The sequence below is a fragment of the Hibiscus syriacus genome, unplaced genomic scaffold, assembly GCF_006381635.1.
Source record: "Hibiscus syriacus cultivar Baekdansim isolate YM2019G1 unplaced genomic scaffold, ASM638163v2 tig00002237_pilon, whole genome shotgun sequence".
In the NCBI taxonomy this organism is placed as follows: domain Eukaryota; kingdom Viridiplantae; phylum Streptophyta; class Magnoliopsida; order Malvales; family Malvaceae; genus Hibiscus; species Hibiscus syriacus.
Genome location: NW_024061918.1, coordinates 19,175,603 through 19,247,691, shown reverse-complemented (window position 1 = coordinate 19,247,691; position 72,089 = coordinate 19,175,603). Strand labels below are relative to the sequence as shown.

At 35.0% G+C, this 72,089-nt stretch overlaps 2 protein-coding genes and 2 pseudogenes across 2 annotated transcripts; all 4 read left to right on the top strand.

Moving 5' to 3' along the window:
• The first annotated feature begins 48 nt into the window (after nucleotides 1-48).
• Nucleotides 49-1,521, top strand: LOC120143240 (annotated as a pseudogene).
• Nucleotides 1,522-15,063: 13,542 nt separating this feature from the next.
• On the top strand, nucleotides 15,064-17,761 carry LOC120141253. Its single transcript, XM_039156185.1, has 4 exons — nucleotides 15,064-15,376; nucleotides 16,248-16,459; nucleotides 16,636-17,290; nucleotides 17,706-17,761. Exons 1-4 carry the CDS (start codon nucleotides 15,064-15,066, stop codon nucleotides 17,759-17,761), a joined length of 1,236 nt encoding a protein of 411 aa, XP_039012116.1.
• A 22,847-nt stretch (nucleotides 17,762-40,608) lies between these two features.
• On the top strand, nucleotides 40,609-46,024 carry LOC120143232 (annotated as a pseudogene).
• Nucleotides 46,025-46,939: 915 nt separating this feature from the next.
• LOC120141244 lies at nucleotides 46,940-52,655 on the top strand. Its single transcript, XM_039156175.1, has 11 exons — nucleotides 46,940-46,960; nucleotides 47,034-47,084; nucleotides 47,283-47,399; nucleotides 47,835-48,221; nucleotides 48,295-48,734; nucleotides 48,870-48,969; nucleotides 49,126-49,185; nucleotides 49,258-49,539; nucleotides 51,010-51,139; nucleotides 51,821-51,882; nucleotides 52,623-52,655. The coding sequence occupies exons 1-11, from the start codon at nucleotides 46,940-46,942 to the stop codon at nucleotides 52,653-52,655; spliced, it is 1,683 nt and encodes a 560-aa protein (XP_039012106.1).
• Nucleotides 52,656-72,089: the final 19,434 nt, after the last annotated feature.

Below are 72,089 nucleotides of genomic sequence, written 5' to 3'. Positions count from 1 at the left end.
TTCATTCCTAAAAAGAGAGAGCAATTTTCCTCCGGGGAAGAGCGTTTGAGGAAGCGGCGACCTCTCCTCTCTTACGGAAAATCGTTTAACGTTCACCCGAACTCAATCATTTCTTTTGATTTTCCTTTTGCGATCGGGTCCTCCTCCTCTTCCTCTTCTATGTACAAAACCAAAAAGGCAGCCGACGCTTCGGAGCCTCAACCTATTCCTTCCAGAACTCGCCCGACTCAGTCTCCTCGATCTCAACCAACTCGCTCAACTCACTCCCCTCTGACTCATTCAAGCGGCCAGAGTCATTCCCCGATTCCCTCCACTTCTAACCCCACCAGCGGCGCTTACGCCTCCTCTTCATCTTACACCAAAGCGACGTCGTCAGGGACCGGGACATCAATTTCAAGCAGCCTCCGCAATTCCCTCTCTGAAAACCCTCACATCTACCACATAAGCGAAATCCGAGCCGCCACCACCAACTTCTTAGCCAAACGCTACTCCTCATCTTCGGCCCCCCACCGCAACCTTTGGCGCTGCAACCTCCGCGGTCGTGACACTGTCGTTTTCCAGCGCAAGTTTCGCCGCAAAATTCAAACATCTAAACTCAAAGAACGATTGTCCACCATTTGTAGAAGCCATCACGTAAGCATAATTAAGCTACTCGGCGCTTCCATCTCCGGCGATCATATTTATCTTGTTTACGAGTTCGTCGAAGGATCGAATCTCGCTGTGTGCTTGAGAAACCCTAGAAATCCGAGCTTTACTGTTCTCTCGACTTGGATTTCGAGAATGCAGATCGCCACTAATCTTGCTCACGGCCTCGACTATATTCACAACAAAACCGGATTAAATCTGAGGATCGTCCATAGTCACATAAAAAGCAGCATCATTATCATGACGGAGCCTTCCTTTAATGCTAAGATTTGCCATTTTGGAACAGCACAGCTTTGAGGAGAAACAGACGAGGACGAAACGCCGAAAATTGACATCTCGAAACGTGAAACAGAAATCGAACATGTGACTGAAGAAGGTAGCGACGCGAGTTTTAGGAAATTGAAGAGATCTGACAGTGGAGAAGGAAAGTTCGAAGGCGTGATGGGTTACATGTCGCCGGAGTTCAGATCCAGCGGCGTCGCGACACAGAAATCCGATGTTTTTGCTTTCGGAGTGGTGGTTTTGGAACTATTCTCAGCGGTGGAGCCGTTAAAATACCGGTACGATGAAAAGACAGGTAATATTCAACGGATTTCTGTGATGGATACGGCGGCATAAGCTGTGGCGAATGGAAGAGAAGGGTTGAGGAGGTAGGTTGACAGGAGGTTGAACGATTCATTCCCAGTGGAGGTGGGGGAGAAGTTGATACGTCTGGGGTTGGATTGCGTACACGTGGATGCTGATAAACGGCCAGATATGGGACGCGTGGCAGGGAAAATTTCGAAGCTTTATTTGGAATCTAAAATATGGTCGGGATAATGTGAAAGTTCCTACAGGCATTTCGGTCTCATTGGCGACCAGATGAGGTGGGAAAACATGGCGGCTTTATTATTTTACACATTTTTGATGATTTTGTAGTTGAGCCGTGGCAGGGAAAATTTCGAAGCTTTATTTGGAATCTAAAATATGGTCGATATTGAAAGTTCCTACAGGCATTTCGGTCTCATTGGCGACCAGATGAGGTGGGAAAACATGGCGGCTTTATTATTTTACACATTTTTGATGATTTTGTAGTTGAGCTCAGTCATACTCGGCTTATTGATTTTGATACTACTGAAAGTTACCATTTTTTTTGAAAAATACTTTAGTTTTTTAAATGAATGAATTTATATTAATTTTAAGGGCGAAATCAACGAAATAATGCAGTCGAAGTTTTTATTTCACGAGATAATGCAGTGTTCAGATTAATTGCTCGAATGGGGTAAATTCTACAGTGACAGCATAGGTCGCCATGCACGCCCGGCGTCCTTATAGGTCGCCATGCACGCCCGGCGTCCAACATTCTTTGCTACTCTGCTTTGGTTCTTTGCCCGCTGTTGCCCGCTAATGCTGCTTTGGTGCTATGCATGGGCCATGCACGAGGCATGGGATAGATCGCCAAGAGCTTTGTTCACGTGGTCTGATCTCGGCAAACCTCTGCTCGCATGCAGCGTGAATTCAGCTGCATTATTGCTTCATTAGTGCTGCATTATTGCAGTCCTTCAGCTCACGTGAATGGCCCATGCAAGGTGAATTATTGAAGCAAACGGGTGGTTGTATTATATTTGGATGGGGTTAATGATGAAACATAAAAGAAAGAAAGGGAGAAGAGAGCAAGGGAAAAGAGAGAAGAAGAAAGGGAGAGCATAACATCGAAATACGTTTTTTAATTATTTAAATTAGTTTTTAATTTTAAATTATTAGATTGTTAGTTTATGGTTTAAGGGTTTACAACATTTAGTTAATTAGTTAGTTAGTTTAAGGTAAAACAAAATTGTAATTAATTAGTTTGCTTGATGGTTATATTTGGTGTTGAATTTATATTATATAAAAAATTAGTTAATTAGTTTAAGTTATATAAAAGAATAATTATTTTAAATTAGTTTATTGTTATAAATTAGTTAATTAGTTTATTATTATAAATTAGGGTAAAACAAAAAATTAGTTAATTAGTTTGGTAGTTTAAGTTATATTATTGTTAGTTTAAGTTATATCATATAGAAATAAAAAATTAATTATGTTTGATAGTTACATATTATAAAATAATCATTTTTTGTTAGTCGTTAGTTATATATAAAAAATATGTAATTAGTTTGTGTTAGTTAAATAGTTAAGTTATATTATTTGTTGAATTATATTATAAAATTAGTTAATTAGTTTTTTAGTAATAAATTATAATTAAAATCATTTATTAGTTTAAGTTATATTAAAAAATTTTATTAGTTACGTTATATTAAAGAATAGTTAATTTATATTAAAGAATAGTTTATTAGTTGTTTAAGGGAAAATTTTTAACTTATATTTAAAAAGTTTAGTTTGTTAGTTATTAGTTTTAATATATATAAGTTATTATATTAATTTTTTTTTGTGTTGTGAAAGTTAGTTAGTTAGATTATATTAGTTATATTAATGATTTTTTAAATACTCTTGTTTACTTTTTTACAGATTCATTCCAATGGCTGACCAAATTCCACTGCTGAGACTTGACAATGAACATATTTCAAGTCATTTGGGAATAATGGTGAATAAATATTTGTTTAATGAATTATAATTAATATTTGATATTATTTATGATAATTGTGATAATATTTTTGTATTATTTAATTGTAGAGGACGAGCAGCGAGTCCTTCGTCTTCGGCTACATAAAGTGCCCAAGCCGGCAATAATGTGGCACAACTTTGTAGCTTGTTTCTTGGGAAAACGCCCGTACCACCAGAGTGTAAAGGGTAGCGTGTGAGGTTGTCATGGTTGAAGAATGAATTTCAACTTCAACCAAATAGTACGGAGCACGAAATTATATATGCAACACGAGCAATATATATTACAGTTGATTGGGGTATTTTAATGCCGGATAAATCCGGTAGTTATGTTCACACTCAGTATCTTTTTTAAGAAATTTTGAGAATAGTAGGCAATATAGCTGGGGATCGGCGCTATTGGCGTTCTTGTATCGTGAGATGTGCAAGGCGTCATTAGTCGTGAATGATAATAATACAGCAGAAATCGGTGGATGTTTGTTGCTGCTACAGTCATGGGCTTGGCATAGAATTCCGTTTCTGACACCGATTAGTCGGACTGCGGTTGACTTTCCTCTTGCCGGAAGGTAATATGAATTTTCTATTTTAATATAAAATATTAATTATAAAATAAAAATGACCATATTTTTGTTTTAATTGATATAAAGATGGAGGAATAAAATTGAAGGCACGGGGTTGGTGCACAACAACATTAAAGAGTTCAGGCTGAAGATCGACATTAAGGCAAAAAAGGAGGTATGTATAATCTGTTATTTTTAATTATTATTTAAATTACTATATTATTTGATTTAAATAAATTTTATTGTTTTTTGTAATTTTACAGTTTAATTGGAGACCATACATGAATGAAGAATACTTGCGTTGATACCGCACGATATTTTAGATGGGTTTCAATATTGGTGTGCTGTTACACCATTGATCAATTTTGCTTTTGTTGAGATTCAATTTGGGGATAGATTGTTGAGGCAATTCCACTTCCACCAACCTATTCCGCGGAGTCCATGGGATCATGACCTCCTCCAAATATTAGATGGTCGTCGTCAGGTGAATTGGGTTGAGACGCATGACCAGCTGCATAGATTTGATGGTCGTCGTAAAGAAAATGTTAATTGGGTTGAGAAGCATGCAACCTACATTAATGCTTGGAACAATAAGGCTTCATTCATGCCAACTCTTGACGACATTCAAGACGACGACTTTAATTTTGAGACTTCGGCTTACCTTGCTTATTTTTTGGATAATGGAAGCCATTCTTGACAACAATTGTAGAGAGCGACAATTTTTGAGGTTTAAGAAAAGATTTGGTAAAGCTGAATACTCTCTACCAAGTGGGAGTGGGAGTTCATCTCAACAACCTGAACCTGAAGCGGAAATGACCGATGTGGATAATAGCGCACCACAACCGTTCGACGATGCATACATACCAGAGTTTGTGCAGCCTGATGCATCCATCTACTCTCCCATGTTTTCATCGACGTATGACTTTGAACACATGTCAGTTCAAATGCCCCCAATGAATGAGGAGGATGGGTACCATACTCCTGAGCAACCGCAACGGCCACAACGCATCAGACGTTCGCCCCAACATTATCATTCAACAACACCCCGACATCGGCAACAATTGTAAACTAGTTTGATATTTGTCACAAATTTAATATTGAAATTAGACTAGTTTTTTCAAACCTTAACAAATCATTAATATCAAATCATTAAATATTAATAATAATTTCATTATTACTAATCATTACTAAATCATTAATATCAAATCATTAAATATTAATAATAATTTCATTATTATTACTAATCATTACTAAATCATTATTATAATTTCATTACTAGTTATGTAGCGAAAATATGGTGAATTGAACCAAACATTGTTCATTGTTCATTGTTCAAGTCGTAAATCATTACTATCAAATCATTAAATATTAATTATAATTTCATTATTACTAATCATTACTAAATCATTAATATCAAATCATTAAATATTAGTAATAAATTATTATTACTAATCATTACTATCAAATCATTAAATATTAATAATAAATTATTATTACTAATCATTACTATCAAATCATTAAAAATTAATAATAATTCCATTATTACTAATCATTACTATCAAATCATTAAAAATTAATAATAATTTCATTATTACTAATCATTACTAAATCATTAATATCAAATCATTAAATATGAATAATAATTTCATTATTATTAATCATTACTAAATCATTAATATCAAATCATTAAATATTAATAATAATTTCATTATTATTAATCATTACTAAATCATAATTATAATTTCATTACTAGTTATGTAACGAAAATATGGTGAATTGAACCAAACATTATTCATTGTTCAAGACGTAAATCATTACTATCAAATCATTAAATATTAATAATAAATTATTATTACTAATCATTACTATCAAATCATTAAATATTAATAATAAATTATTATTACTAATCATTACTATCAAATCATTAAAAAGTAATAATAATTTCATTATTACTAATCATTACTATCAAATCATTAAAAATTAATAATAATTTCATTATTACTAATCATTACTAAATCATTAATATCAAATCATTAAATATTAATAATAATTTCATTATTACTAATCATTACTATCAAATCATTAAATATTAATAATAATTTCATTATTACTAATCATTACTAAATCATTACTATCAAATCATTATTATTAAATTATTATTATAATGATTATTATAATGATTATTATTAAATCATTATTATAATGATTACTATCAAATAATTACTATCAAATAATTACTAAATCATCAAATCATTAAATATTTAAATCATTATTATAATGATTATTACTAAATAATTATTATAATGATTATTATCAAATCATTATTATAATGATTATTATCAAATCATTATTATAATGATTATTATCATATCATTACTAAATCATCAAATCATTAAATATTAAATTCATTATTAAATTCATTATTAAATCATTATAATGATTATTATCAAATCATTTTTATGGTTAATTGAACCACACGTCCATTCAAATCTATTCAAGTCCTCGAATTATAAATGTCATATCAATTAGGTCCCTCTATTTAAAAACTCCGGTCAAATATTTTATCGACAAAAATTACATAATTTCAACTTAAATGTGAAGATATAATAATTTATCACCCTATTAGTAAATCATTATTATTATAATTTCATTATTATTAATAATTACTAATCATTAATATCAATTAATTAAATATTAATAATAATTTCATTATTACTAATCATTACTATCAAATCATTAAATATTAATAATAGATGGGTGCCTCAGACTGCACAAACTCTGGTATGTATGCCGGGACAATATTAGTTATGTAACGAAAATGGCGTTAATTGAACCACACATAATCCAGATAAATACATAGAAATACATATATGATTACTAATGATGAGGCCTATATCTTGGTAAATTAGGACAATTGTTTTTTGAATGGCCTTCACCCCTACATAATCCGCATCTCTTTGCTTGACCTCTCTCTCTAGCATGGAAATCCATACTGGTATGAATTCGAGTGGACTCAGGTCGACCCTTCGGACTTCTGCGAAGCATTGGATTTGGTAGCCATTCATCATGATCTTTTTTGGGCCAATATGATTCATTTGGGATCTGTCTGAACGCATAACTGTAGACATTTAATATCCTACGTAGGTGGAAGCATTCATCAACATAAGTGTATGCGCTTACACCAACATACATACATGCATCGACTGCATGAGCACATGGATATTCCATGCCTGAAAACGACCACAATCACACCATTTGTGTCGTAAATCAACTCTAAATGTTTGGTCTTCTCCTCCGACGTTACGGCGTATGCAGGACACGACAAAAGTATGACCAACTCGGTCGAAATTATGAACAACCATTGATGTTGCCAATCGCTCATTTGCTTCCATTGATTCCACCACTGTAGGAGCCCAAGTTTGACCTCTATTTATGAGACTCTCAATTTCCTTACCTTTGTCCGACCAAACTTTAGCCAATCTAAAGTACGTCCCTTTCACCACACTCGCTATTGGGAGATGGCGTATTAATGACCTCAGCAAGGTTTGTGGTCATATGTCCATATCTCCGATCTTCATCGTATGCTTGCGACCATTTTTCCCGCGATATTTTTGAAGCCCACTTCCAAACTCGCTGATCATCGTAAAATACCTTCAAATTCTCCAATCTCTTGTCAAAATTTGGTCGACGTAGTTCGTATCCTGTTCCATAATATATTTTGTTAAATTGCAATTAAAAAAACCACGTAAAAAATGCACAAATATTGTAAATAAAACTTACCCATGCTGACTATCTCGCTACGAATATGTGCGTTATGAAACTGGTCGATACTATTCTTGCCAATATGACGGATACAAAATGTCGGATATGCATACGGAGGTATCCAACGACTTCCTGGTCGTTCAATTGCCGCCAAAATACCCGTTCCTCTATCAGATATCAAGCAAACTCCATCTTCACGAACGACATATTGACGTAGATTGGTCAGAAAGAAATCCCAAGCCTCTGTTGTCTCTCCCTCAACAATGGCGAATGCAATTGGGAAGATATTTCGCTCACCATCTTGAGCAACTGCCATCAAAAGTACATGCCTATATTGACCATACAGCCACGTACCATCTACTTGGATCATACGTTTGCAAAATGAAAATCCTTCAATACATGCCTTGAATGCCCAAAATAGTCTATGAAATATTTTCTTCCCTCGCAGAAGTTGACCTTCTTCGTCATATGCGGGCATGGTTTGAGACTTCACTATAGTTCCTGGGATAAATCGCTTCATTTCTTGTAGCAAATGTGGTAGCTCATTGTACGATGTATCCCAATCTCCATACGTCAGCTTCATTGCCTTCATCTTCGCATTCCACACCTTGCCATATTTTACTTGATATCCAAATTGGATTCGAATAGATGCAGCTAACACTGAACAAGATATCCTTGGATCCTTTTCAACTATCGCCTTCACGTATTCATATATTACATCTGAGTCCAATAGTCGGTGGTCTTGTTCGATGGAGTTTCACAAACATGTGTGCGGACCATTGTACCTCGTGATGACCCAAACATCATGCCTTTGATTTTTCGACACTCTGATCTTCCACTTGCACTCTGGGCCATATTTTACACACTTCGCGTATAGGGTTTTCTGGTTAGACTCTGCAACATGGACATCAACATGGCATTTGATGCAGTACTCTTTAATCGCCAGCGTAGCTTCATTTTTTCCTCTGAATTGCACCCCAATTAAAAATTCACCAGAATTATCGAATGATTCAGTCATTTGGTACGGAGGTAAATGTGGCATGTCTGGGAATTCAGGTGCCCTCATCGCATCATAGTCTATCTCGTACATGTGAGGAGTAGCTTCATACGGTGCTGGAACTTCATCAATTGCACCTCCACCAAAAATATTTTCGTCGTCGCCCAAAACGGGTTCTTCGGTTTCTTTATCTTCGCTTGAATCATCGTGAATTTCTCCCCATCGATTTTCAGCATCAATATCAACAACCAATTTCGGTATGTTTCTCGTCTCATACTCTGCTGTTGCAGATGTCCCCCCGACTTCATTTACACTTTACAATAGTGCCATAAAACTGCTCGGGAACCTGTATTTCGGCTCCTCAAACTGACTATATAAAGCCATTTCAGATGGATTTTGAGCCACAACTCTTGATGACCCAGGAACATCACATATGTTACGCACATCAACAAATAACTCAATAACTGCTATATTGGTTGACTCATGTAATCCAACCATGGTTCCAATATCATCATCTTCTTCAAGTGGAACTGCAGCATATCTGACTGGGTTGGGGTATATCATAAACCTATACCTCAAACCATCAACTGCAGCTCGAATTTTTCTTTCTATCTTATACTTCATTTTTTATAAATGTGATGTCTTTTTTGAACATCATATTTATTGGTGTTTCAGACTGAAAAACTACTCCGACCTCATTTTCCATAATCTGTCCATTATAATGGACAATCGTGAAAAAGTTGTTGCTCATTTTCTCTACAAATAAAAAAATAAATAAATTTAGATTAAAATATTAGATAAGATAATTTCATAAAACATTAAATCATTAAATATAATATAATATAATATACTATTATATTAATGATCAAATAAAATTTGTTATTTAACTTTATTAATTGATTGATTACTAATATTATTAATAATGATTTAATAATTATTATTAATCTAATGATTTGATATTTAATGATTTAATAATAATATGATTTAATCATGATTACTAATAATTATTTATTATAAATATTTAATGATTTAGATTTGATACTAATCATTTAGTAATTATTACTAATAATCATGATTAGTTTGATAATATTTTTTAAAAATATCAAACAAATTTGTTAGGCAAAATATCGTGATAATACGTTGGCCGGATTATTTCATTCAATTAATTTTTACTCCTTACTAATTTACACATACAATATAAATAAAACAAAATATTTTTTTAAAACAACACTAAATATTTTTAAACACAATATTTTTTTTAAACAAAAATTATCTCGCACAAATTAGTTTATATAATCTAATATAAACTTACTAACTAACTAATTTACACATGCACAACAACAAAATATGGACAACAAAAAATAATAAATTACTCACGTATTTATGCCTTCCTCCTTTCCTTTCTTTTCCTTCTTTGTTTCTTTCTTCGAATCAATTTGAACATGGGCAAATGTTGTGGAATAATGCCCTGTATGTGTAAACCGTTTAATTTATTTAAACAACAATAGCTCCCACAAATTAATTTTATATAATCTAATATATTATAATATAATTTAAACTAATAAACTATTTCTTTATTATAATATAACTTAGTTAAAATAACACACTAATTAAGCACTAATTAATTTTTTTATAATATAACTTCAACTTCAATGAACAACCTAATATACGTTTAAAGACACTAACAAATTAATTAATATTTTTTTATATCTAATAACTTAAACTAATTAACTAATTAACTAATTTTTTTATATAATATAATATATAACTTAAACTAACAAACTAATAATTTATACTAACAAACTAATTAACTAGATTTTAGTTTTACCCTAAACCCTAAACTAACAAACTAATAATTTCATATAATAAACTAAATTAAACAATAAAAAGTTACCTCACAAACTATGTTTGATCCTTTATCTTATTTTCTTCTTCTTCCTTTTCTTTCTCTCGGAAAAGTTTATATATGCTTCTGCTTCTGCTTCTACCCTAAACCCCATATCATTTATATAAAGCAAAAAATCGTTGTACAGAGTCATTAAAATTTGACTATTGAATAAAATAATATTAGGATTGAATCGTATAACTATTGAGCATTGAAAGTCTTCAATTGAACATCAATATTTGCTGCATTTAACAGCTAAATTAACGCTGCAATCATGTAGCTATGGATGCAACGCATGCAGCTACGGATGTAGGAATCTCCCAGTTAGCTATGGATGCAACGCATGCATGAGTGATAGGGTTAAAGCATGGTCGCGATGCAGGAATCTCCCAGATATGGATGTATGATGATGCATGATGAGGGATAGGGTTAGATGAGGGATAGGGTTAAAGCTTGGGCGTGGAGGACCACAGCTTGGTCGCCGGGACTCCATGGTGACCTACCATGTCGCTGGGACTCCATGGCGACCTACCATGTCGCCGGGACTCCATGGCGACCTACGATCTCCCCAATCTCCCATGCAAGAACCGATCCTTGGTCGCCCCGAGTGCCCCATGCATGAACCGATCCTTGGTCGCCCCGAGTGCCCCATGCATGAACCGATCCTTGGTCGCCCCGAGTGCATGGCACGATCTCCCCAATCTCCCCCGATCCTTGGTCGCCCCGAGTGCATGGCGACCTCCTTGGTCGTTGGGCGTGCATGGTGACCTCTTTGGTCGTTGGGTGTGCATGGCGACCTCTTTGGTCACAGTACAATTAACCCTATCTCAGCAAATAATATGTCCAAAGCATTATCTCGTGAAAAAAAAATTCGAGAACATTATCTCGTGGAATCAACCAATTTTAAGGGATCTGGTAAAAGCTGTCATCTTAGGGACTCGGCCTAGCTATTGAAATAGTCCATGGAATTCCCACATGGATTTCCTTGGTATAGATAATCAAATGGGAGAGTGGATGGAACAATCTTTTTACACAGGACAGGAGGATTTGTTCATTAGCTGTTATGAAAGGAAAATGAGAGACCAAAGATAAATAAAATAGCCTCTTATTTTCTTTCAACTTGCAGGAGGTCTTCCACGGAAGCTGCTCTCAACCTGGCGTTGGGGCAGCCTGCTACCTTACCTCCCCTCACCCCATTTTATATGGGAATAGAGTCAGCTAACTTTTTCTTATTTTCTTTCAAAGAAATAAAAGCGGTTCACATTGCTAGCAGATATTGGAATTCGAAGTCATAGGGTATTTTCTCAACACTGATGGGCGATGATGTCTTATGGTTCCTGAAACAGTCTACCATTGATTTTCTTAGTGAACCAGATGTGGGTAACTGCTAGCAAACCCATTGAACCAATGACTTCATATCCACTGTAAAGTCCAACATGTTCTTCACCACAAGTTTTGGGAATGCAATCTTCTTTGATTTGGTCACCATGATTGAAGCTTGCAGGTACTCTACTTTTGATTTCTCTAGCTCAGCTGAAACTCCACCTGTGTATATTCTCACCTGGAAACAAACACAAAGTCCACTTTATTGATTTATTCACATACACTTGCAATATTAATTACCTTTAACTTACTGCTGAAGAAATGCTCAATGATGGATAGAGAGAGAGTGAGAGTGCAGAGGGTAGCGAACTTCTCTTCAGATAGAGATATAGTGCTGTCTGGAGGAGTATCATGGGTAGCGTTCGTAGATAATCTTAGTAGGGGTGTGCATAGAAGTGCTTTATGGAATCGATTTAACGTTCATGGCAAGGTGATTAAGTTGTTTATTCCGTTTGTTAATAGGAGACCTAATTATAAGGTCAGTACGTTTGCTTTTGTTCATTTTGCAAGCAAGGAGGATCTGCTGAAGGCTGTGGAACGGATGAATAATGTTGTGGTCGATGGGAGGAGAATACTGGTATCGATTGCGAAATATCAGAGAAATAGTGTTGCGAGAAGCTTGAAGCAAAATAGTGCGGTCGGGTGTAGAGATGCAGGTGCAGAGGAGTTGAAAGGAAAAAGACCAATATCCCGGGTGGATGTTGTAGAGAGAAAGGAGCTGTTGAACAAGTTTCATGATGGTAGATCTTACAAGGATACGGTGGTGGGGGTGAAAAAAAGGTGATGGTCATCATTTGTGCAACGTAGGAGATAAGAGGGAGGTGAAAAAGCCTATGCAAGTGTTTATTCCAACGGAGGAGAGGAGATGGCTGAGGTCGTCTTTAACAGGCATTTGTAAGGCGATCTTTGAAGTGGAATTTGTCCAAAGGGCATTAAGGAATGAAGGATTTAATGTAAAGGTGGTCAGGTGGGGATATACAAAAAATGCTTGTTTGATTGTCTTCAACACAGTGGAGGAGAAAGAAGCAGCAATAGAAGAGAAGTGGGAGGCTCTGTCCTTAAGGTTTGAAAGGCTGGAATCAATTATGGAGGAGAATTCCATCCCTTTAGCCTACTGTGCTGTTTCCTTGTTAGGTGTTCCATTAAATTATTGGACGGTGCAATTCTTCACCAATTTGGCATCGAGATAGGGCAAGCTAGTGAAGATTCAGGAACAAACAGTTCAAAAAGTGGATTGCAAGGTGGCTCATATGCCGCTGAGGGTGGAGAGTGTTTTTGACATTCCTTCTCATGTCTCCATTAACACGTATGGAAGATCGTTTATCATTAAAATTAAAGTGGAAGGGAGTGAAGATTTTTTTCCAGAGTTGGATGATGTGGTTGAAGATGGCAGAACAATGGCTTCTTGGGAGGAGAATTCGCCGGACTGGAGCTAGCGGGATGTCTAGGAGGGACATGAAGAGCAGTTGGGTGATCATTCCTTGTCAGAAACTCAGGACAGGACTGAAGCATGGGTGCGGGGTGATAAACAAGGGGTTGATACGGTTATCGATGGAAATTTGAAAATTATAGAAGGGACAAAACATATGTTGAATGTTGACTTTTGTTCTGTGGAGGTAGCAGCAGTAGGTGATGTTTCCAGTCAACAGAGAGTGTCAGATGAAGTTAATGAAGAAAGAGAAAATGAGAGAACCGTGGAATGTGTCAACTTGGGCCAGGATAAGGGTGTACAAGATAATGGGCTTAATACCAGCTTGGTCAGTAGTCAAACAAGTGGGCCTGATCAAGGGATTTTAAGGTCGAATACTGTTCGTATCCAATCGGAAGAGATGGCAATTGGTGATCAATCTGCTTTAAACTTGCAGAATCGGTATATATCACCGGCGAGGCGTCGTCATACTGGGAAATGTGCGTCAGTAAGTAACATTGAAAGAGGTTTTTATAAGAATGTTTATTCTAGGAGGTGGGAAGTTAAGAGTTGCAATGACAAGGAGGTAGTTTCCTTTGCAGAGAATGAGAATGAGGGGGTGGCAGAGGCATTGGAGTGTTGGAATGTGTCCAAATTGTTGGGGGTGAAATTCAAAGGAGGAGAGGAAGCTTTTATGTCTAAAATGGTTCCGATCCGATGGTGAATGAAAGTAATTCGAAGGAGGGTCAGTAGCTGTAGCTGGGTTGTAAGGTTATGATATATTAATGATGGTTGAGTGGTCGATGATGTCTTAGAATGTTAGAGGTTTGGGTAGGAGAGTGAAAGCTTGAGCTATTAGGAGGTTTGTTGAAAAAAACCTACAATTTTATTTCTACAAGAGTCCAAATTAGAGGTTGTCAGTCATTTGCTAGTGAGGAAAATGGGGGAAAATTACTTACGGGATCGACAGTAGCTCCTTCCATAGGTTATGCTGGTGGATTAGTTACCTTGTGGAATCAAAAGGAATTTGTGATGGAAGATGTAGTCATTTATAGCAGATTTATAGTAATAAAAGGGACTATGGAGGGACTCTCAAGAAGTTGCTGTTTCATTAATGTGTATGGCCCTAGTGTGGATGCAGAGAAAGAGACATTTTTCAGGGAGCTGTTATCTTTTTTGGATAACGTGGATTGTCCTTTATGCTTAGGATGAGATTTCAATGTGGTTTTGTCACAGGAGGAGAAAGAAGGAGGAGCTGTGAATACGGTGTCTATGAATATTTTTAGGGATTTTTTGAGCAAGGCAAATTTGCTCGATTTGCCACTGTCTGGAGGTCGTTTTACATGGTGTAATAATAGGGAAGTTCCTACGTTTGAGAGATTGGATAGGTTTTTGGTTGATCAGATATTAGTAAGTTTATTCCCGAAGCTAAGTCAATCATTGCAGCCAAGGTCCGTTTCCGATCATAATATTATTATGTTGGAGAACAAGGATTGTAATTGGGGTCTGAAGTCGTTTAGGTTGTTTAAATATGTTATGGAGGAGGAGGGTTTTTTTTTGAGATGATGGGAAAGGAGCTGGATAATATTTGTAAAGAGTAAAAGGGGAAGCCCATGTCTAAGGTGCTTAAGCGGGTGAAGGGAGTGGTAATGAGATGGTCTAGGAGGGGTTATTTAGAGTTGTCTGGAAAAATTAAACTATTGGAGAAAAGAATTCAGGAAATGGAGTTGGATCCGCAACAAGGCCTTCCCTTGGTGACAATGAGGTCAATAATTGAAGTAAAGAGAGATTTATGGGAGCTCCAAAAGAAAGAAGAATCGATTTGGTTACAAAAATCGAGACTGAAATGGAGAATGGAGGGGATAAGAAAACCAGATTTTTCCATCATTCTGCAACAGTTAGAGGGAGAAACAATGGCATAAGGTCCCTTATAGTGGGGAATAAAGTCATAGAAGATCCCATCTTAATTAGGAATTCCGTGGTGGAGTTTTTCAATGGTCTATTTTCTCAGGAAAATTCTTTGGAGGCTGAGGAGATAAATCTGGAATTTTTAAAATTATCGGAAGGGCAGAGGTTAGCACTTGAAAAGCCATTTTCGGAAGAAGAAGTTTGGAGAGCAATTGTTGATTCGGATAGCAATAAAGCTCCTGGCCCAGATGGTTTGAATTTAGGGTTTTCAAGAAATTCTGGTCTAATTTGAAAGATGATATTATGCTATTTTTTTATTGATTTTTTCGAGGGGAAGGAGTGGGACTTGGAGGTGAATCATTCCTTTATTTCTCTTATTCCTAAGAAGATTAACCCAGTGGGGATGGGGGATTTTAGGCCAATTAGCCTTGTGGGAGGATTATATAAAATTTTGTCAAAGGTCTTGGCTAGGAGGTTCAGTTTGTGCATTAATGACATTATTAGTCCGTCTCAATTTGCATTTATTCAAGGGAGAAACATTCTGGATTGCTCCTTCATAGCAAATGAAGGAATCGATTTCTGGAGGAAGAAAGGGTTGAAGGGGTGGTCTTTAAGGTGGATTTCAAGAAAGCATATGATTCAGTTGATTGGTTAATTTTGTTGAAAATATTGGGTACAATGGGGTTTGGCGAAAAATGGAGTTCTTGGATGTATAAGTGTATGTCAACAGCTTCTATTTCTATTTTACTGAATGGGACTCTTACTGAGAAAATTCATACAAAAAGAGGGCTTAGACAGGGATGTTCGTTATCACCCTTGCTGTTTAATTTGGGGGTGAATTGCTTCATTTGCTGTTATCTAAAGTAGTGGATTTGGGTCTATTTTCGGGTTTTGAGTTAGGAGTTCAAGATCGTTCTTTCAAGCTCTCGCATTTACAATTTGCGGATGACCTTATTATTTTTTTCAAAGGCGTCAATTCGGGATTTGAAGAATGTTAGAAGGGTGCTTTTGATTTACGAGTTATTGGTGGGGTTGAAGATTAATCTATCAAGAGAAGAATTTTTGGAATTAATATTGAGGATGATGTTCTTGTTGATTGGTCTAAGGAAATTGGATGTTCAGTGGGTAAGTTTCCAGCAGATTATTTAGTCTTGCCTCTAGGGTCCAAGAGAAATTATGTTGCAATGTGGGAGCCAATCGTGCGGAATTTTTATAACAAGTTGTCTGGTTGGAAGGCAAATTCTCTAGCGTTAGCTGGGAGGGTGGTGTTGATCAAATCTGTTTTGAGCTCTCTTCCCACTTACTTCCTTTCTTTATTTCGAATTCCAGTTTCGGTACTGCAGAAATTAAACTCTATAATGGCTACTTTTTTATGGGGGGATCGACTGATAAAAGAAACATACATTGGGTGAACTAGGGTTTGGTCAGTAAGCCGAGAAGGTTAGGGGGACTAGGGATCCCAAACTTAGTTGTTCTGAACAGAGCTTTATTGGGTAAATGGGTTTGGAAGTTTTCCTCTGAAAAGGATTCTTGGTGGAAGAGAGTAGTTTGTTGTGTGAATAACTTGGACCTGAATTCAAAAATGTTAGAGAGTTCTTTGACTGCTCGTGCCTCTTGGATTTGGAGAGGAGTGATTAATAACTTCTTTTCCAATGATGGGTTTGGTGACTACATTAGGAGTAATTTGAGGTGGAAAACAGGAAATGGACATTCTGTGGTATTTTGGAAGGATGCTTGGTTGGGAGAAGACCCCCTCAAAGATTTGTTTCCTAGATTGTATGCTCTTTCGACGAATAAAGAGGGGAAAGTGGTGGAGTTTAGGGATGACCATGATGCAGGCTGGGTGTGGGATATTCAATTCAGAAGAAATCTGGTGGATTGGGAGATTGAACAATGGTTACAACTGATTTCTGTGCTGAATAACACCTCTTTGTCTCATGATGAGGAGGATCGCTGGATTTGGTTAGGGAATGGAGAGGGTTGCTTCTCTACTAATTCATGTATCAAGATTTTCTTTGACTCAGATGGTATTGAGGGGAATCAGGATTTTTTGGATAGGAATATTTGGGTAGGAATAGCTCCTCCTCGTGTTGAAACCTTCTTATGGCAAGTAGTTCAACAGAGAGTAGCGGTTAAGGAGGAATTGTTAAAGCGTGGAGTGGATGGTATTGAAATCCCTTATGCCCGTTGTTGTCCTTGCTATTTTTTTAAGGAACCCGTTGTACGTATTCGCATCCCTTCTTCCCGATTTCGATTTTACGTACTTAGATCGCTGGTGAGACCGTCGACTTTTGTTTCCTCTGCGCCGTGGGGTGCGTCGACGGTTCCAACAGTGGTATCGGAGCCACTTGTACGATCCGAATTTGGGTTAAATTTTTGGTTGATGTGATATGTATGAGATGTATGTTCTAGTTTTATCATTTTCGACAAATATGTATGATATCATTGTTCGAATCGATAACCATAACGATTAATATGTTAATTTGTTAATATGTTTTTGAATCGATTTGTTGCTGCAAGGATTTTACGAAATCCATATGTCAATCGTTGATATGATGATCCGTGGGAGTTCGATAACAGATCGTATTTGGCAGTGGAACAATGGTTGTTCCGATGCAGAAAATCTTCAGGATTGAAAATCCGAAAAGCACGATTCTGTTGATAAGTGTTATCAAATCATGAAATTTTTCCATAGAAACAGAAGTACTATTTTTCAAAAAAAATCCCACTAGCCGTACTGCGACGGTCGATGAGCGCAAGGGGCTTCGCCCCTTGACCCCTCATCAGCAGTACAAATTGAAGGCCCATATTAATATTTTTTAACAAAGGCATAAAAACGTGCATATATATATGATATGTTTGTTTTGAACGGTGTTTGACATGCATGGTTATAGCCCTTGTTCAATTTACAATGGTTTAATTTGAAATACGGTCTGTGAGCCGTGCCTTTCTATATCTCTGTTGTATTTTTCTTCTCATATTACTCCCTCATATGTAAAACGAGTTTCTTTAAAATTGTAAACCTATGAAGATTCACAAGGAGAAGAAGAATGGCAAGAAGATACCTAGAGTGCATTCTTAGGCTTTAGGGTTTTTGGTTCTCCCATTAGCTTGGGATGGGTCACCTTAGTCAATGTTTTGGGCTATAACCATTGAATCTTATTTATTATTATATTTGTTATGTATGCAATACATCAAATAATAAAATAAGAATGAATATTGATGAGATCAATAAGGGCCTAATATTAAAACGAACAATGATGAGATAATTACACAAATCCCTCTTATAATCTAAGTTAATTTAACCGTCCAATATTTACCCTCGTTAAGGCTTCGATCGATATTGTGTGGGCTTTGCCAAAGCATTAGTACATAAATCTATCTTGGTTTAATGCAAAGAATAAGCAAGTGATATTCACCGGTTGAGATATTGGTAATAACTTAGCTAGGTTATTATAATAGGATTAGAAACCTAGAGGTTAAATATTTGGATAAGTCATGAGATGACTTGAACAAAAGCTGTTCAACAAAATGAGGAGTTACATGAGATGTAACTAATAAAGTGTTACTTACCTAAATAATCACTATCCTAAAAGAAAAGCCAAAGCTGATTTAGGAAATTGATATATTATGGATCCTCACCCACTAGAAAAATTTTCGTTGAATTTTTCCGAAATTAAAACAGAGAGGGTTTTTAATTTTGAATAAAATAGTGGAAGTAATTTGTAAATAAAGTCCTATTTATAAATTTTAATTCGGTAAATTTACTTACTTTAATATTTCCATTGTTGTAGATTTAATGGCAAACAACACTTTATCACTGCGATCACTCCTTGAGAAGGATAAACTTAATGGCATAAACTTTCTTGACTGGTTTCGTAATTTGAGAATTGTTCTCAAACAGAAAATGAAGGAATATGTCATTGAGGAACATATTCCTGATGAACCGGCAGCTAATGCTTCAAGAGCTGACAAAGACAAATTCAAGAAACATATGGATGCTATGTTAGATGTTGGATGTCTAATGCTTGCTACCATGACTCCTTAGCTTCAGAAGCAACATGAGGACATGGTTGCATATGAGATGATTCAAAATCTCAAAGAAATATATGAAGGGCAAGCACTTCAAGAGAGATATGAGACCTCTAAAGCTCTACTTCAATGCAAAATGGTAGAGGAAACTCCTGTAGGAGCTCATGTCATCAAGATAATGGGCTACATCCAAACGTTGGAAAAGTTGGTATTTCCTCTCAAAGATGAATTGGCTACCGATATTATCCTACAATCGTTGCCAGATAGCTTTAGCCAATTTTTCCTTAATTTCAACATGAATGAAATTAACAAGACTTTGCCACAGTTACTTGGCATGTTGCGAACTGCTGAAAGTAACATGAAAAAGGTTGGACCTAAGCCCATTCTGATGGTTCACAACGACAAAGAAAAGGGAAAGAAAAAGGTAGTGGAAAGGTCTAAGGGCATGGTAAGGCCAAACCAAAAGGGAAAAATTCATTGAAACCCAAAAGAGGAGTTAGCAAGGAAGGAAAATGTTTTCATTGCGATAAGACCGGACACTGGAAGAGAAACTGTCCTGTTTACCTTGAAGAGGTCAAGAAGGCAAAAGAAAATGGAACGTATTTATGTTATTGATGTTAATTTGTCAACATCTACTTCTTGGGTATTAGGTACCAGTTTTGGTTCTCATATTTGTACTTCTGTACAGGGATTGCAAAAGAGAATGAATCTGGCTAAAGGAGACGTAGACCTACGAGTGGGAAATAGAGCAAGAGTTGTTGTATTAACTATAGGGACATATGTTTTATCTTTGCCTAGTGGACTTCATTTAAATTTAGAGGATTGTTATTTTGTGCCTAGTTTGACTAAGAACATTATTTCTATTTCTTGTTTGGACAAGATTGATTTTGAGATTATTATTAAGAATAATTGTTGTTCTTTTTATCTCGATAGTGTTTTTTTATGGTTCGACAAAATTGGTTAATGGTCTCTATATTTTGGATCAAGAAAACACCATTTATAACATTAATACTAAGAGATCAAAAACAAATGACTTGAATCAAACTTATCTTTGGCATTATCGTTTAGGCCATATAAGTGAGAAACGCACATCAAAACTCCATAAATATGGATTCTTAGATTCATTTATTTTCAAACAATATGATGTATGCGAATCTTGCTTGTTGGAAAAATGACTAAAGCTCTTTTTAATAGTAAAGGTGAGCGAGCAAGTGATTTATTGGGGTTAATACATAGTAATGTATGTGGACCGATGAATACACAAGCCAAAGGTGGATTCCATTACTTCATTACTTTCACCGATGACTTCAGTCGGTATGGGTATATTTATCTTATGCGCCATAAATTTGAAACCCTTGAAAAGTTTAAGGAATTTAAAAATGAAGTACAAAATCAACTAGGAAAGAGTATTAAGGCACTTCAATCATATCGAGGTGGAGAATACTTAAGCCTAGAGTTTGATGAACTCCTGAAAGAATACGAGATTGTCTCACAACGTACACCACCTGGTACACCACAGTGGAATGGAGTTTCTGAAAGAAGGAATCGAACACTATTAGACATGGTTCGATCGATGATGAGTTATAGGGATCTTCTGACTTCTTTTTGGGAATATGCACTTCAAACAACCGCTTTCACACTAAATCGTGTTCCATCTAAATCGATTCAAAAGACACCATACGAGATATGGACTGGGAAGTTTCCTAGTATGTCTTTATGAAGATTTAGGGTTGTAAAGCTTATGTAAACATCAGAAGTCTACAAAGCTCAAACCTAAATCTCATAAGTGTACATTTGTTGGATATCCTTAAGAAACTAAGGGATAATATTTCTTCAACCCTAATGAGAACAAAGTGTTTGTTGCTTGAACATGAGTTTTTCTTGAAAGAGAGTTTCTCTCAAAGAAAGGGAATGGTGGAAATATTGAACTTGTAGAAGTTCAAGAACAACAGATCAATAAACCTGAAGTTGAGCATGTTTCACAAGTTGTTGAGGAACAATTAACAGATTTAGAAACACAACCACTGCACATATCCACAATAGAACGACATGCACCTAAGAGATTTGGATTTCTCGTTACTGCACATGGAGATGTTCTTTTTATGGATCAAGATGAGCCTAGGACTTATCAAGAGGCAGTGTCTAGAGTAGACTCTAAGAAATGGCTTGAAGCCATGAGATCTGAGATGGATTCTATGTTAGTAAACCAAGTGTGGACTCTGGTTGAACCACCTGAAGGGGTTAAACCTATAGGGAGTAAATGGGGTTTCAAGAAGAAAACCGACATGGATGGTAATGTACAAACATACGAGGGGAAATTAGTCGCTAAAGGTTTTCGACAAGTTCATGGTGTAGACTATAATGAAACATTCTCCCCTATAGCTATGTTTAAGTCCATCCGGATCTAACTTGCAATAGTTGCATTCCATGATTATGAAATCTGGAAAATGGACGTCAAAACCGCTTTCCTTAATGGAAAACTTGAAAATGATGTGTATATGACACAAGCAGATGGTTTTATCATTCCAGGAAATGTTGGAAAGGTTTGTAAGCTACAGATGTCTATTTATGGACTAAAGCAAGCTTCTCGGAGCTGGAATCTTCATTTCAATGATGCAATCAAAGAGTTTGGTTTTATGAGAAATGAAGATGAACCTTGTGTTTATAAGAAGTCTAGCGGGAGCATTGTTTCTTTCCTAATCTTTTATGTAGACGACATACTCATCATAGGAAATGATATACCTACTTTACAGTCTATTAAGACTTAGTTAGGTAGTTGTTTTTCTATGAAATATTTGGGTGAGGCAGCATATATCTTAGGACTTAAGATCTATTGAGATAGATCAATACGACTTCTAGGTCTGATTCAAAGTACATATATAGACAAAGTGCTGAAAAGGTTCAGTATGGAAGAATCCAAGAAAGGATTTTTACCTATGAGACATGGCATTTCTCTTTTGAAGGAAATATGTCCTTCAACTCCACAAGAAAGAGAACGGATGAATAAGATTCCATATACTTCAACTATTGGTTCTATCATGTATGCCATGATATGTACTCGACCAGATGTATCGTATGCTTTAAGCATGACGAGTCGGTATCAAGCAAACCCTGGTAAAAATCACTGGGTTGCGGTTAAAAATATCCTTAAGTACTTAAGAAGAACTAAGGATAACTTTCTTGTCTATGGAGGGGAGAAAGAGCTTAGTGTAAAAGGTGATACTGATTCCAGCTTCCAAACTGACAAGGATGACTCACAATCGCAATCGGGTTTTGTGTTTTGTCTTAATGGAGGTTCTGTGATCTGGAAAAGTTAAAAGCAAGACACGGTAGCTGATTCTACAACAGATGCTGAATACATTGCAGCCATTAAAGTAGCAAAAGAAGTTGTTTGGATCAAGAAGTTTATATTGGAATTAGGGGTTGTTCCCAGCATATCAGATGTTGTAGAACTCCGTTGTGAAAATAATGGAGCCATTGCACAAGAAAAGGAAACCATATCTCATCAACGATCCAAACATATTCTTAGGCGCTTTCATCTCATTCGAAAGATCATAGATCGAGGAGATGTGGAAATATGCATAGTACACACAGATAACAACATTGTTAATCCCTTGACGAAGCCTCTTACACAGCAGAGGCATGATCGTCACACTGAGTCACTCGGTATTAGATATGTGAGTGATTAGTCTTAGTGCTAGTGGGAGATTGTTAGAGTATGACCAAAGACCAGTCATATGATGATTGTAATAATACATTTATTTACCGATTTTATTGAATAAAGGCATTGCCAATATTATTTTTAGTTATATGTCTATGTTTAACATAAACTGAAAGATAATAAAGTCCATATAATAACATTATTAAAAGATCTATTCTCAAGTATTATTATGGGCATGGACAATAATAATACGATTAATACTAACATGTTATTGATTGATGACAAGGAGTTGTCATTGACATAGAGATGTCAGAATTGATACATGATTAAATTGTTAGAGACCAATGTATTGGATTGACCCATCATGAGCATATGTCTTCGATTATTATGTAACGGTCATAACATTGCTCATGGTGATGACTATATGTATGATCCTCAGACTTGAGATCAATATCATCCCAACATATATTGTTGTATGTGTTGATACAGTTAAACATGCTCCGTAACTGGTTCTACTATAAAGACTGTTATTGAATATATCTCGATATATGTAGTGGGGTGTATATAGTTAAGATAGGATTTGTCTTTCCTACATAATAGGAAATATATCGCAGGCCACTTGATTGAGTGAGACTAGAAATGCATGGACTTGCTCGAATAAGTTGATATGTGATATCACAAATTATTCCTTAATTATAGTCTACTCTAGATATCAAGAAACAATAGATGGGCTATACAAGTGTGAATATTCTAAGACTTGTGCCTATTCTAGATATAAAGGACAAAATTATGTAATACATAAAAGAGTTAATCACGAAGATGATATGTCGAATCATAATTTCTTGTAACTTAGGTAACAATGATATATTGCTAGATGTCACTCATTGTATGTAATATTAGAATTGTTCTAATAATTATTACTAACGTTACAAGAACCTACAAGGTGACACCCTAGGATTGAAATGAGAAAAGATGTACAATTTGTTGTATGTTACTAAAATATATCTATAGTTAAGATGTGTATATTTGAATACATATGATTTTAATTATCTCGAATATAGTAAGTAATCATTAAAAGAATGTAATTTAGATTACAACTCTTTTAATTGATATATATAATTCGGAATAATTAAATAAGTTTTTAAATAAACATTATAGAATGTAATTTAGATTATAAGTCTTTAATGTATATTTAATTTCAATTAATTAAATAATATTTTATTTATTAATTCGAAATAACTTTAAAAACCCTAAGATGTTAGGGTAATTGATATTTAAAAGGAGGCAAGGTCTAGCAGCTGTTTGTCACTTCAGCCATTTTCTCAAAATAGATTTTGGGAAAAAGAAAACTTTTCTCTCAATCGGGTGAACTAAGTAGAGGCTGAGACGTGTTTTTGTGGAGGCTTTTGATTCGAACAGTTCGTGATCACCACTTCTCGTTGCTTTCCTTGCTATTTTTTCGAGGAACCCAATGTAAATATTCGCATCCCTTCCTCTCGATTTCAGTTTTACGTACTTGGATCGCTAGTGAGACCTTCGAGTTTTGTTTCCACTAAACAATGGGGTGCACCGACGGTTCCAAAAAACACTTTCATGGAGATTCTACCACACACGAATTTCAATATCCCAATATTCCCTGCCATGCTTTTGCAACCATATGAAAATGCTGAAGCATCTAAAGATGCTCACCAGCCAGCGAATGAAGAGGTTCACCAACCATCCAATGAAGAGGTTCACCAGCCTACCAATAAAGAAGAACCAACTGATTCTGATCCATTCCACACTATGTCGCCAATTGAATGTCGAGAAGAATAGCTCCAGCTTGCAACTGTACCAGAACCCGCACAGTCTGTAAAGCCACTAGAGGAGGAACAATTCGATATGTCGCAATAAATTCCTTTGCAAAAGAGTAGACGCCGAGTGAAGAAAGTGTCTAGGCGTAAGGAGCCTCAGCTTTCCACAGTCCCAGAAGATCCAAGTACTCCCCCTGCTGCGCCAGCATCAGACTCTGAACACTCCAGCCATAAACAACTGCGAAAGTGCACACGTTGCACGACCGTCACACCATCATCAGCATAAAGTCGATGTACCTTGCATTGCATTTCATTTCATAGTATGTAGTCTAGTTTTACCTTAATTTTTATTTAGCATTGAGGACAATGCTTCTCTCAAGTTTGGTGGAGGTAGGGTTCCCAAGTCATTGCATGATAGTATTAGTATAATGACTATGTCATTACATTAGTAAGTGTTAAAATTAGTTTTTTGGAATAAATTAAGGATACCCGATGATGATGAATTCTTTATGGCTAGAATTGAATGTACATGACTGTTGAGGATGAAAGAACCAACTCTAGGACTTGCTTCTTTGAAACCTTTGAATTCATGATTGTATGTTTTCTATGCTTAAGGAACTTAAAAAAATTTTATAAGACAATTCTTGAATGTCGTGGAATAAAACTTTGTTAAAGGATGATGAAAACCCCACATTGTAAAAAAAGAATGAAATTATGAATAAATGCTTCGGCATATATGTAGAGGGACACTCCGCTATGCCATGGCATTGCCTGGAAACTGCATATAAATAAATGGTAGCTATGGCATACGAGTGAATGAAAGTAGTCACGGGATGACTCTACCTGACTTGTTGGGGGTGGAAGGTATGCTCCCTTTCACCTAGAGTGTGGGATGGTAGGTGTGATGGGTTAACTCCCCTCGTAGCAGAGTTAATGAAAGAAAAGAAAACAATGTGGGAGTAAAACTTGTAAATGTCGTGGCAAAAACAAGAAAGCTTGCTTAGAAAATTTTTAGGTTTGTTAAGCATGGACTTGATACACACACACACAAATAATTTTTCCCTATGGGACAGTACTTGATTTCTCAAATTAGTCTAGCATGTTGAAGCTAAATGTTATGAGGGTTGAAATTTTATCCCATATAATTATTCTGCTTCTGAACTTGCCATGGTATTTTTATTTTTCTTAATACTATCCATTACTTGAGGACAAGCAATAGCTTAACTTTGGGGGTGTCATAACTCTGTAAAAGGTCATATTTGGGACCTTCTCACTTAAGTTGTTGATTGTCTAAGAGCCCATTTAGGATCATATAGATGCATTTAGGAGCATATAGTAGCATGTGGTGGAATTCTGGTTGTCGTGACATTTTATTTTGTAATCAGTACTGCTTTATGGGGATGCTGTTTGTTTGGTGATGTGCAAGATTTGGGAGCAAGGAAAAGAAAAAGAGAAATGTTGTGATATGATGAGACTGTTGAACAGAATGCAAATGCCGATTCGGTTGGTATTTCGAGAACGAACAAAATGAAAGAAGAAATTTTTAGAGTCTGTTGTCCCTATCTTCACGTGATTTGTACCTGTGAAGAGATACCTGCCTAGAGGGGACCATGCGCTACTGTAGTTGATTCTGTCGGACCACGCCCTGCTGCAGCTTGATCTTGTCGGGTACTCAGCTAGTCTCCTAGGCTGGGCCACTGCCAGGTGCCCAAGGGGACCACTTCCAGCTCTGCCGACCCTCACGTGAATGAAGCATGATTTGGGGTATCCTAGGAATTTTAACATAAATTCCTAGGTTTATTCTCCCCTATAAATAGGAGATGAAGCCACCTTGCAAAGAGACTTTACACAAGCCGCCAAGAGCCTAAAAATTTAAAGAAAAAGGTATTTCCTTTCTCCACCTATCCTATTTGTCGTGGTATTTCTCCGTTGACAAGCTAGATGGAGTGGCGATCTAGGCGTCCGAGAAGAGCTAGCTCGCTGGGACAGTCTGTAGTGGTCGAGGGAAGCTCCGATAGTGCACGTCGAAGGCTTTTCCTCATTCCCTTTGCTATTTGCTATTTGCTTTCATTTTTATCATTTGGGTTGTGAGGAACGGAATAACTTGCTTTGTGCTTGATACATTCGAACCCCACCATGAACTAGTCTTATTTGGTGGGAGTTCATTTTGTATATTTAAGATTTGCTTTAATAAATGGTTGTTTTTGTATATTATTATTTGTTTTGTTTATAAAGCTTAGTGCCTTAAGGTTGTAAGAGCTATGAGAGTAGCCATTCCTTAGGAGATTACTTAGTGTTTGAGAGAATGACTAAGTAGCACATTCTTAGTGTTCGAGAGAAATTAAGGAGGAACCACATAAACAAGGGGTTCTAGGTAGTAACTAGGCCTAATCCACCTTAGAGATAAGTCTAGGATTTCAGTCGACTAAAAATAGTAGTGCATGATCGAGAGGTTAGATGTTAATGTTGCCACAAAAAGGTATTGCCGAGACATATCATGTTATCTGGACAAATAGGATCCCTGCAATAGCTAACACCAACCGGTTTGCCAAGGCATCTTCAATCTGTCGAGTCCCTTAACTAGAGATAGCATAGGGCACCCTTAGTAAACTTTGTCGGGCAGATAAGACATAAAAGTAAGGCTGGGATTTCAGTCGACTAAAAAGAGTAGTGCATGATCGAGAGGTTAGATGTTAATGTTGCCACAAAAAGGTATTACCGAGACATATCATGTTATCTGGACCAATAGGATCCCTGCACTAGCTAACACCAATTGGTTTGCCAAGGCATCTTCAATCTATCGAGTCCCTTAACTAGAGATAGCATAGGGCACCCTTAGTAAACTTTGTCGGGCAGATAAGACATAAAAGTAAGACCATTCTGAGAAGTAGACTTAAATTTCCTAAATGACTCCTATCACTCATTCCTATAGTAGCTTGTCGTGTGAGGAAGTTAAAGTCCTAGTAATCAAATCCAGTATTTACATTTTATTTTGCCTTTACATTTCCATTTGTTTGCACTCAACACAATTTAATTTACCAAGACATTTCTATCTACATTGCCACAACATATCCATTTGCTACCATACTAACATCATTCCATTTTCACAACATCCATTTCATCTTGTCACAACATTATCATTTGTACATACCATCATAACTTTACTTAGGTGACACAGTAAAGTGCTTTGATTGAACTTATCAATTTCCTCCAATCCCTGTGGATACGATACTCACTCATCACTATATTACTTGTTCGATTGTGTATACTTGCACATATTTCCGCAACCATATATTGTAGTCACAACAAGCAGATAGTTTCTTGGTATCGATACCCTTAACATGGTATCAATAGACAGTTTCTTGGTATCGATACCCTTAACATGGTATCAATACTACTATACTATAGTATCGATACCTCCCCACTGGTATCGACACTCCTAGTATTGATACTATCACTTCAGTACCGATACCTCATGAAGATTTATTACTCTTTTCCTTATGGTATCGACACTGTTCATGCAGTATCGATACCCTACATAAAATTTTCCCATAATTTGCCTTGTAGTATCGGTACTCACTCAATCAGTACCGATACTGCTAAACCAGAATCTATTTCTTAAACCCAAAAATTCCAACACTTTACCCCCCTAAACTCTACTTATTTGGCTCTCTGTATGTTTTTATACTCAACTATACATTCTTAAATCATCATATATCACTATAACACCTTATCATCTTTAATAACTCACTTTAACTCTTGAATTTAATAATTTTACTAAACTTTCCATGTGTTCTAAATTCATTTCTAATTCTTTAAACTTCTTAATCCTTCTAATGAAAAGTCAAATTTATCAATAGAACTTCAAAAACCTCTTAATACTAACAATTCATTTCTACACCCTTATTACTATTCCCTTTTTATTTCTCTTCTCTTGATGTTTTAATCTTATATATGCTTTCCATAAGCTTATATAACACCCAAAGAATAAAACCCAACTTAAAAATCCAAGAATTAAACATCTAAAATTAAACTCACCTTTGAGCTGGAGCTAACGTGAAGAAGAACAAGGCAAGAAGAAGGGTTCTGGATTTTTCCCCAATTTTTCATGTGTATATCTCCTATTAAAGGAGATAAAATATCTTTTAGGCTGAAAAGACTATAACACCCTTCACTCCCTCCATATTCACTATTTAATCCAATACCAAAATATTCATATTTAAATCCATAAACTTTTTAATTTTTTCTAAATTGATCACCAAGTTTCAAAAGCTTTCATTTTAGTCCCTAACCCTGATTTTGGGGTGTTACAGTATCTTTTGTATTTAGTTTTAATTAAGAATTTTAACTAAGTGTTTAATAACTATGTAATGTTAAAAGTATGACATTTTATTAAATTTTAAAAGAAATAATACATTAATTATATGAGAATGAATATTTCTTTAAGTAATTTTATAAATAATATTACGTTCAATTATAATTTAAAATATAAGAACGAACCAACTTACCTCAATAATTAAAGGAATTATTGTTGTTTCTAGAGGTCACAAGTTCGAGCACCAGCGTTGCAATAGGGTGATTGAGCGTTCATTGTCAAATGGTTGAAAATATTTAGAACAAATACTACTATGTAATCACCTTAGCTTAACTAAAAATAATAATTTAAAATATAAATAAAATAAATATATTTATATGGTAAAAATAGTTTTTTATCATTTTTAAGGGTAAATTATATAAATATCATTAATATTTAAATTAAGTTTTTATGTCACTACTAAAGTTTAAAAAATTATGTTAGAATCACTAATATTATCGATTTATAATAAAACAATCCTCTAAACATCAATTCTCAAATAATTTGATAACATATAATTTATAAAAATAATAAAATTGAATTTCACCTCTAAACTATTATAAAATATCATACAGTTAATTGTTATTCACTTTTATGTTATATATTTCACTTAACTTCCAAAGTTTCAACCTCACTAAAAAGACGTCATTTTTAGATCATGAAACACCACCGTTGTCACTTAACTCAGCTTTCACATCTACTTTGCGATCGTCGTCATGGTTAGCACCACTGAAACACCCTATTCTTCTTCCTCCTCCTCCTCATCTCCTACAGCTTCTTCATCCACCTTTTCTCATATCTTACAACTAAATATTTCTTAAATTTATGTATATAAAAGCTAAATAAGAAAGGGTTTGGGGCTCGAAAGGGTTTGGGGCCCAAAAGGGCCACGACCCTGTTAAAACATTTATACATGGTGACTCTAGCATTTAAATTTAGTCTTTTTTTATTTTTATCATCGATATTTCAATTTTATCAATCAAACCACTAAACTATTTAATTGTTCTCAATCAAACTACTTATCGTCACAATTTAATAGATAAGGTGATGTGGCAGTTAAATATTTTGGTATAATTACATATTTGATCCCTATTATTTATATATTCTCTCAATTTAGTCATACTTTTAATCAATTAAAATAAATTTAATAATTGAATCAAATAGTGACATGTGTCACTCTTTGATTGAAGGATTAATTTATTTTAAATTAATATATTTATTTTCTTCCGATCGTCTAGTTTGAAAAAAAATGAAGTGAAGTGGATTTGGGAACCGATGGTCGAACCTCAAGTGCATGGGATATCAACAATAGAACAAACCGTTAGGCCAAGGCAAGTACTTGATTTAGCATTGACAACATGTCTTATATATGTTGTATGTTAGTGTCATCTTTTGGTTAAATACTTAACTATTTTATTTTTATCTTAACTCATTAATATATTTTAGTTTTACTTTAACTTAAAAATGTATATTTTGTTCTTAACTAAACTTAATATATATATATATATATATTATTTATCTTAAATTAAAAAAATATTTTATTTTTGTCTTAATTTAAAAATATTTTTAACATATATTTAATAAGTTAAAGTAAGAATAAAAATATATTTTAAATATTATTAAACAAAGATAAAAATAAAATATTTTTAAATTAAGTTAATAATAAAATATATTTAATGAGTTAAGATAAAAACAAAATAGTTAAATATTTATACACTAGAATAAAAGTATATATAATATGGTGTCTAAATTAATCCAAGTAATTGTCTTGGTGTAATGGTTGAGTTTATACCACTACCGGTGTGAATCTCTTTTGCGTTTTGTCCGAATTATTTTATTTCATCCAAAAGATTACACTAACATACAACATATATAAGACATGTTGTCAATCTTAAACCGAGTAATGGCCTTGGCCCAATAGTTGGTTATATGAGTGATATCTAAAGCATCCCAATTCCCAAGTTCAATTCCACTTGTTCACAAAAAATGTTTACATTGTTCTCTAATTGGTGGAGAATTTGACTTAAAATAAATTAAAATAAATTTAATTATCCAATTGAATGGCGACACCTGTCATTAGCTGGTTTGATTAATAAATTTATTTGAATTTATTAAAAGTATGACTAAATTGAGAGAATATGTAAATAACATGAACCAAATGTGTAATTATACCAAAGATATTTAACTGTCACGTCACCTAGTCTGTTAAATTATAACAAAAAGTGGCTTAATTGAGAATGATAAAATAACTTAGTTGTCTGATTGAAAAAATTGAAAGATCAATGGTAAAAGTAAAAATACTAAATAGTTGAGTAGTCAATGATATAGTTTACAAGTCTATATATTTGATAAATTTTAGTTTAATATTATTTCAGTTCATCTAAAAATAAATATTCAAATTAAAAATATATAAATTTTATTAAATATTTATTCAAGTAGGGGCTGAACTAAAGAAGGATGACATGTGTTCTTAAATTTTTTGTTCTAATAATAATTTAGGTCATTGTAAATTTAAAATTACACAAATTACACATTGTCTCTTGAAATTTTGAGTTTAACTACCTAATAAGCCATTCAATTTCTCTTAAAAGGTCTAATAGTTTGACTCATGTTAATATCCAATGTTAACTTCATCCTTGATTGGGAGACAATATCTGTTGAAGTGCAATCAGATGCTCCTCTTGCATTCATTAATGATATACAAAATTAACTTTGTCCATATGAAAGCCAAATATGAACATGTCTTTTGTGGAAGAAGTATATATTGTTGTCAATGCATGAACTAAGTGATCTCAGTAGTAAATGAATTGTTGTCATTCTTTGAGGTCTTACGTTCGAGCACTAGAAATGTCATATGTATGAGCTTTCAATGTCAAATAGTTGAGAATTATCTTTGAACAAATACTGCTATATACTCAGACCCGGCTATTAGGGGGAGCGCCCTGAGCTTTTTCATCCTTGTAATTGGGCTCCCCCATTTTTTTCATCTTTATAATTAAGTCCTTAATTTTTTAAATATTTTTTTATCTTTATAATTGAGGTCCTAATATTATTCAATCTAACTTTTTATCTTTATGATTAAAATCTATAATTTGTTTCAGTCCCTTTTTTACCTTTATAATTGAGGCCCCTAATTTTGTAATCTCACTTTTAACTTTATAATTGAGGCTTTTAAGTTTTTTCAATCTCACTTTCTACGTTTATAATTGAGGCCTCTAATATTTGAATCTCACTTTCTTAACTTTATAATTGAAGCCCTTAAGTTTTTTTAATCTCACTTTCTAACTTTCTAATTGAAGCCCCTAAGAATTTGTGATCTCAATTATACCTTTATAATTGAGGCCCCTATTTTTTTCAATATCAATTTCTACCTTTATAATTAGGGCCTCTAATTTTTTTATAATTTCATAAAATTCTCAATTTTCATCCCTTTCTCCATCTCTCTCGTTAATTCATTTAATTTTGAATAAAATCTAATTATATTTGTCTCTCTTTTTTTACAAATCTTATCAAATATTCTTTAATTCTTAGTCTTCTTCAATCTCAATTTAATGATAACATAATATGTTATTCTTTATTTTTTTTAATTTATTATTCAGAGTAAAGCTACATAACATAATTTATACCCACATTCAATTTTTTTATTCTCTTAATTGTATTTAAGATGTTTTCTTAACAAAACAATGAAATTAATATTCAAAAAAGTTTAATAACTTTTATATGATATTAAATTAATTGTATAAAGTAATGGAGTATATTTTCCTTCGATCAGGACCTATTTTTTATTTTCGCTCAGGGTCTCGAAAATATTTGAGACGGCTCTGTATATACTTAATCAAGATTAATAAAAAATGTTGCTAATCGGCATGCATGTTTGAGGCCTATGATACCATTTCTACCATACATGTCATGCTATGTCTTAACCTCTCTTAGCTTGTCTGCTTTCGTAATTGCGACTGGGACACTCAACTTACTTGGAGTTGTATACTTGTGCATTCATATCTGTATTCTTAATTTTACTATAAAGTTCCATCAATTGAGTTGGTACCTTGCTGCTGCAAAAAATGACTGGACAAATTTGACTTGCACATTGTATATTGCTGCACGTGTATTTATCTTTTACACGTATATAATTAATTTAAAATTAAAATTATATCATATAGTTGAATAAAAATCAAAACTATATATGGACGGTTACAACAAACCAATATTCAAATATCTTATTTAAAAAAAAATAGGTTAGAGGTGGTTTCTCCAATCCAGAATCAGGGCATACTTAAAATCTAATTAGGATTTACATATAAATTTACAGATTATTCACTAAGAATGACAGTAATAGGTTCGAACTTGACCTTAAAAACTCAAATTCTTGAATCTTAACCACTTGTGTCAATATCGTATAATACATTAGATTAGATCATAGTTAATACATAAATTTGAGATATAACCCTTATATACAATATAAATACCTAAATAAAATTATTTTAATATAGTAAATTTTAATAAAATATCAAATTTAGTCATTGATAAAATGTATTAGACTTTCAAAATGAAAATTTAAGTTTGATTTTTATAAATAATATTATTGGAATGGAAAATCATGAATCTCGGTTAAAAAGTTAATCATTTTTTAACCACAAAAAAGAGAAGAATAAATGGCATATATATAATTAGGATTTGTATTAAATCCATTTAATTCTAAACCAAATAAATATGCTTGGTGATTCAAAAATTGAAATGAAAAGTAAACAAAATTTAATATTGGTATTTGGCGGAGTATGATTGGTGTTTCAGAGGTAGCAGCTTCATGCAGAGGAAGCAAGAGTGGGTTAAAAAAATCCCACAATCCATTTAGATTTGGTAATCCAAAGGCAACACAGCCTTTTGAACGTTACGAAGTTGGGAAGTGGAGGTATTTTGTGCACCTTTGGTGACAAGTTGCATACTTTGTAAGTGGAAGTTTTATCTTCAAACTCAAAGTCATAGAAACAAGAGGCCATATATACGGCTCAAACTGCAGCAAATCAATCAATGGCGTCGAGGAAGATGGATTTGGAGATGGCTTTATCCACCAAGAAACCCTGGTCCTCTTCTCAAAACAAGGCCAGAAGCTCCAAAGACCGCCATGCAAAGGTCAACGGCAGAGACAGACGCATCAGGTTGCCACCTATTTGTGCCGCTAGGATCTTCCAGCTCACTTGGGAACTCGGGCTCAAGACCGACGGCGAGACCATTGTTTGGCTCGTGCGTCAGGCCAAGCCATCCATCATTGTTGCCACTGGAACCGGCATCACCATCACCCCGCCCGCCGATCCTCCCATTTCGTCGGATTATTCCCCTTCTTTGGACTTTTCTCACCCAAAACTTGTCACCGAGGATCAAGATAAGCTCAACGACATCTCCGGGGCTGAACCCGGTTAGCCACCTTTTGAGTTTGGCATGGTTTCAAATTTTAATTTGGAGTTTTCTGCTAACGAGATCGCAATGCTCAAGTCGGTTACTTCAACTCATGACAAACAAGGGAAAGCTTGAGGGAATCTAGTCAACAATTAAGTTTTTTTTTTAGATAATCAATCAAATATATTCATCCAAAGAAAGCGGCAGAATGCTGCTACAAATACAAGTATCTGCCTAAATCAGTCCTCAATCAGCACAAAGTTGGTTATTTACAGTATCCGACCTATTAATGTTGTATCTATACAATTTGATACTAACTGCCTATTTGACTGTATTTACAATAACATCGACCGGACGTGACAATCCTTTAAAGAGTCTATGATTGCGCTTCTCCCAGATGTAGTAAACGTACCCTGTCCATGCTAGTTTCAAAATATGAACTAGCAGGGACTTGCCTTTCAAGTTTCTATTCAGCCAACACAACCAATCGATCCAGCTCATGTACTGCTGCTGCAATCCACACAAATGCAAGATAGAAGCCCAAACCTCCCTTGAGTAAGGACAATCCAAGAAGAGATGGCTTCTCGACTCTAAATCATCATCACAGAAACCGCAACGAGCATCAGACACTACAACAAACCGAACTAATCTCTCCTTTGTTGGCAACCTGTCAAGGATGGCCATCTATGAAATCAGAGAGAACTTAGGGATATGTGAAGGGAACCAAATGAGTTGATGCCACTCAACCTTGTCCTTCCTTTCTCTAATTTTATCCCATATCCATCCTCCTCTAGCCTGTGACCAGTTAACAGATGCAGTAAACAAAGTTCCAGCCTGCACACGCATCTTAATCAACTTCCTGAGAGTCCAGTTGAAATGAGGTTTACTTTCAATGTTCCAGTAGTCTTCATGCTTAAAGCAGTAAGCCTTGACCCAGGCAATCCACAAGGAACCTTCATCAGCCAATAGGTTTTTAATAAGCATCAAGCAGCAAGCTTGGTTCCAACCAACCAAGCTTCTAAGCCCCAAGCCACCCTCTGATTTAGGAGAACAGATCTGACTCCAGCTGACTCTAGCACCATGAGCAGGGGAGTCATTGCCTTTCCAAAAGAATCTCATACACACTCTTTCAAAGTCCTGAATGACACCCTTAGGCAAAATAAGCTGCCTACTCCAATAGCTAAAAATGCTAAACAAGATCACTTTAATTAATTGCAGCCTCCCCCCATAACTCAACTTCCTACTAGACCACTGTCTCAGCTTGCCTTTTATCTTTTCCAACAGAGCTCTACAGTCTGTCCCAGATAATTTCCTAGTCACTAAAGGTACCCCTAAATACCTGACAGGGAGTTGACCAACTCTAAAGCCCGTTGCAATTCTAATCTGCTCCAGTTCACCCCCAGGGACTCCACAAGTAAAAATCTTAGTTTTCATAGCATTCAACTTAAGACCAGACAAGTCATAAAATTTATCCAGAATGCTAAGAACCCCCATCATTGAGTCCAAAGAACCATGATAGAACAGTAGCAAATCATCAGCAAAGCACAAGTGTGTAAAGGAGATCCTATTACACCTTGGGTGGAATCTGAAAATGTCATTCCTGATAGCAGCATCAAGCAGGCTTGAAAGAAAATTTATGACCATTACAAATAGGTAAGGGGATAAAGGGTCCCCTTGTCTAACACCTCTTGCACCCCTAAAATAACCTACTAAGCTGCCATTCAGAGCAATTGAATACCTAGGAGTTGTCACACAGACTCTAATCCAGTTACAGAACTTTTGAGGAAGACCCATAGCAACAAGGACATTCAACAGGAACTCCCAGCTGATAGAGTCAAAAGCTTTCTGCAAGTCAACTTTGATTGCACACCTAGGGGAGAGATTCTTTCTTGAATAACCTCTAACTATCTCTTGTGCTAACAATGTGTTATCAGAAATACTTTTTCCTTTAACAAAAGCATATTGGCTAGCAGAAATCATTCCAGGGAAAAACTGAGCTAGCCTAGTGACAAGGGTTCTAGTAATTGTTTTGTATATGACAGAACAACAAGAGATAGGCCTAAATTCTTTAGCCATGCTTGCATTCAGAGACTTAGGCACTAGGACTATAGTAGTAGCATTAAATGCAGGAAGAAGGTAAGTAGTCTGAAAGAAGTGCCTCACTGCATTGAGAAAATCCTTATTCACAAACTCCCAAGCCACCTTGAAAAACCAAGAAGTGTAACCATCTGGGCCAGGGCTCTTATCCCTCCCCTGCCTGAACAAAGCATCTTTGATCTCCTTGTTAGAGACCTCACCTGCCATAATTCTCTCTGCACCATCAGGCAGGGAATAGTTCAAAATGTCCTTCAACCAATCAGGGTGGGAGCATTTAACCAAAGGGTCAGCAGCACCTATAAGCTTGCTGTAAAATCAACCAACTTTACAACCATCTCATCAAAAGTCTCCAACAAATCACCATATTCATTCTTGAGCATTCTGATGGTGTTCTTCTTCTTTTGGGACTCAACCTTCTGATGAAAAATTTTAGTGCTTAAATCTCCTTCCTGCAGCCAATGGACCTTAGCTCTCTGCCTATAGAAGTCCAATTCTGTTATTTCCAGGTCAATTAATTCAGACTGAACTCTTTTCTCCACCTCCATCCCAACATGATTCACAACAGTAAGATTTGAGAGCTGAATTTGCTCCAGCTCAGCTCTTTTGTCTTTCACTCTAGCAAAAATGTCTGAGAAGTTAGTTCTATTCAACTCCTTCAAAATAGGCTTCAATCTTTTCAGTTTATTAAACAAAACCTGCATAGCATTTCCATCACTGCATTCCCCCAAGAAGCCTTAACACTGCTAAGAAAATTCTCATTTACAGCCCAACAGTTGAAAAATTTAAATGGTTTCGGCTTATGGATCTGGGCCTCTTTCTGAGTCCAAATTAACCCCAGGCAGTGGTCTGAAACTCCAGGAGCTTTATAATCAGCAAAGGAAATTGGAAACCCATGCATCCATTGAGAATTGATAAGAATCCTATCAAGCTTTCTAGCCAAGTAGGAGCCTTCTTGCTTGTTAGACCAAGTAAAGAGAGGCCCTACAAAGGGGTGATCTTGTAGCTCCAAGTCATCCATGCAACCTTGAAGCTCTTCTATGTCAGATAAGAGAGTGATCCCATTGTGGGATAATCAGAACTCTCATGGATCTCAGCTACAACGTTGAAGTCTCCACCAATAACCCAAGGGTAATTACCTACAACACTCTCCAAGTTTCTTAAGTAATCCCACAGGCCCCTCCTAGCAAGATTGTTGTTACTGCCATAAACTGCAGTAATCATAACACTATGACCAGCAGCGTCACCTAAAATGGAAAGAGCTTGGTCAGAACCTCCAACAACAGAAACTGAAAGTCTCTTCTTCCATAGAACCCAAATTCTACCACCATCAACAAAGTCATAATTGGCCAAATAGTTCCACTTATCAGACAAGATGGCAACCCACTTGGAAATGTTAATACTTCTAATTATAGTCTCCATGAGGCAAACCATATCCACCCCAAGGCTCTCTAATCTTTTGAAAACTTTTCCTTTCTTGAGGGTATTGTTAATACCCCTCACATCCCAGAAACAAATCAACATTTAAGAGTGAAGAGGAGGACCACCATTACCAACCTCAGCACTATAATCACTCCCTTTAACCTTATCAACCATATCCTTATTCTTTGCTCTAATCTCATTAAGGAGAACTGTGACTCCCATAGCAGCAGCTCGAGGCTTTCGATCATAGCCTCCACCACCAGCCAACATTTCCAACTTACTTGAAGAACCAACATTTCCTTTTTTTTCCTTCCCTTAACCTTCTTCTTAGGCACCATAGAGTCTTGCAAAGATGGAAATTCACTCCCAACAGGAGGAACACCCTGCATACCACTCTTCTCACTTCAACACTTGCAGACTGTTTCACCCCTTTATCAGCCAAATCTGAGATAGCCTGACCAACATTAGTCACAGAAGAATCAACACTGATCTCTTAAAAGGCTTGAACAGTCATCTCCTCGGCATCCCCCACCTTCAGCTCAATTGTTCTTATACTTTTAGCACTGACAACATGTTAAATTGTATTAGGGAAGTCAGTAGGAACTACATCCTTCTTATCAGCCAACCTCTCAAATCCATTAGACTCAACAGAGGTAGGGACATATTTCTTTCTCCAAAATTGAGTTTCTATACTCTTCACAGGAGCAGGAATTGCCTCAGCACACACGTTAGTGTGGTGTCCAAAGGTTTTACACTGCTGACAAAATTTAGGTAACCAAGGTACGAAAACCCTAATCTTCACTACAAAACCATCGTTTAGTAGCACATTAACCAATTTAGGGTTAATAGCACCAGCCCCAATCTCGACACAAACCTTGGCATACTCGAGCCTCTCCTTAGAGGCAGTGATGGCATCCATATACAAAGGATGCCCCACAGTACTTGCAATATAGCTTAAGCTCGTCCTACTGTAGAGCTCAAGGGGTACATTATACAACTGTACCCAGTCTGGAATATGCTTTAGATAAAAATCGAGCTTCTGCAAGCTTGGCTCCCACTTTCTAAGCACAAGCGGTTTATTTTGCACATGCCAGGGTCCATTCTCGAGGATCTAGTCTCTAATTTCCATATTTGAGAAAGAGAACATAAAGAGATTGGAACCAGCCATACTTACCTTGACAGTCGAATCTTTCCCCTCAGAGAATTTCAGCGATTTTTTGCATATAACCAAAATTAGGAGTTGGTCCTATGTATTGGCCCACCAACAAATGGTTCCATTCTGCTATCCCCTCGTCGATCACTGCAGGAGGAGGTTTAACCATGGAAATCCCATCTGAAACCTTAGGCGGAAAGAAAATTAGGGATTGCTTCTCAGCTCCTCCAAACAACTTCCTCCAATCCAAACACAAGGTCGTAGAGTCCATAGAACCACAAATCCGAACGAAAGCAATCAAAATCACGAAAGAAAGAGAAGAAATCAACACCGATGAAGCAACCCAGAGAATCCATTAGTCCTACTACCGTACGCCCAGAGAGAATTCATCGTCACTTTTTTTAGAACAGTCAACAATTAAGTTGCTTCTTACTTTGGATGAATAAAAAAAACTTTAATCTCTGGCTCTTTGATATGCTTTAATCTTAAGCTTTTATAATTGGTTTTGAAACATTAACCCAAAACAAAGTTTCTCAACTTGTTCTCCTCTTTGACTTGTGCATTCAATTTTATTTTACTAGATTCAACGATATATGAATACAATAATACGAACAAATGAATTTCGTTATATAAGTACACGAATAGATGGATGTCGTTGCATGAGTATATAATCGTACGAATAGATAAATGTCGTCATATGAGTATATAATTACATGAATAGATGAAAATCGTTACATGAGTATGATTGGACGAAGTCCATACCAATATAACAGCCTTTTAGTATCTATTTAAATCAATTACTAAAATGGTTCATTTTAGAAAGTGAGCTCGGAAATGTACATTTGCAAGCGCTGAAGTTTGAGGAAATGCACAAGCTTCCATGTCTTGCATTTTGAGATAAAAGTGCCTCTTTATTTACAAATCAAGTGGGAGACCACCTTATTTTATTAGTTAAAAGAATCGTTGTTATTCCTAGAAGTCATGGGTTCAGAGTATATGTAACAGTACTGCTTTATAATCACCTTTGCTTAATAATAAAAAAAAACAAGTGGGAGGATGAAGCAAGATGATGTCTATGCTCTTGAAAATCCAAATTGAATCAAACATGGTAGAAAATAAGCGGTGCCACAAGTGAGATTTTCCTGTGACTCCAAATGTTTGTTCCGAAACATTCATTGATATTCATCCGGCGACTCCAGATGTTTAATATATCTTTCATGTACCATTAACCAATTGATTTAGTGAGATGGGTTGAGAGCGTTGCCCTCGTCTCTGCAATACTCAATTTAAATTAGTCGATTAATAGATCAGATATCAGTGATTAATTAAAAATAAATAAATATTTCATGTTATAATATGGTTTTTGTTTGACCTAAAATTAGAATAAGTGAACGGAACACATACAACAAAGTTTCAATGGTTGCCTTTGAGTTGTAAGAAAAATAAATTGTTGGTGATACGCTTCCTGTTTTAACGGTTTAAACGATTTCGCCCTCCCTTTTCTCCCTGCCATTTCTTCCCCTTGAAAAATATTCTCTTCCTTTTTTTCCATATTCGTTCTTTCATCTCAAATGATTGTTTAAGTTCTCATCGATTCATCTCATATACATAAATAAAACCCCACTTTTTTTTTAGTTTTGCAAATAAGTAATTGAAATGACCGAAAACAAGCTCCAAACATGGAGATTTCTTCATATTTTGATATTGATATCTAATTCGTTCGGTCATGTTGTATGTCAAGACGACGATGAAGATGGCGCTAGTAAGTTTGGAAACAGCTCGGCTGCTAATGAATTATTCTCCAAATATGCTTCCGATCGCTTTTCTAATATTTCTTCTAGCTTGAAGGGCGATATAAAGGAAAAATTTAGTTTTTGCATTACGGATGTGTATGTTTTCAAAATTCTCTTCCTTTTTTTTTCTTTTATTGTAAATTCTGATATACACATTATGAAAATTTTCGTTTTTCTTGGATTGCAGGGATGCAGATTGGAACGATGCATTCAATTTCTCAAAGAACCCCAAATTCTTGGCCAAATGTGCCAGAACAAATAGAGGTTCAGAATTTAAGTTTTATGTGTATATATAGATGCTAAATCTAAAGTTTAGATCATTGAATTGAATGTTTTTTTTTGGGACAGACATGATGAAACGCATATGTACAGCAGCAGAAATCAAATTCTACTTTAGCAGTTTCCACCAGAGTGGAGGTGAAACGAAGAAGTCAGCTTTTTTGAAGCCCAATAAGAACTGTAATTTAACATCTTGGGTTTCTGGGTGTGAGCCTGGATGGGCTTGTAGTGCTGGTAGAAAACAGAAGGTTAATCTAAGAGATGCCTCTGTGATGCCTCACAGAGTTCTCAACTGCTCAGCTTGTTGTGAAGGATTCTTCTGCCCTCGTGGAATCACTTGTATGATACGTAAGTGTTTGATATTTTGTCACTAAGAAATTAAGAAACATCAACTTTTTTATTCTTTTTTAATGTCTGCCAATCTCAAAATAGTTGCTGCTTTTGAAATTTGTTTTTCTTTCATTACTGAAGCTTGTCCATTGGGTGCTTACTGTCCACTTGCAAAACTCAACACGAATACTGGCGTATGTGACCCGTAAGTTCATTCTTGTTTTAAACATTGATCCATTTTGACCCATGGCTTTGTTCTTCTTTAGCATACACTAATATCAGTAGCAGAACTCCTTTACAGATACAATTATCAACTACCTCCTGGTAATCCGGATCATAAATGCGGAGGAGCCAATACCTGGGCTGATGTTTTGAGTAGTAGCGAGGTGTTCTGTTCAGGCGGATCGTACTGTCCATCTACCATCGAAAAAGTTTCATGCAGTAGGGGGTATTTCTATTATCCCACAACTTTACCTACTTATACCCGCCCCCAACACACACAACCAATGCAACGATGTCTGTTTCATACTTTCTGATATGACTATTTGTTTGTTCCTTCCAGATATTACTGCAGGACAGGTTCTACATCTCAACTAAGTATGTTTTTCCTCAAATAACTTACTCCTAAATTCAGTATTTTGTTCCTTGACAAATTGTAATACGAAGAAACTATATACCCTGTAATATAAGTACTTATGAGAACCTAATTTGTGTCATGTTCTACTTGTCATATTCATGCCTTGTATAGGAGTTCATCGGTTAATTCCCTTTTTTTAGTTTCATTTCCAATGTGTGAAAGAAGCCCAGTAACTAACCTTCTTACCAATTGAATTTTGCAGCCTGCTTCCAGTTTGCAACTTGTAATCCAAAGTCGGCAAATCAAAATATCACTGCATATGGCATCATGCTTTTTGTGAGTGAGCAGCTTACCTTATAAACAATGTGGCATTTTTCATTCATTGTAAGAACATATCGTTCTTTTAAAAAAAATTATATTCCGATGTTCATTTGCTCCTTCTGAAGGTTGCCTTTTAGATTAGTGTAATTTCTTCAGTGAAATAATAGCCAAAAATCTATCCACACACAAAATTCTGAATCTTGAATTTGCCATTCTAGGCTGGACTTGGATTCCTAATTGTCATTATATACAACTGTTCTGATCAAGTTATTGCAACTCGAGAGAAGAAAAAAGAGCAATCCAGGGAGAAGGCGGTTCAAAGTGTGAGAGAAACAGCTCAGGCACGTGAAAAATGGACTTCGGCAAAAGAAATTGCTAAGAAGCATGCAATTGGGCTGCATACATCGTTGTCACGTACATTTTCCAGAAAGAAATCTCAAAAGCAACCAGCAAGTCAAGGTAAACCTGGAACAGATGCTGGATTATCTACAAGTGCATCTCAGCAGTCAAAAAAGAAGGAAAAGGGTAATCTCACCAAGATATTACATGAAATAAAGATAACCCTGAGAGTCATGAAGGATTTAATATACATATTGGAGACAAACAATCAAAGAAGAATCCACCCAAGGGTAAAGACTTGCATACTCAGAGCCAAATATACAGGTATGCTTATGGTCAAATAGAGAAGGAGAAAGCTCTCCAGGAGCAGCACAAAGACTTGACCTTATCTGGAGTGATTTCATTGGCTAATGAGGTCGATAGCATTATCAGAAAGAGGCTTACAATTGAGGTCGCCTTCAAAGATTTAACCATCACTCTGAAAGGAAAAAACAAACATCTAATGAGGTGTGTAACGGGGAAGTTATCTCCTGGTAGGGTTTCTGCTGTTATGGGTCCATCTGGGGCTGGAAAAACAACGTTTCTTTCAGCTGTAACTGGAAAAGCTCCAGGTTGTATCATGACTGGTACAGTTCAAATAAATGGGAAGGAAGGGTCAATCCAAGCATATAAGAAAATAATTGGTTTTGTTCCACAAGATGATATTGTGCATGGAAACTTGACAGTGGCGGAAAATCTATGGTTCAGTGCTAGTTGCAGGTATGTTCAGCCTTGCAGGAGACCTTTCCCTTTTCATTTATCAACTGTTTATAAAATATAAATTTTTTGGTGTGTGTGGTTTTCTACATTAAGAAAGATTCTATTAATTTCGCCTTGTCGCTAACTGGATTCCTAACTATTTTAGACTTGCTGCTGACCTGCCTAAACCAGAGAAGGTTCTAGTTGTTGAAAGAGTCATCGAGTCCTTGGGACTTCAGGCTGTGAGGGATTCTCTAGTTGGGACAGTGGAGAAGAGGGGAATCTCCGGGGGTCAAAAGAAACGAGTAAATGTCGGGCTGGAAATGGTTATGGAACCTTCACTATTGATATTAGATGAACCAACTTCTGGTTTGGACAGTTCATCTTCCCAATTACTACTTCGAGCTCTTCGGCGTGAAGCTCTTGAAGGGGTAAACATTTGCATGGTCGTTCACCAGCCAAGGTAAGTTTATATTATCATGGGAATTTTGAATTTTATGTAATCTGTTTGTTTTACCAAGGAGTAAACACGTGTGAATACACCAATATGACTCATAAGAAGCCGGAAATAATGGATGCCGATTTTCACTTTTTTTCCTTTTCTGTATTTCAGTTATACCTTGTACAGGATGTTTGATGATTTAATACTTCTAGCAAAGGGTGGACTTACTGTATATCATGGACCAGTGAAGAAAGCCGAAGAGTATTTTGCTGGCCTTGGAATTAATCTCCCTGATCGTGCTAATCCTCCAGATTACTATATTGACATTTTGGAGGGTATAATAAAACTAAACACAGACACAGGTTTGACGGTTAAACAGCTTCCGGTAAGATGGATGCTTCATAATGGCTATCCTGTTCCCATGGATATGCTGAATAGTATGGAGGGAATGTCAGCACAATCTGGGGGGTCAGGGCATGGAGACGATAGTACTCACAGCACTGAACCGACACCAAATTCCTTGGCTGACGAATTGTGGCAGGATGTGAAATGTTATGTTCAGAAAAAGAAAGACAACGTACAACATAATATCCTCTCATCAGCTGACTTGTCACAAAGGAAAACGCCTGGTGTATTCACGCAGTATAGATACTATCTTGGAAGGTAGTTGTTCAAGTTCTTATGTGCTATGTACCTGGATGCTTCATTTTTCTTAAGATCCATGTTCGACACTTGTGTCCAACAAACATTGATAGGAAGGTACGATTGTCCAAGTATATGGTATAAGGAGGAAAAAAAAAGGAGCATGACCGTGTCAGAATGTGTATCCGACACTAGCCCTAAGTCTGGGTTCAATAGCTTATGTTTTATCATATCTCTTTAAGATAAGATGTTTAATGTTTCTCCAGTTAATCAGTTCTGAAATTTGATTATGGTGAATGTTCATAGTTTCAAACCTTTAACGATGTCTGAATACTTGACAGGCTTGGAAAACAACGGTTAAGAGACACTAGGACACAAGTGGTTGATTATCTAATTTTATTGCTCGCTGGACTTTGCTTAGGAACACTAGCTGAAGTGAGTGATGAGACATTTGGCGCAATGGGTTATACGTACACAGTTATTGGAGTTTGTAAGTTAAAAGTCTTCTTTCATTCAGCTCCTTGAAGCTGTGAACATAGGACACTAAATTTTTTACAAGATTAAAGATTTATTCCATTTTTCACCAATGTGAAATACAATTGCTTTCAGCACTCCTATGCAAGATTGCAGCTTTGAGAACCTTTGGTTTGGATAAACTGCACTACTGGAGAGAACGTTCATCTGGTATGAGCAGCTTGGCTTACTTTCTAGCTAAGGATACAATCGACCATTTCAATACAATAATCAAGCCTCTGGTGTATCTCTCAATGTTCTACTTCTTCAACAATCCAAGATCAACCATCACCGATAATTACTTTGTTTTACTCTGTCTGGTATACTGCGTGACTGGCATAGCGTATATTTTCTCCATCCTTTTTGAGCAAGGTCAAGCTCAACTGGTAAGAATTGTGAATATGGCAAGTGTGATGTGAATCGAGTGGTCAGTTACATGTTTTACCTTTGGCTTTTTTGTTGCAGTGGTCAGTGCTTCTTCCAGTTGTTTTGACTCTGATAGCAACTCAAGGCGGTGACGGCGAGATTGTTAATTCTATTGGTGACTTATGCTATACCAAGTGGGCATTGGAAGCCTTTGTGGTCTCGAATGCTAAAATGTCGGCTTTCATTCTCTATAATCCACCATATACTACTAGTCATTGTGAATGTGTTGCTTCAACCCTTAATATTTTGTATTGAAGTTGATCATTTTTTTTTTTAATTTGGTTTTAGGTACTCCGGTGTATGGCTGATTACTCGATGTGGTTCGCTTTTTCAGAACGGATATGATCTAAAGAATTTCCTTCCTTGTCTGACATACCTTGTGGCAACTGGTGTGCTTTGTCGTATTGTTGCTTTCATTTGTATGCTAACCTTCCAAAGAAGATGAACTCCATCACCCTTATTTCTTACTTCATACACATGCACATCTTATACAAATAGTAAAGCGTCGTCTCTGTTTCGTTAAAACTAGTGAGAACAACAGAGTGCAAGGCTATATAGATCAGTTTTTGTGGCAGCTGATTTCTTAGGAAATGGATGGATTTTGAAACATATAACGACAATGATTGCAGTTAGATCTTCCTTTTGAATCAAAGAAACAAAAAAAATGTAATTATACATATATATAATTATTGGAATTGGACTATTCTTACAAAGTGATGTAATTTTAAGTAATGCTTGTCTTGTATTATTGTCATAACATAACATCAAACTTTGTTTCTTTTTCCTGTGTCTTTATTGTAGCTTTAACTTTGAATTTACTTAAGTATTCATACATAATCGCTGAATGGCTATAAATTGACAGAGGTGTAGGATTTTACCCATATGCATTACTGGTAATGCTCAAAAACACAACATACAAACCAACAATGAGGAAATTAAGGTTTTGATAATTACATATTGATCTGCTTAGAAAGGATGTGACATCTACAACTTTTATCTTTTTCTAATAATAAAAAAAAAGATTGAATGATTTTTATGGAATCAAATGTTACATCACTAATTAATTCAAATAAAAAATAAGAAATATTTATTATTTTTTAATTGAAATTTATGTTAATGTTTTTTTTATTATTTTATATAAATGATTTTAAAACAGTGTATAACCGTAAAGCTTTTCCTGAGAAAGGAAAAAGGGTAAGAAATTGAAGGGTATGATAAGCTCAAAAAGACCAGGATTGTAAGGTACGTGAAAAGAGTTGAACGTGGTGCATGTCATGATCACCAACGAGAGACGGTTAGCCCAAATCCTGAAAGCTCCTCACCATCTTCGGTTTTTCAACTTTTCATATATACTATTCAACTGTCGATATATGTATACCAACCACCCCTCACTGTCTTCCCTTTAGATTTAAGGCTTCCCTCTCTTCCCCCCTCCCCCCTTGCGTTTTTATCTTTTTTCTTTTTTCTATAAATGTTTCATCCACCCTGGGTTTTTGGTAAAGTGATTCATGGATTTGTCCTTGGAAATTGTAAGTAGAACATTTCTGTCTTCTTTCGGCTATGCCTTGTTATTTCAATTTGTTTCTTCATTTTTAATTCTAGAGGAAGAAGAAGCTTAGTGGTCTGAAGAAGAGAGAGGAACTTGAAAGAGAGGTATGTGGGGATATATATCACCTTTCATGAGTAGCATGCATTTGTAAGATACCCACCATGGATCATTTCTGGATAAATATGTCCCTTTTTTAAGCACCAGCTTAGGAGAGTTTTAGCTTCAAATTTAATCAGCTAACCAAGAAATGGTATTTTCGGTTACATGGAAAAACATGTTGATGATTAATTTTCTATTTACAGGTTTCCATGATTCAGAGAATGCTAAATCAAGAAGAAAAATTGCATGAGATTCTGACACTAGTTTATCGTCAACAGGATGGCTCTTCTATCTCTATCCCAGATTTCCTCCCTCCAAGAGTAAGCCTTTTCTTTCCCATATAAATTCTTTCTACATATAATTACGAAAGTATGTGTTTGGAAGAAACATATTACTACTGTAGAGCATGACTTGCTAGGATCACTAGAAAAGATTGGATTCTACCTTGACCTCTATGTACGCTCTACACTAGAAAGGCAATTCTCATCTATATTATTCGTTTTCCTTACATGTTCATATCTTTGTATATATCTATTAAAATATGGCATAAGAATATGATCACCATATATATATATATATATATATATATATATATATATATAATTAAAAATTGAGTAGTCATTTAAGATATGTTTCCCAACACAGTTGCTCACCATATCAACGTAGTAAGTAATAGTGTTGCGATTTCAATGAAGTCTAATTAATTGACAAAAGAAACAACCTCTCGAGTTATCCATCTGGTTTGGATATCGTAGATGAAGGAGGTGTTAGAGGAGCTGACTATTGTTGAAGGTGAGATTGGTCGTTTAGAAAGCCAAATAAGACAGCTTAAACAGTGTCTGAACCAGGAACATCAGGTCACACAGGACAAGAAATCAAAACCTGCGGGGGATATATCCACCATGAAGCAAGATAGTCAAGAAAATGTGGTTTTCGAGACCAAGGCTTTGCATTTCATTAGCAAAGCTATTAAAGGAGATTATACTCTTGGTGACTTCATGAGTCTACATGAGAGAACGCGAACCACAACCAAAAGAGTACCCCAAGGAGGAGTTTCAGATCAGAAAGAAAACCAGTACACAGGAGAGGTGGTAATTAGATTCCAAGAGAGGAGTCCAAGGAGAAGTGGTTTGCCCAAGGCAAGACTTGTTTTGATTCTAATCAAACTCTTCATCTCTAATGGAGTTTTTATCCATAATGAACCTTCTTCATCTTTTTTCTCAGTCAAGGGAACAGATTCTAGAGGCCAACTGGGACATGCCACCAAAATCACCAACAAGACTTGTTTCAGAAGACAGCAGTCAGACTTGGCATCCCAACAAGTTATCCGAGAATATCATGAAATGTTTGAACTTCATTTTTGTGAGGTTACTTAGGACATCAAGAGCAATGGAGCTGGAAAAATCAGGCACCGTTACCAGGCCTATCAACACTCTCTTAAGCTCAAGATGCTTTAGGGTTGAAAACGCTCTAAACCCAAACTCAAATCTCCAGAAGAAATCAAGGCAACAGGATCCCTATGGCATCTTTGACGTGGAAGAGTCTATCCCGAGGGTCATTGGCCCTTATAAGAACCTCGCCATATTCACATCAAGCTCCATGGACCCCAAATGCATTTCCAGCTCTAGTTCTATTCCTTTGCTTAAAAAACTTTGGTAATGCAACTTGCTAAAGATTTTTCTTTTAATGTTTTAGAAGGGTTTCTGTATCTGTGTATCGGTTTGTGAATAATTGGGTAGACTTTCATAGAATAACAAATTCTGATAATTTCTTATGCTTCCCATCTTCAGGGTCCTGATGAGCAATCTCCAGAAAGTGGAGTTGGGAGGATTGACTTACCAGCAGAAATTAGCATTCTGGATCAACATGTACAATGCCTGTATCATGCATGTATAGTATGGAAATTAAGCTATATATATTTTCAATGCCTCGTCGTTTATGTCATCTTGGCAGAGGTCTTTGCATGATTTTTGCTTTATCTTACACTATACTCGGAGTTAATGTAGGGGGGAAATATCATATCTAATGATCATTTCACCATTACAGGGATATCTCCAATATGGTCCGCCTAATACTTGTGAAGATATTTTGGCTATGACCAACAAGGTTAGTTTTGCAGGTGTTAAAAGAAATTTCATCCCCACATGCCGTTAAATAACAATGTCATATCGGTGTCAGGCAACCCTCAACGTCGGAGGCAACACAATAAGTGCTCAAGCAATTGAGCACCAAATTCTGTGGAAACCAACGGCTTCAAACCTACAAGAGGTACATTTTTTTACTGTCCCTATACAGGTTCTTCTGGTTTTGATTATCCTGAAACGTGATCTCTCCGAGTCTTATCCAAAGGGTGACAAAGAAGACGGCCGTGAAGCCAATGTTGGAAAACTTTTTGGACTCGAGTTAATGGATCGAAACGTCACGTTTGCTCTGTGTTGCGGAACTCGATCTTCTCCAGCAGTAAGTTTTTTTTTGATAGAAGATCAGCCTCTACTTAATTCACCCAATTGAGAGCAAAGTTTTCTTTTTCCCAAAATCTATTTTGAGAAAACGGCTGAAGTGAAAAACAACTGCTAGACCTTGCCTCCTTTTAAATATCAATTACCCTAATATCTTTGGGTTTTTAAAGTTATTTCAAATTAATAAATAAAATATTATTTAATTAATTGAAATTAAATATACATTAAAGACTTATAATCTAAATTAAAATCTTTAATGGTTATTTAAAAACTTATTTAATTATTCCGAATAATAAATATCAATTAAAAGAGTTGTAATATAAATTACATTCTTTTAATGCTTACTTACTATATTCGGGATAATTAAAATCATATGTATATCAAATTTACATATCTTAACTATAGATATATTTTTAGTAACATACAACAAATTGTACATCTTTTCTCATTTCAATCCTAGGGTATGACCCTGTAGGTTCTTGTAACGTTAGTAGTAATTATTAGAACAATTCTAATATTACATACAATGAGTGACATCTAGTAATATATCATTGTTACCTAAGTTACAAGATATTATGATTCGACATATCATTTTCGTGATTAACTCTTTTATGTATTACATCCTTTTGTCTTTTATATCTAGAATAGGCACAAGTCTTAGAATAGTTACACTTGTATAGCCCATCTATTGTTTCTTGATATCTAGAGTAGACTATAATTAACGAATAATTTGTGATATCACATATCAACTTATTCGAGCATGGCCATGCATTTCTAGTCTCACTCAATCAAGTGGCCTGTGATATATTTCCTATTATGTAGGAAGGAAAAATCCTATCTTAACCATATACACCCCACTACATATATCGAGATATATTTAATAACAATCTTTATAGTGCAACCAGTTACGGAGCATGTTTAACTGTATCAAAACATACAACAATATATGTTGGGATGATATTGATCTCAAGTCTGAGTATTATACATATAGTTATCACCATGAGCAATGTTATGTCCGTTACATAATAATCCAAGACATATGCTCATGATGGGTCAATCCAATACATTGTTCTCTAACAATATAATCATGTATCAATTCTGACATCTCTATGTCAATGACAACTCCTTGTTATCAATCAATAACATGTTAGTCTTAATCGTATTATTATTGTCCATGCCCATAATAATACTTGACTATGGATCTTTTAATAATGTTATTATATGGACTTTATTATCTTTCAGATAATGTTAAACACATACATATAACTGAAAATAATATTGGCAATGCCTTTATTCAATAAAATCGGTAAATAAATGTATTATTACAATCATCATATGATTGGTCTTTGGACATACTCTAACATCGTTGGCAATAAACTCATCTCGGCGCTTGACATATGCAAAGTAGGTCATCATTTTGTTGGTCAGCTGCTCGACTTGTGCTTGAGTGCACTTAGTGACCTCTTTTAAGGCATCTGGTTTTGCCATGGCATTTGGAGTTGTAGCAGCACGAGAAATGTTCTCCTCTTTATCCCTTCCCTTGGCTTCATGCAATCCAAGTAACATAGGAATCTTGGCTTTTGTAAGACCAGCCATGCCAGGCAATATCTCATCAAATTGCTCATCGGGCGATTTCTTCTTATGGTAGAGAGCCGTAATGAGATTTGGAAATACCAAAGCACTGGCAGGTCACTTCTAACAAGTATGTACTTGTTCCACAATGATTTTGCCTACGTCAATGGAACACCCTACTAAAATGGAGTGCAACAGAAGCATCATTTGCAATGAAATAGTGGTGTTGTGAGCAGTAAGGAGAAGCTTGTGCTTCATGAAGTGATTCCATAATTTGGCCGTTGGTTGTCTGCCTCTTTCGGTCCACCACTCATCGGCTCACTTGCTAGCCATTCCAAAGTGTGTTGGAAAGACAAAGGTCTTCTAAAATGCCATGGTAAGTTTCATTGTCTGCCTCTTGCGTGAAAGTGGTGTGGTTGTCTATAACATCCTGTAAATTAAAATATCTATTAATAAATGAAGACGTAAAGCGAATAGAAATACAACGAACCACCAGGATATACTGATTCATATCAGTGATGTTGGCATATAATTCCTTCACCAGTGACGCGTTTACGTTCTACAGATACTTGACAAATTTTTTCCATTTGTGCTGGAGTACAATGTCCATTACATCACTACCAAGGTCGGAATCTTCCTTTTCGGAGAAACAAAACCTAACTCAAAGAACACCTGGTGATTTTTAAGGTTTTGAAACATTTCTTGCGCAGCTTCATCCACGAAACGGGATGGGGATGTTGGAGCCGAGCTGGAGGGACGTGATCTCACCATGGTTAGTTGTCAAGACAAAGAAAAATGAAAAAGCTTGAAGCTTTTTGGCTATGGCTTTTCAGAGCTAAGGAGGAAAGAAGAAGAATAGATGAAAACAAAGTGAAAAAGTAAAAAGGATAAGAACAAAGTAAAAAAAATGGGGTTATTTAATGAGTGGATGGGGTATGAGCGGGAAAAAGGAAAAAATAAACCCTAAAACAAAGTAAATTAAATTAATCACTTAAAATAAAATTGAATAAAATAGTAGAAAAGTAAATTTTTATTTATGCACAGAAGTAAATCTAAAATATAACGGCATCTTTGAGATGCTTGGTAAGTTTCAACATTGTGCAAGAGGAGTTCAGATTTGTCATGCATGGGTGGAACTCCTTGATAAGCCTTCAGACGCTGGCCATTGACTTTGAAAATAGATCCATCATCCATATTCTTGATATCCATAGCGCCATGAGGGTAAACATGGTGTACTTCAAATGGTCCCGACCATATTGACTTCAGTTTTCTAGGGAAGAGCTTAAGCCTCAAGTTAAACAAGAGCACCTACTGGCCAATATGAAAATGCCGTGGAAAAATCATTCGATCATGCCACATATTTTTTTTCTTTGTAAAGCTTGGCATTTTCATATGCTTGTGCTCGAAACTCTTCTATTTCATTCAGATCTAGTAACTTTTGCTCCCCAGCTAATTGTGTGTCGAAGTTCAGCTTCTTGATCGCCCAGTGTGCCTTATGTTCTAATTCCACAGGTAGGTGACATGCTTTCCCATATACCATCTTAAAAGGTGACATTCCCAGAGGTGTTTTGAATGCCGTATGATAAGCCCAGAGCGCTTCGTCCAGCTTCGAGGACCAATCATTCCTTCTAGGGTTCACCACCTTCTCTAGGATTTGCTTGATTTCCCGATTGGACACTTCAGCTTGCCCATTGGTTTGTGGGTGATATGCTGTGACAATCTTATATCGTACTCCATATTTTTGTAATGCCTTGACAAGTAGCTTGTTATCAAAATGAGTGCCTTCGTCACTGATGATGACTCTTGGTGCACCAAATTGAGTAAATATATTCTTGTGAAGGAATTTGAGGATAGTTTTAGAGTCATTCCTCGGTGTGGCAATCACTTCAACCCACATAGATACGCAGTCCACAATAAGTAGAATATACAAGTCTCCAAAAGAAGATGAGAATGGTCCCATGAAATCAATGCCCCAAACATCAAAGACTCTATCTCCAGAATATTTTACAATGGCATTTCGTATTATCTGGAAATGTTTCCAGTGCGTTGGCATCTATCACATGCTTTGTAAAATTCGTGAGCATCCTTAAACAGCGATGGCCAATAAAAACCTGATTAGAGGACCTTAGCAGCGGTCCTTGGACCTACAAAATGCCCTCCACATGGAATTGTGTGGTAATGGTGTAGAATGTCTCTTTGCTCCTCTTCAGAGAACCAATGTCAAATCATTTGATCGGTGCATTATTTAAATAAATATGGCTCATCCAAAAATAGAACTTGGCAGTATGCTGAAACTTCTTCTTACCCTGGCTTTTTAATTCATATGGAAAAATACCACTAACAAAGAAAATTAACAATGTCAGCGTACCACAGGATTGCCGTGGCATATAAAATTTTCTCATCAGGGAAATCTTCTTTAATATAAAAAATGTCATAACATTATGAAATGTTCTATAGCCTAGATAAATGATCTACAACCTGATTCTCAGTACCTTTCCTATCTATTACCTCTAAGTCAAATTCTTACAATAGTAATATCCATCTAATGAGTCTAGGCTTGGGATCTTTCTTGTTCACTAAGTATTTTATAGCTGAGTGATCAGTGTGAACAATGACTGGTGCCTATCAAGTATGGCCTAAACTTGTCAAATGCAAATACCACGGCAAGTAATTATTTCTCAGTGGTAGTATAGTTTAATTGTGCATCATTCAAGGTACGACTAGAATAATATATAACATGGAAAATTTTACCTCTACGTTTCCCAAGCACAACTCCCACGGCAAAATTGCTCGCATCACACATTAACTCGAATGATGACATCCAATCTGGGAGAACCACGATAGGTGCATATATAAGTCTTCATTTCAGCAAATTGAATGCGCCATGTCAATTTTGATCAAACATGAATGACTGATTTTGTTGAAACAGGGTACGTAAGGGTTTGAATATCGTGGAGAAGTCCTTGATGAATCTTCTATAAAACCCAGCATGTCCAAGAAAACTCCTAACGCCATTGACAGAAGTTGGTGGGGGTAGCTTCTCGATCACCTCGATCTTGGCTTTGTCCACTTCAATGCCCTTTGGAGAGACCTTATGGCCTAGAATAATGCCTTCAGTCGCTATGAGTGACACTTTTCCCAGTTCAATACAAGATCAACCTCACATCATTTAAGTACCTTTGCCAGATTGCCGAGGCATTTTTGAAAGTCATCTCCAGACACAGAGAAGTCATCCATAAAAATTTCAAGAAAATCTATAACCATGTCAGAAAATATGGCTTGCATGCAACGCTGAAAGGTTGCCGGGGCATTACAGAGTCCAAAAGGCATTCTTCGGAAAGCATAAATGCCATAGGGACACGTGAACGTTGTCTTTTCTTGGTCCTCTGGTGCGATGAAAATTTGATTATACCCCGAGTGTCTGTCCAAGGAATAATAATATGCCTTACCAGCTAGTCGATCCAACATTTGATCGATGAACGATAAAGGGGAGTGATAATTCTTTGTGGCCTTGTTGAGTTTGTGGTAGTCCATGCATATTTTCCACCTGATGAAGTGCGTGTTGGTAGTAGCTCATTATATTCACTTGTCACCACGGTCGTGCCTCCCTTCTTTGGCATACATTGAACGGGACTGACCCAAGAACTATCAGAAATAGGGTAAATCACTCCAGCGTCAAGCCACTTGAGAATTTCTTTCATCACAACTTGCTTCATGATTGGGTTTAATCTTTGTTGCGGTTATATGAATTTTCCACGTCATTCTTCCAGTAGGATTTTGTGCATGCAAATGGTTGGACTTATTCCCTTCAGATCCGTTATTGTCCATCCTAACGCTCTCTTGTGCTATGACAAAACACTTATCAGACTACATTTTTGGTTAGAAGTAAGGGCAGAGGAAATAATCACATTTAAAGTTTCATTACTACCCAGATAAGCATATTTTAGATACTGTGGAAAATTCTTTAGCTCTAGGGTAGGCGTATGCTATAATGAGGGCTTAGGAGGAACAAACTCATCGAAATTCAAAAGTTTAAAGCGCGTACCTGGGCTAGCTATGAGGAAGCTAGCATGCTTCTCATCGAAAGAAAAATCATTAGGCTCTTCAGCCTTTAAATCTTCAAATAGCCTTTAAATCTTCAAATAGCCTTTAAATCTTCAAATAGCCTCTCATCAGTTTCCAGCTGAATGAAAATGTCATGGTAAACTTGATCTACTTCTCTTGCTATAAATGAATCCACTTCGAAAATGCTCTGGCAATCTTCAGAATCATCCATGTATTTGAGAGAACGGAAGACATTCACTATGACACATTGGTCGGCCATTCTCATGGTCAACTCACCCTTCTCGCAGTCGATAAGAATGCAACCGGTAGCTAGGAAGGGTCTCCCTAAAATTATGGATACTGTGGCATCGACCTTACAGTCTAAAATCAAAAAGTCTACTGGAAATACGAACTTGTCAACCCATACAGTGACATCCTCGATTCGCCCTTCGGGATGAACATGTGAACGATCATCTAATTGTAAGATAACAGAGGTGGGTTTCACATTTTCTTTTCCAAGCTTCACGAAAATTGACTTAGGCATTAAGTTCACGCTTGATCCCAGGTCACATAGTGCCTTTCCAACATATTTGTCTCCTATCAAACATGGAATGATAAAACTTCCTGTATCATGTCTTTTTGGTGGCAGCTTGCTTAAGGAAGAGCAATATTCTTTTGCCGTGGCAATGTTTTCGTACTGCTCTACCTTTCTTTTCTTGGTAACAATCCCCTTGAGGAATTTAGCATATGTAGGCATTTGTTCCATAGCTTTCAGAAAAGGAACATTGATATGAAGTTGACTCAAAATGTCAATAAACGTTTTGAATTGAATATCATCATTATGCTTCTTTAGTTTTTGCGGGAAAAGAGGTGGGGGTCTGACTTCTTGTACTGACGGGGTGGGAACAATATATGCCTTGGCATTTTTGTTTGCTTCCTCAGTCACTTTACTTGATGAACCCTCATCCTTATTCTCTTCCATGGATATTTCTTCTAGAAATTCTTGATCAGCTTGCACGGTTACAAGGGGTAAATCATTCTTCGATCTTCCCCCAAACTTATCTTCGACATTGATTTGAGTATCACTCCTTAGAGTTAGTAAATTGCATTGTTTTTTTCTATGAGGTTTTGTGACTTCAGTGTCACTCGGTAGATGTCCTGGTCTTCGTTCTTGTAATGCTGCGGTAATTTGACCAATACCTTTAGAGATGAATTGTGGCTATGAAGTAGGGCTCCTTGTTTTTTTATGGAGGTCGAATGGTCTTCCAGTATGGTCTTCGTAGTTGCTATGAACTCTTGCATTGTGGCTTCCAAAGAAATTATGTTAGATGAAGATGGCCCTCCCTTGTGAGAATTATACCATGGCATATTCATTTGAAAACCTTGGGAGTCATTAAAATTCTGCTGCCGAACTGGTTGATTAGCATTGCTGGTTCCTTGATTTCCCCACGAAAAGTTTGGATGTTGACGCCATCCAGGATTATATGTGTTAGAATAGGGGTTGTTGTTGCCTCGATTGTAGTTTCCCACATAGTTGATGGATTCTTGATTGGTCGGGTACTCACTCTCATGGTGATTGCTGTGGCATAATAAACATGTTGAATTGGCTGCCTTTACTTCTTTCACCTTGCATGGTCTTTACAAATTCTTCAACATATTGGTGATAGTAGCAAGTTGGGCGGACACTGTATCCTTAGTGTCTAGCTCGAATGCTCCATGTGATTTCCGCCCAAGTCCAAGCCTTGTTGATGGAAATTGATAATCGTTGTTGCCAATCCTATCCAGAATATAAAATGCCTCTGCAGGTGATTTATCAAGTAATGTCCCATTTGCCGAGGAATCTTGCATCATCCTCATTGGTGCATTAACTCTGTTATAGAACATCACCACTTGCATCCAATCATGAAAACCATGATTTGAACATTTGTGAAGCAATCCTTTATATCGATACCAATATTCATACATTGATTCGTCATGAGCTTGACGAAAAGAAGTGATGTCGTTCCTCAGTTGGGTGTTCATGTTTGGAGGATTATACCGTAGAATTTTTTTTGCACAGATCAGTCCAGGACTCCATTGAACCCACTGGAACGCCACTCAACCAAGCCCTTGCTCAGTCACGTAGAGAATATGGAAATAGATTTAACTTCAATACATCTTCGTGCACTCCTTATTGACGAAACAAATCACACACCTTCAAGAAGTTACGAATATATTGTATGGCATCTTGATTTGGCATGCCCCTAAATTGCCCTATGGAATTTAGCATATTGAACATGACAGGTTTGAGCTCAAAATGGGCTGCCTGAATCTCAGATGCCACAATTCCAGGTTCTAAGTCATCCAAAATATGGTTTAAGTGATCACAAATGGCATGAGGTCTGGCTTCCCTACATTTGGAATTGCCATGGCATTCTGATCTTCCTCATGACCAATGCCTTGATTTCTGATTTGATACATATTTGCACGTTGAACACGTCTTCTTTGCCTAAAAATCCTCTCGATCTAAGGTTCAACTGGTTCTAATGTTTCGTTAGAGTGTCTTCTGGTCATACACCACGAAAAACCTGAAAAAGATAAGGAAAATAAAAAGTAAAACTATATAAAAAGTAAAAAAGTAAAATACAAATGCTATGACAAAACTAAGTAACTACCAGTTACCAATCCCCGGTAACGACGCCAAAAACTTGTCCGCTGGTTGTGACTACTATATATGGTTATGAAAATATGTGCAAGTATACACAATCGAACAAGTAATACAGTCATGAGTGAGTATCATATCCACATGGATTGGAGGAAATTGATAAGTTCAATCAAAGCACTTTACTATGTCACCTAAGTAAAGTTAGTGATGGTATGTACAAATGATAATGTTGTGGCAAGATGAAATAGATGTTGTGAAAATGGAATGATGGTAGTATAATAGCAAATGGATATGCTGTTACAATGTAGATGGAAATGTCTTGGCAAATTAAATTGTGTTGAGTGCAAACAAATAGAAATGTAAAGGCAAATTAAAATGTAAATACTGGATTTGATTACTAGGACTTTAACTTCCTCACATGACAAGCTACTATGAGAATGAGTGATATGAGTCACTTAGGAAATTTAAGTCTACTTCTCACAATGATCTTTCTTCTATGCCTTATCTGCCAGACAGAGTTTACTAAGGGTGACCTATGCTATCTCTAGTTAAGGGACTCGACAGATTGAAGATTCCTTGGCAAACTAGTTGGCGTTAGCTACTGCAGGGATCCTATTGGTCCAGATAACAAGATATATCTCGGTAATAACTTTCTGCGGTAGTATTAACATCTAACCTCTCGATCATGCACTACTCCTTTTAGTTGACTGAAATCCTAGCCTTATCTCTAAGGTAGATTAGGCCTAGCTACTACCTAAAACCCCTTGCTTATGTGGTTCCTCCCTAGTTTCTCTTGAACACTAAAAACATGCTACTTAGTCATTCTCTCAAACACTAAGTAATCTTCTAAGGAATGACAACTCTCATAGCTCCTACAGCCTTAAGGCATTAAGCTTCATAAACAAAATAGATAATAACATACAAAAATAACCATTTATTAAAGTAAATCTTAAATATCCAAAATGAACTCCCACCAAATAAGACTAGTTCAAGGTGGGGTTTTAATGTATCATGAACAAAGCAAGTTGATCCGTTCCTTACAACCCAAATGATAAAACTAAAAGTAAAGAGCAATGTGAAGGAGGAAAAGCCTTCAACGTGCACTGTCGGAGCTTTCCTTGACCACAACGGATTGTCCCAGCGTGCTAGCTCCTCTCGGAAGCCTAGATCGCCACTCCCTCTAGCTTATCAATAGAGAAATGCCACATCAAATAGGATAGGAGGGGAAAGGAGAGATATTTTTCTCTGAATTTTTAGATTCTTAGCGGCGTGTGTAAAGTCTCTTTGCAAGGTGGCTTCATCCCCTATTTATAGGGGAGATAAACCTAGGAATTTGTGTTGAAATTCCTACAATACCTCAAATAATGCTTCATTCCCGTGAGGGTTGGGCAGCTGGCAGTCGTCCATGTAACACCTATAACCAATATAATTATACCTATACAGATTATAAATGTCACCTGAATTTCTAAAACCGTTTCCACTTCAAAAGTGATTTAAAAATTTATTTTCTTTAAAATGGTAAATGATATTATAAAAATATCATGTCATATGAATTATGATTCTTTATAAAATGGTAAATGGAAAATTAAACAAGTAAAATTGAAATACTCGATTCATCAAATCTATGAATGCTGCAAGAGCATTTGCAAACCAAACGACATTACTACGAACTCGTAGTGTCCATATCGTGTTCTAAAAGCTGTCTTTGGAAGATCTTCCTCTTTAATCTTTAACTGGTGATATCTCGATCTAAGATCAATCTTAGAGAAAACAATTGCTCCCATAAGTTGATCAAACAAGTCCTCAATCCTTAGAAGAGGATACTTGTTCTTGATAGTTACTATGTTTAACTATCCATAATATATGCATAATCACATATATCTATTTTTGTTTTTCACAAAAAACACCGATGCACCCCAAGGTAAAATACTCGGTCTAAAGAATCCTTTATTTATCAATTCTTGCAATTGGTTCTTTATTCTCTTAACTCAATCGAAATCATTCGATACAAACCCATAAATACAAGATCAATGCCTTGATAACCATTAATATTGAATTCCACCTCTTAATCTGGAGGTAACTCAAATAATAAATCTAAAAAGACTTATGAAAATTCTTGAGTTCTGGAAATATCATATGATCTTACTTCAGATACTTGAGTATCTATCACCTTAGATAGAAAAAGCTATGTATCCTTTTTACATCATCTTAATCGCAACCATTAATAGTAACCATTAATCGTAACCATTGCTGATATCACTTTAGTGATGATTTCACTTTTAATCAATCATTAAATTTTTTTAATTTCTCTGCATGTTTCTAAATTAATCACTTCTTGCGACTATTAACCCAACCTTATTGTAGAGACAACTAACTCATGATCAAAATGATCTAAAACTTGTTAATGATAATCCCATAAGATTCATCAGGAACATAAGCTCCTGAATCTTTATCGAACCTTTACTATTTGTCTGTCTAACACTTGTATCATCTTCCATTAAAAATCACTTGATATCAAGTAGAATTGAAAATTTCTACTTTGGAATTCCTTATTTTATTCTCAAGGAAATCTGTATAACTTTTCCAGATCCATATAAATTATTCTCGAGCAATTGATACATTTTCCATCTCAAATGAAAGTCTCAATGTTCATATCGTTCAATAAAAAAAAACTTGATAAAATTGTAGCAATAACTTCATAGAAGTTAATGCTAAAATCACACTATCAAGAAATTTACTATTTTTCCTCTCACTACGAACTTGAAACTTTTCAAGTTCATGAGAACAATAAATAATTGCAGCATGGAAGGTTAGACAATCCATTTTTGCATATTTACCTTCACAAGGTAACTCTATCCAATTTTATGGACTTGATATCTATTCTCAATCCAACTCATAATCATTTGATTCACTAATAACTCATCTTTCTATAAACTTTTAGCGAAAAACTTATTACCGCTTATTTATTTCCTCTTACTCAAATCAACAATGCTTTAAACAATTTAATGCTTAGCTTAAATATGTCTCACTTATTTAAGCTTACCTGGAAAACGTCATAATCACCACTAGATTCAGAAATCTCCTCTAGATCCTCATCCGATTCAACTTTTCTTGTAATCCATTCAAACTTTTTAATCGATTCTACCAATTAAGAATCTTCCTTAAAAGCTAGGGCATTTCTTCCAAAAAATGGAGAAAAATACCTTACAACATCCACCATTCTATGGTGTTTTACATAGGTCGTGTCGGGTCCCTTTTTGGTCGATTTCAATATCAACCTTCTTTTCAAAATTTTCAACTTTCTTACCTTTGTCTTTAGTTTCCGACATATGAACTTAGTCAGAATCATCATACATTTGTAATGAGTAACTTTCCTCCCTATAACCATCATCACAGTATATATTCAACTATCAGTAACTTTTGTCATCCTAGAGGCATGTATACACTTTTTAACTCAAAACAAACTTGGTTTAGTCCTAGAATCGGCTAAACCTATAGCTCTGATGCCAATAAATATAACACCCATAACCCGTATAATTATACCTATACAGATTATAGATGTCACCTGAATTTCTAAACCCATTTCCACTTCAAAAGTGATTTAAAAATTTATTTTCTTTAAAATGGTAAATGATATTATAAAAATAGCATATCATATGAATTATGATTATTTATAAAATGGTAAATGGTAAATTAATCCAAGTAAAATTGAAATACTCGATTCATCAAATCTATGAATGTTGCCAGAGCATTTGTCAAACCATACGGCATTACTACAAACACGTAGTGTCCATATTGTGTTCAAAAAGCTGTCTTTGGAACATCTTCCTCTTTAATCTTTAACTAGTGATATCCCGATCTAAGATCAATCTAAGAGAAAACAGCTGCTCCCATAAGTTGATCAAACAAATCATCAATCCTCAGAAGAGGATACTTGTTCTTGATAGTTACTCTGTTTAATTATCGATAATCTATGCATAATCACATATATCCATTTTTCTTTTTCACAAACAACACCGATGCACCCCAAGGTAAAATACTCGGTCTAAAGAATCCTTGATTGATCAATTCTTGCAATTGGTTCTTTATTCTCTTAACTCAATCGAAATCATTCGATACAAACCCATAAATACAAGATAAATCCCTTGATAACCATTAATATTGAATTTCACCTCTCAATCTGGAGGTAACTCAAATAATAAATCTAAAAAGACTTATGAAAATTCCCGAGTTATGGAAATATCGTATGATCTTACTTCAGATACTTGAGTATCTATCACCTTAGCTAGAAAAAGCTATATATCCTTTTTACATCATCTTAATTGCAACCATTAATAGTAACCATTAATCACAACCATTGCTGATATAACTTTAGTGATGATTTCACTTTTAATCAATAATTAAAATTTTTTAATTTCTCTGCATGTTTCTAAATTAATCGCTTGTTGCCACTATTAACCCAACCTTAATGCAGAGACAACCAACTCACGATAAAAATGATCTAAAACTCGTTAATCATAGTCCCATAAGATTCATCAGGAACATAAGCTTCTGAATCTTTATCGAACCTTTACTATTTGTCCGTCTAACACTTGTATCATGACCCATAGGACTTCCATTATAAATCACTTGATATCAAGTAGAATTGAATATTTCTACTTTGGAATTCCTTTTTTCATTCTTAAGGAAATCTGTATAACTTTTCCAGATCCATAGAAATTATTCTCGAGCAATTGATACATTTTCCATCTCAAATGAAAGTCTCAATTTTCACATCATTCAATAAAAAAACTTAATAAATTTGTAGCAATAACTTCTTAGTAGTTAATGCTAAAATCACACTATCAAGAAATTAACTATTTTTCCTTTCACTACAAACTTCAAACTTTTCAAGTTCTTGAGAATAATAAATCATTGCAGCATGGAAGGTTAGACAATCCATTTTCACATATTTACCTTCACAAGGTAACTCTATCCAATTTTATGGACTTGATATCTACTCTCAATCCAACTCAAAATCATTTGATTCAGAAATAACTCAGCTTTCTGTAAATTTTTAGCAGAAAACTTATTACCGCTTATTTATTTCCTCTTACTCAAATCAACAATGCTTTAAACAATTTAATGCTTAGCTTAAATATATCTCACATATTTAAGATTACCTGGAAAACCTCATAATCATCACTAGATTCAGAAATCTCCTCTAGATCCTCATCCGATTTAACTTTTCTTGAAATCCATTCAAACTTTTTAATCGATTCTACCAATTCAAAATCTTCATTAAAAGCTAGCGCATTTCTTCCACAAAATGGAGAAAAATACCTTACAACATCCACCCTTCTAAGGTGTTTTATATAGGTCGTGTCGGGTCCATTTTTGGTCGATTTCAATATCAACCTTCTTTTCAACATTTACGACTTTCTTATATTTTCTTTAGTTTCCGACATCTGAACATAGTCATAATCATCATACATTAGTAAAGAGTAACTTTACTCCTTATAAGCATCATCACAGTATATATACAACTATCAATAACTTTTGACATCCTAGTGTCATGTATACATTTTTTTTTAACTCAAAACAAACTCGGTTTAGTCCTACAATCGGCTAAACCTATAGCTCTGATGCCAATAAATGTAACACCCATAACCCGTATAATTATACCTATACAGATTATAGATGTCACCTGAATTCTAAACCCATTTCCACTACAAAAGTGTTTTAAAAATCTATTTTCTTTAAAATGGTAAATGATATTATTAAAATATCATATCATATGAATTATGATTCTTTATAAAATGGTAAATGGAAAATTAATCCAAGTAAAATTGAAATACTCGATTCATCAAATCTATGAATGCTGCCAGAGCATTTGTAAACCAAACGACATTACTACGAACTCGTAGTGTCCATATCTTGTTCTAAAAGTTATCTTTGGAACATGTTCCTCTTTAATCTTTAACTGGTGATATCCCTATCTAAGATCAATCTAAGAGAAAACAGCTGCTCCCATAAGTTGATCAAACAAATCATCAATCCTCAGAAGAGGATACTAGTTCTTGATAGTTACTCTATTTAACTATCGATAATCTATGCATAATCACATATATCCATTTTTCTTTTTCAGAAACAACACCGATGAAACCCAAGGTAAAATACTCGGTCTAAAGAATCCTTTATTGATCAATTCTTGCAATTGGTTCTTTATTCTCTTAACCCAATCGAAATAATTCGATACAAACCCATAAATACAAGATCAATCCCTTGATAACCAATAATATTGAATTTCACCTCTCAATCTGGAGGTAACTCAAATAATAAATCTAAAAAGACTTATGAAAATTCCCGAGTTATGGAAATATCATATGATCTTACTTCAGATACTTGAGTATCTATCACCTTAGCTAGAAAAATCTATGTATCCTTTTTACATCATCTTAATTGCAACCATTAATCACAACCATTGCTGATATCACTTTAGTGATGATGTCACTTTTAATCAATCATTAAATTTTTTTAATTTCTCTGCATGTTTCTAAATTAATCGCTTCTTGCGACTATTAACCCAACCTTAATGCAGAGACAAGCAACTCATGATAAAAATGATCTAAAACTCGTTAATCATAATCCCATAAGATTCATCAGGAACATAAGCTTCTGAATCTTTATCGAACCTTTACTATTTGTCCGTCTAACACTTGTATCATGACCCATAGGTCTTCCATTATAAATCACTTGATATCAAGTAGAATTGAATATTTCTACTTTGGAATTCCTTATTTCATTATTACGGAAATCTGTATAAATTTTCCAGATCCATAGAAATTATTCTTGAGCAATTGATACATTTTCCATCTCAAATGAAAGTCTCAATGTTCTCATCATTCAATAAAAAACTTAATAAATTTGTAGCAATAACTTCTTAGAAGTTAATGCTAAAATCACACTATCAAGAAATTTACTATTTTTCCTCTCACTACGAACTTCAAACTTTTCAAGTTCTTGAGAACAATAAATCATTGCAGCATGGAAGGTTAGACAATCCATTTTCACATATTTAGCTTCACAAGGTAACTCTATCCAATTTTATGGACTTGATATCTACTCTCAATCCAACTCATAATCATTTGATTCAGTAGTAACTCAGCTTTCTGTAAACTTTTAGCAGAAAAGTTATTACCACTTATTTATTTCCTCGTACTCAAATCAACAATGCTTTAAACAATTTAACACTTAGCTTAAATATGTCTAACTTTTTTAAGCTTACCTGAAAAACCTCATAATCATCACTAGATTCATAAATCTCCTCTAGATCCTCATCCGATTTAACTTTTCTTGAAATCCATTCAAACTTTTTAATCGATTCTACCAATTTAGAATCTTCATTAAAAGCTAGGGCATTTCTTCCACAAAATGGAGAAAAATACCTTACAACATCCACCCTTCTAAGGTGTTTTACATAGGTCGTGTCGGGTCCCTTTTTGGTCGATTTCAATGTCAACCAACTTTTCAACATTTTTGACTTTCTTATATTTGTCTTTAGTTTCCGACATCTGAACATAGTCAGAATCATCATACATTAGTAAAGATTAACTTTACTCCCTATAAGTATCATCACAGTATATATACAACTATTAGTAACTTTTGACATCCTAGTGTCATGTATACATTTTTTAACTCAAAACAAACTCGGTTTAGTCCTAGAATCAACTAAACCTGTAGCTTTGATGCCAATAAATGTAACACCCATAACCTGTATAATTATACCTATACAGATTATACATGTCACCTGAATTTCTAAAACCATTTCCACTTCAAAAGTGATTTAAAAATTTATTTTCTTTAAAATGGTAAATGATATTATTAAAATATCATATCATATGAATTATGATTCTTTATAAAATAGTAAATGGAAAATTAATCCAAGTCAAATTGAAATACTGGTTTCATCAAATCTATGAATGCTACCAGAGCATTTGCAAACCAAACGACATTACTACGAACTCGTAGTGTCCATATCCTGTTCTAAAAGCTGTCTTTAGAACATCTTCCTCTTTAATCTTTAACTGGTGATATCCCGATCTAAGATCAATCTTATAGAAAACAATTGCTCCCATAAGTTGATCAAACAAGTCCTCAATCCTAAGAAGAGGATACTTGTTCTTGATAGTTACTCTGTTTAACTATCCATAATCTATGTATAATCACATATATCTATTTTTCTTTTTCACAAACAACACCGATGCACCCCAAGGTAAAATACTCGGTCTAAAGAATCCTTTATTTATCAATTCTTGCAATTGGTTCCTTATTCTCTTAACTCAATCGAAATCATTCGATACGAACCCATAAATACAAGATCAATGCCTTGATAACCATTAATATTGAATTTCGCCTCTCAATCTGGAGGTAACTCAAATAATAAATCTAAAAAAACTTATGAAAGTTCTTGAGTTATTGAAATATCATATGATCTTACTACAGATACTCACCTTATATAGAAAAAGCTATGTATCCTTTTTACATCATCTTAATCGCAACCATTAATAGCAACCATTAATCACAACCATTGCTGATATCACTTTAGTGATGATTTTACTTTTTAATCAAACATGAAATTTTTTTAATTTCTCCGCATGATTCTAAATTAATCGCTTCTTGCGACTGTTAACCCAACCTTAATGTAGAGACAACCAACTCATGATCAAAATGATCTAAAACTCGTTAATGATAATCCAATAAGATTCATCAGGAACATAAGCCCCTGAGTCTTTATCGAACCTTTATTATTTGTCCGTCTAACACTTGTATCATGACCCATAGGTCTTCCATTATAAACCACTTGATATCAAGTAGAATTGAATATTTCTACTTTGGAATTCCTTATTTCATTCTTAAGGAAATCTGTATAACTTTTCCAGATCATAGAAATTATTCTCGAGCAATTGATACATTTTCCATCTCAAATGAAAGTCTCAATGTTCAAATCGTTCAATAAAAAAACTTGATAAATTTGTAGCAATAACTTCATAGATGTTAATACTAAAATCACACTATCAAGAAATTTACTATTTTCCTCTCATTACGAACCTGAAACTTTTCAAGTTCTTCAGAACAATAAATCATTGAAGCATGGATGGTTAGACAATCAATTTTCGCATATTTGCCTTCACAAGGTAACTCTATCCCATTTTATGGACTTGATATCTATACTCAATCCAACTCATAATCATTTGATTCACTAATAACTCAGCTTTTTGTAAACTTTTAGCGGAAAACTTATTAGCTCTTATTTATTTCCTCTTACTCAAATCAACAATTCTTTAAACAATTTAATGCTTAGCTTAAATATGTCTCACTTATTTAAGCTTACCGGGAAAATCTCATAATCATCACTAGATTCAGAAATCTCCTCTAGATCCTCATCCGATTTAACTTTTCTTGTAATCCATTCAAACTTTATAATCGATTCTACCAATTCAGAATCTTCATTAAAAGAAAGGGCATTTCTTCCACAAAATGGAGAAAAATACCTTACAACATCCACCATTCTAAGGTGTTTTACATAGGTCGTGTCGGGTCCCTTTTTGGTCGATTTCAATGTCAACCTTCTTTTCAACATTTTCGACTTTCTTACCTTTGTCTTTAGTTTCCGACATCTGAACATAGTCAGAATCATCATACATTAGTAAAGAGTAACTTTACTACCTATAACCATCATCACAATATATATACAACTATCAGTAACTTTTGGCATCCTAGAGGCATGTATACACTTTTTTAACTCAAAACAAACTCGGTTTAGTCCAAGAATCGGCTAAACCGGTAGCTCTGATGCCAATAAATGTAATACCCATAACCTGTATAATTATACCTATACAGATTATAGATGTCACCTGAATTTCTAAAATGGTAAATGATATTATAAAAATATCATATCATATGAATTAAGATTATTTATAAAATGGTAAAAGGTAAATTAATCCGAGTAAAATTGAAATACTCGATTTATGAATGCTGCCAGAGAATTTGTCAAACCAAACGACATTACTACGAACTCGTAGTGTCCATATCGTGTTCTAAAAGCTGTCTTTGGAACATTTTCCTCTTTAATCTTTAACTAGTGATATCCCGATCTAAGATCAATCTTAGAGAAAATAACTGCTCCCATAAGTTGATCAAATAAATCATCAATCCTCAGAAGAGGATACTTGTTCTTGATAGTTACTCTGTTGAACTATCGATAATCTATGCATAATCACATATATCCATTTTACTTTTTCACAAACAACACCGATGCACCCCAAGGTAAAATTCTCGGTCTAAAGAATCCTTTATTTATCAATTCTTGCAATTGGTTCTTTTTTCTCTTAACTCAATCGAAATCATTTGATATAAACCCATAAATACAAGATCAATGCCTTGATAACCATTAATATTGAATTCCACCTCTAAATCTGGAGGTATCTCAAATAATAAATCTAAAAAGACTTATGAAAATTCCCGAGTTATGGAAATATAATATTATCTTACTTCAGATTCTTGAGTATCTATCACCTTAGCTAGAAAAAGCTATGTATCCTTTTTACAACATCTTAATTGCAACCATTAATCGCAACCATTGCTGATATCACTTTAGTGATGATTTAACTTTTAATCAATCATTAAAATTTTTTAATTTCTTCGCATGTTTCTAAATTAATCACTTCTTGCGACTATTAACCCAACCTTAATGCAGAGACAACCAACTCATGATCAAAATGATCTAAAACTCGTTAATGATAATCCCATAAGATTCATCAGGAACATAAGCTCCTGAATCTTTAACGAACCTTTACTATTTGTCCGTCTAACACTTGTATCGTGACCCATAGGTCTTCCATTATAAATCACTTGATATCAAGTAGAATTGAATATTTCTACTTTGGAACTCCTTATTTCATTATTAAGGAAATCTGTATAACTTTTCCAAATCCATAGAAATTATTCTCGAGCAATTGATACATTTTCCATCTCAAATGAAAGTCTCAATGTTCACATCGTTTAATAAAAAAACTTGATAAATTTGTAGCAATAACTTCATAGCAATTAATGCTAAAATCCCACTATTAAGAAATTTACTATTTTTCCTCTCACTACAAACTTGAAACTATTCAAGTTCTTAAGAACTATAAATCATTGCAGCATGGAAGGTTAGACAATCCATTTTTACATATTTACCTTCACAAGGTAACTCTATCCAATTTTATGGACTTGATATCTATTATCAATCCAACTCATAATCATTTGATTCACTAATAACTCAACTTTCTGTAAACTTTTAGCGGAAAACTTATTACCGTTTATTTATTTCCTCTTACTCAAATCAACAATGCTTTAAACAATTTAATGCTTAGCTTAAATATGTCTCACTTATTTAAGCTTACCTGGAAGACCTCATAATCATCACTAAATTCAGAAATCTCCTCTAGATCCTCATCCGATTCAAATTTTTTTGTAATCCATTCAAACTCTTTAATCAATTCTTCCAATTTAGAATCTTCATTAAAAGCTAGGGCATTTCTTCCACAAAATGGAGAAAAATACCTTACAACATCCACCTTTCTAAGGTATTTTACATAGGTCGTGCCGGGTTCCTTTTTGGTCGATTTCAATATCAACCTTCTTTTCAACATTTTCGACTTTCTTACCTTTGTCTTTAGTTTCCGACATCTGAACATAGTCAGAATCATCATACATTAGTAAAGAGTAACTTTACTCCCTATAAGCGTCATCACAGTATATATACAACTATCAGTAACTATTGATATACTAGTGGCATGTATACACTTTTTAACTCAAAACAAACTCGGTTTAGTCCTAGAATCGGCTAAACCTGTAGCTCTGATGCCAATAAATGTAACACCCATAACCCATATAATTATACCTATACATATTATAGATGTCTCCTGAATTCTAAAACCATTTCCACTTCAAAAGTGATTTAAAAATTTATTTTCTTTAAAATGGTAAATGATATTATTAAAATATCATATCATATGAATTATGATTCTTTATAACATGGTAAATGGAAAATTAATCCAAGTAAAATTGAAATACTCGATTCATCAAACCTATGATTGCTGCCAGAGCATTTGCAAACCAAACAACTTTACTACGAACTCGTAGTGTCCATATCGAGTTCTAAAAGTTGTATTTGGAACATCTTCCTCTTTAATCTTTAACTGGTAATATCTCGATCTAAGATCAATCTTAGAGAAAACAATTGGTACCATAAGTTGATCAAACAAGTCATCAATCCTCAGAAGAGGATACCTGTTCTTGATAGTTACTCCGTTTAACTATCCATAATCTATGTATAATCACATATATCCATTTTTCTTTTTCACAAACAACACGGATGCACCCCAAGGTAAAATACTTGGTCTAAAGAATCCTTTATTTATCAATTCTTGCAATTGTTTCTTTATTTTCTTAACTCAATCGAAATTATTTGTTACAAACCCATAAATACAAGATCAATGTCTTGATAACCATTAATATTGAATTCCACCTCTCAATCTGGAGGTAACTCAAATAATAAATCTAAAAAGACTTATGAAAATTCCCGAGTTATGGAAATATCATATGATCTTACTTCAGATACTTGAGTATCTATCACCTTAGATAGAAAAAGTTATGTATCCATTTTACATCATCTTAATCGCAACCATTAATAAAAACCATTAACCATTGCATATATCACTTTAGTGATGATTTCAGTTTTAATCAATCATTAAAAAATTTTAATTTCTCCGTATGATTCTAAATTAATCGCTTCTTGCGACAATTAACCCAACCTTAATACAGAGACAACCAACCCATGATCAAAATGATCTAAAACTCGTTAATGATAATCCCATAAGATTCATAAGGAAAATATGCCCCTGAATCTTTATCGAACCTTTACTATTTGTCCGTCTAACACTTGTATCATGACCCATAGGTTTTCCATTATAAATAACTTGATATCAAGTAGAATTGAATATTTCTACATTGGAATTCCTTATTTCATTCTTAACAAAATCTGTATAACTTTTCCAGATCCATAGAAATTATTCTCGAGCAATTGATACATTTTCCATCTCAAATGAATGTCTCAATGTTCAAGTCATTCAATAAAAAAACTTGATAAATTTTTAGCAATAACTTCATAGAAGTTAATGCTAAAATCACACTATCAAGAATTTTTCTATTTTCCTTTCACTACGAACTTGAAACTTTCCAAGTTCTTGAGAACAATTAATCATTGCAGCCTGGAAGGTTAGAAAATACATTTTCGCATATTTACCTTCACAAGGTAACTCTATCCAATTTTATGGACTTGATATCTATTCTTAATCCAACTCATAATCATTTGATTCACTAATAACTCAAATTTCTGTAAACTTTTAGCGGAAAACTTATTACCGCTTAGTTATTTCCTCTTACTCAAATCAACAATGCTTTAAACAATTTAATGCTTAGATTAAACATGTCTCACTTATTTAAGCTTACTTGGAAAATCTCATAATCATCACTAGATTCAGAAATATCCTCTAGATCCTCATCCGATTCAACTTTTCTTGTAATACACTCAAAATTTTTAATCGATTCTACCAATTCATAATCTTTATTAAAAGCTAAGGCATTTCTTCCACAAAACGGAGAAAAATACCTTACAACATCCACCATTCTAAGGTGTTTTACATAGGTCGTGTCGGGTCCCTTTTTGGTCGATTTCAATGTCAACCTTCTTTTCAGAATTTTCAACTTTCTTACCTTTGTCTTTAGTTTCCGACATTATAACATAGTCAGAATCATCATACATTAGTAAAGAGTAACTTTACTCCCTATAAACATCATCACAATATATATACAACTATCAGTAACTTTTGACATCCTAGTAGCATGTATACACTTTTTAACTCAAAACAAACTTGGTTTAGTCCTAGAATCGGCTAAACCTGTAGCTCTGATGCTAATAAATGTAACACGCATAACCCGTATAATTATACCTATACATATTATAGATGTCACCTGAATTTCTAAAACCATTTCCATTTCAAAAGTTATTTAAAAATTTATTTTCTTTAAAATGGTAAATGATATTATAAAAATATGATATCATATGAATTATGATTCTTTATAAAATGGTAAATGGTAAATTAATCCAAGAAAAATTGAAATACTCGATTTATCAAATCTATGAATGCTGTCAGATCATTTGTCAAACGAAACGACATTACTACAAACTCGTAGTGTCCATATCG

Excerpts from the sequence above, each read along its gene's own strand:
- LOC120141253 (XM_039156185.1), top strand. The coding sequence starts at position 15,064 with ATGGAGAATGGAGGGGATAAGAAAACCAGATTTTTCCATCATTCTGCA. Across the intron at positions 15,377-16,247 it reads TAAAGCTCCTGGCCCAGATG|TGGGTAAGTTTCCAGCAGAT; the intron begins GTTTGAATTTAG and ends TTGGATGTTCAG. Across the intron at positions 17,291-17,705 it reads GTTAAAGCGTGGAGTGGATG|ATCGTATTTGGCAGTGGAAC; the intron begins GTATTGAAATCC and ends GTTCGATAACAG.
- LOC120141244 (XM_039156175.1), top strand. The coding sequence starts at position 46,940 with ATGGATTTGTCCTTGGAAATT. Across the intron at positions 47,400-47,834 it reads CAGATTTCCTCCCTCCAAGA|ATGAAGGAGGTGTTAGAGGA; the intron begins GTAAGCCTTTTC and ends TGGATATCGTAG. Across the intron at positions 48,222-48,294 it reads GAAGTGGTTTGCCCAAGGCA|TTTTCTCAGTCAAGGGAACA; the intron begins AGACTTGTTTTG and ends CTTCTTCATCTT.